We start from the raw sequence: 72089 nt of genomic DNA, 5'->3' as shown, positions 1-72089 counted from the left end.
AAAAATGAATGAGGAAAACCCAAAACTGCCACATTGGTTCCTATAATATACAGTTGTTTTAAACATAGGAGATGCTAACATGTTAGCCTTGAGCAGTATTTAGTGAGGACACACGCAGGATGTTTGAATGCATACAAATGACTTGACTTGATTTATGTGCACTACCAAGATTAAGGTATTGCGTTACTGTAATTAGGGCATTTTTGAGGTTCACATTGACCTAACTTTAACCTAAACCACAGAGTTTTATTATAGTCTCATTGTCCCAAAGGAGTTGTGGTAGCCTTGAGGCTAACGGGAAATGTTGTTGGTATTTTCATGCGAATGGATTTATAAGTCCTCGCAACGCAAGCTGTATTTCTTACTGCATATATCAAGTATAGTCCTCTCACATTTTGTGGCCACGCTGGTCTTCATTTTCAAACGCAACACTCTGTTTCACCTTCTGACTTTTGTAGCACATAAGGGATACACATGCAAAGAGGAATTCAAAATCTAAAGACCAAGCACCGCTAATGCAGTACTCTGCCACGGTGTGGTTCTAACCAAACCATCGGTTAATATTTGTGGTCGCTCTACTCATCAACAACAAGCAAGATCCCAAAGAATTGGTAAATTCCTCGCAAAGGGAAATAAATATGGAGACGCAAACGGCACACAAACAGCAGGGCTGGAGCTGGATGTGTAGCTGTTTACAACTGTAAATAATGGAGTGGACTGTAAGTGCAGCGAAAGGGGTCAGAAAGCTGTCACTGAGACGTAGTGTAATGTGTACCTGAACTTGATCTCCGGCTGTCACTTCACTCTACATTAGGGAAAGCTCTAATGGGGTGGAGTGTCAGCCGCTGGGACTTTTCTGCAGACGCCGGATCGCGCGGCTCGTTTCCGCAGAGAGCACATTTCCATGGGCGCCAAATTAACCGCTGAACCTCCCCAACGGCGTGATTGACGTTGACCAATGACACGAAAAAAAAAACTGCCGCGTCAGGGAGAAACAACAAGACCGCAGAGTGGGAACGCGGTGTTGTCGCGTCGCCATGCACTTTGAAGAGCACAAGACCACAATCTTGGTCTGTCTTTTCTCCCTCACGTTGTATCACAGTCACGCCACAAAGAAAATGAAAAGGAGGAGGAGGAAAGAAAGAAAGAAGGTGCTAGAAACTCTCTTCTCTTCAGGAGTTATGTTTGCACTGAGTGCAGCATAGTGGGAGCTCGGTAGACAAATACTCTCACATCTTAATTTTTCAATTAGCATGGCTCTTGTTCTCTAAACATATGCAAACACAGCGGGGCATCCATTAAAATGCAACTCTACCGTTGAGCCTAATTAGAGTAAATTGGTTGGCTTGTATTCGGAGAAATTTGAATGCAGCTCGCTACCCGTGTTTCACCGTGTGTTTCGCCCCAACAAACAAACTGGCACTGGCTGCCTCATGCATATGTTCAGCACAATCACAGCCTTGAGGGAGTGAAACCTCGAGTGTGTGTGCACGAGTGAGTGTGCATCTAAATGTGCACCATGTTGTCTTTTCTTTACAATAAACGGAATCTGACAAATATGTTTACTCTGGAAAACAGTCACTTTTCTATCTCCCATTCGTATTATCCCATATCATTGCATTACTATAACATCACAAAATCTGTTTATAGTGTGTCCTGATTGCTTAATAATACATTTGTGTAGGGAATTGCAGTATTAATGTAAAATTTCCTTTTATTATGTGATGCTCTGCACTTGCCCTTGGCTTCATTATCACTTCATAGAGGGAAATGTCTCAGACTAATAAAATGTTGCTGACTTTGTCCTGGCGATGTTGTGATAGGAGCGGATCTACAGTGTTTTTGCCAACGTCATTGGAACATTGGAGAGGCTTACAGTAAAGCAGGCAGCAGGCCAAATGGACCCTGTGCAATGTAAAGGATAATTTGTCCTGGATGCTCTCCGCTTAGCCGGGGTAAACAGCTGCCTCCACAGCCAGCCAGGACGAGAAGACTATGTGGCAGCCCGCTGCCTGAGAACCCAATCCCGAGAGCAGACGGGTGCATGAAGCCACGGAGCCGTGGTTTACACCGTGTTTGACGGTAACACACGTTGGCCTCGGCTGTGTGCAGACACACATTTTTGGCTTGAGATAATCAGGTTTGTCATAAGAGGTGCATTTTTTATTTGTGATGCAATGGACCAGATGGCAGATGAAATGACTCTGAGAGCCGACGTGAAAGACAAAGGGAGAGTAAACACTGCCGAGGAGAGCTCCGCGTGGGTGAGAGGAGGTAAGTTAATGGGACTCAAAAGCTGAGCATCAGTATTGAGTCTTCGTGCTTCTTGTAAATCTCTGTTGTGATAACGCACAGACGTCGGTGGTGTGCGTCCCTCCTGTTCCTGGTGCTGAAGCAATTTCACAGGTCTTCTTACTGCTTGTGTTGTGCAGGATACTTGAGAAAGAACATTTTTTAAAAGTTGCACAGTTTCAGAACAATTTGCCCAGCAAATAACATGTTTTGCAGCGATGAAACGAGTGGATTTTGTCAGGCGCTTGCTGACATATGCTCATTCAATTGTGTGGATGTTTTCTGTTCCGTGGTTCTGATGTGCTGTAAATCCAAGTGTGCGTTTTGATTTAGAACTTGAAGTGAAATCAGATCCGGTAACTGTGGTGTCTAATGAGTGAGCGTGGCTCAGGGAAACACTGGAACAAAACCAAAAAAAAAAAGCTGAGTATGCCTGCAGGCCTTATTTCTCTATCAGCTAATGGTCATGGGCACGGACCAGCTGCACTTCTTACTTAATTAATTCGATAACCCGAGGAGCATCACGTGGCCTCTCAGCTCAAACATACGTGCAGAAGCCACTGATTTGAAGTCCGTTTTACCTCGTTCTACTTCAAATACTGACCCCTGCCTTCTGTGCTTCTCATCCAATCACCGAGAAATGACAAAATTCCAATGAGAGACAAAAGGAAAACCTCAAGCTGACGAAAAGGTGATAACACAGGAGACTATTTTGAACTTTGTTATCTTGTGCGTATTAGAAAACAGCAAATAAAATCTTTAAAAACGGCCAATACAGCCATGAGCAACGTCCATTTGTATCTCTCTTTCAACAATTTAGGCAAGACAAATACAAACGTATTCGACTTTCAAAAATGTGTCCAGAGTGTGAATAAATCATCAGGCATTAAATGTTAAATAAAACAGAGAAAGGAACGGTGAATAATTCATTTTGAATAGGTGGTGAAAAAGTAAACAGTCTACAGCCGGTGCATTCATTCATTAATATCTACTTTAATCAGATGTTAACAAACAGATCTACTCCTGCATACTAATATTTCACAGCCTAACTTCGGCTAATTTGTCTCTTCAGGAACAGATTGTATATTTTGTGGTGTGAACAATGTAGGTTTTTATATATTTATTAAGTACGCACCTAACAGACGTACTTCTATGGTTCTTTTATGGTTACTATGGAAGTAACACTACTGAGGTGCTGGACCTCACGTTTAGACACATCATGACGCTTCACGAGCTCCACTGATCGGCGTCTGCAGTGTGTGGTGTCTATTAGTGTAAGTATCCACAAGAAACAGAGCTGTTCTCAAAGATCAGGAGGTAATGGACAGTTGTTAATCAATAATTTCCAAGCAATGAATCTTCCTTACTGATTCTGAAACTTTTAAGTACTTTTGAGTATCCCCTCCTACTTAGGCCGGTTTGCAGGGTAAACAAAATAGGGCAGAAATTCTTCGTCAACTAACACTCAACTCGATTTTGTCGACGAATCTATTATATGATTTATTTCCACAGAGAAATATGCAAATGAACAACTTTAAATCTTGTGCTTACCAGAAATGCTTTCATACGTTTCTTGGAAATAAATCCTTCAGAATGAAAACGTTACGTAAAGAGGAGGTTCGACTACGTTGCTCAGAATATACAAGCAGGCAGGAATGCAGCAGAAATACACTAATCACTGCCTCACAGCGCCACCAATGAGAAAGTGAAATCTGAGGGGGGGTCTCGACACGAGCGAGATTATGGCCGTAGGTGGCCACAAGTGTGAAACCTCTCTCCAGAGCTACGTGGCAACCGAAACTCTGGAGCCAGAGAAAGGGCAGCAGCGTCCTCGCCACACACCAAGGAGGGCCTGTTTTATTGGGAACTTTATCATCTACGAATAAAAAAACGATTTAATTGGAATGTGTCTTTAAATTTGATATTGCCATACTTGACAGTTTTTTAAAATGCTTCACGTCTGGCCGAACATTGCCCCTTAGCTCTGATATAATCACAACACGCCACGGCTTGTTGTGATCTTAAGTGTGTGTTGTATTGTATCAAATTGTATATTCCATTGTTTTGTATCGTTTTGTTTCGAGTTCTATAGTTTTGCACTGAATCTTGTCTTTTGAATCTTAGCGTATCTCGTCGTATGGTATCGTACTAACTTGTCATATGCAAGTGCCTTCATCATTTTGTGTACACTGTCGTATTATATTGTCTCGTGTCGCATAGTTTTGTGTTGTATCGTGTCGTATCGTGTCGTATCGTGTTGTATCATATTATATGGTCTTGTGTCATATCGTTATTCTGTTGTTTCATATTGTATTGCTTCCTATCATCTTGTGTCGTATTGTAACGTTTAGTGTTCCAAACTTATCAAAATCTGCCGAGATAAACCAGAGCATTGCATCAGCCTTTAGACCTCTGCGCTCTTTCTGGCAGTGTAGTGCTTACATTCTCAATCAAATTGTACCTGATGTTTCTTTAATTATTTAACATTCGTTTTCTTGGACAGAAAGGATACAAAGTGAGGCTCCAGTCAGCGACTGGAGGCTCGGTGCCTCTGCAGACACTGAGTCTGGGGAGACTGGTAGAGACACAGACACTCAGCAGCCAAGAGAGTGTGGCAGCTCTTCCTCCCCTCTGTTCTCTTTGAAAACGTACCTGAGGAGGTCTTCTTCCTCAGCCTCCTCCACCACAGACTCTGTGTCTTCTTCTCAGCAGAGCAACATGGGAGGTCAGTGACGCCAGCGCTTCCTCACACCCATCTGACGCCCTCACACACAGCCGCTGAAATGATCTACGGAACAAATCTTGTGTTGCGTCCTCAGTAAAACTATGATGGAATGAACTTTTTCATCCAAACATAGCTTTGATGAAATAAACGATGACTAATATGCAGAATAATAACGCCACAGACCACAGACAGAATAGAAAATCTGACAAATTGCAAGCTGTATGCCTCACCATGCTTTGAGAATGCTTAAATACAGTCCATATAATCAATTATGAAAATGTGTGAATAATTTAGAAACTGAAACTACAGCAAAAAAGATAAAGACTAATGCAAAAAAAAAAAAGGCCAACAAAGTAGAGTCACTACTATAGATGCAAAAGCATAAGTGATGACACCACAGACTGTTTATGTTCTCATGCATTTTTATCAAATGAAATATTAAATTAAGGAAAGTATTATACATCAAAGTATAGTAGTTAGTAGAATAGTTCAACATTTTAGGCTTTCTTTCCAAAAGATGAGAAAATTATTGTCAATATCATTTCTGTGCATTAAATATGGATTTGGAGTCGCAATGTGGTTAGCCTAGCTTAGCATAAAGGGTGGACTCCTTCAAAAGTTCAGAAATATATCTACCTACCACTCTAAAGTTCACTGATTAACACTCTGTTGGTTTATTGATACAGAGACTGAAATTTCTGACGAATCACTATTTATTGACGAACAACTTAGTAGAGGCGTGCTTATTTGGGTAATTTACATGCAGATAGCGCCACGTGTGGCCATTTCTAAATCACTCATTACTTGGTTTAACGCACCCGACAGAATTTCATCTGATCGTCAGAAAAATTTGCTCCATATCACATGCCAATTACCCTGAAAAAGGTTAACGGCATTTTGCCAGTAGGTGGTGCTACAGTCGCATTGTGAATTTAAATCGCATATTCTTAAAATAAAATATTATTATAATTATATACTTAAAATTTAGCATAATTCATCCTCACACAAATCCCTCATAATAGCACAAAATATATTCTATATATTTTCTTTTGCCAGCTGTAGTTTGATCGTGCAGATAAAACATAAATAAAAATGTATAGAATTGTGCAGCCTCGTAGGAGGAGTCCCTTCACTAAAGTCTTTGCAACACAAGCCATAAGGACTTTCCCCCCCAACATGTCGTCGGTGAGTAACTGTTCATGGTCAGTGTCATTTGATGATCTCATGCTTCATAGCACACACGGGGGCACCGTTTGGCAAAGGCTGCTGGGAAGACACATAGCACATTGTTTCGCTGCAACCACAGGGCAACTTAGAAATGCTCCTGGCAACGCATACAGCAGAGACTTCAGGTAATTGATTATATCTCCAAACAGCTTTCTTGCTTGTCTCTCTCTGTGAGGGATCAAGGCATGATTTCCTAAATTATGCATGTGTAAAGGAAGCAAAGGCTTTTAAAATGTTAGAGGTACAAGTGAAGAGCACCTCAGATGATTTACGTCCCAAGATATGGTTTAAACACAATTCATCACACATCATCTCAAATAGGTCACTGCAAACGTGTGATGAGGAGAGGCCCCTATTTTTATTTTGAAGACGAACAAAAGCTACAATATTTATTGCAACCATATTTTCCAATGTCCCATACCTGACTGTATGTGTCTCCCTCAGTTGACTGCGCAGGAATTGTCCTGAACTGTCTCTTCTGCCGGTTCTACGACATGGTCGTCATGCTACGTGGCTCCTGCGAGAGAGTCGCCAATCACTGCTTTCCCAACTACAAACAAGTCGTCAGCGCAATGGAGTCTACGCCCGGCAGCAACGATGACTCCTGGGACTGCGGCCTGTTCAATTCCTGTCACGACGCAGGTGACTGCCTGGAGTTGGCTATGGAGATGTCTGAATTATGCTATCACTAGTGGGGGGGGGAAACCCCAACAAATCACCGATCATGATAAGAAACTGGTTGGATAACCAAAAGATCAGACTGTTCACGTGTGAAGTGGAGGATTTCTAAGACAATCAAATTGAAGCTGTAACATGCACCATTTGTGATATTAAAATACCAATAAATGCATACATTACCCATCCGTGTATGCATGTGACCTTGTGTTTATATGTCTCCTGAATGAAATAGACCCCAAGTCAGTATTCTTAAAGAATGGGTCGTTGATAACTGATCCGCATCCCAAACTGCCCCTTGTAAATAAACATTTCTTCATCTCTGACCTCGTTCTTGGTTGTTACATATCTTGACTGCAACGATCACCATCTATACTGTAGATGCTGAATGAATGAATGCCTTAACAGCTAGACTAATGGAGTGTCTTGAATTTCAATCGTACACTACCAAATCACCATGCAGCGTGGGAGCACCGTCCTCGCAAACAATGCACTGGCCTAGAGGCCTGCGCTGCTCTGTTGATACACACACACTGACACACCAACAAGCACTCCAGCTTCAACATGATAGTCTTTCTGAAGTATGGAGGAAAAAAAAAAGAGAAAAATCTTGAAGCCTGTCCCCTGTTGAGCGTGCCTATTTCAGATCAAGTGCCACTGGAAACACAGGAGCTGTTGGATATGGCATTTGTAGGACACTCGTCCTTGCCGCTCCCCTCGACCTCTCTTCTCAAAGACAGTTCTCTCAAGTGGTAGATCACTGTTTGGATCACTTCAGTCTGAAATATGTCCTTGTCACATAATGGGAAATGGACACAGGAGCACGGCTGCTATGTCGGTGGGAGAACAGCACACAGGACAACATTGTACTTAAGCGTCATTTGTTTCCCAGAGAGGTCAGCGTGAGAGCCGAGGCGCACAACACAGAGTTACTGGATCATCTTCCATTACCAAACATTTGTTTTCTGTCATTACATGTAAAGACCGAGAGAGTAACCTCGCTCTACAAACAAGGAGGTTGTTATTGTGCGGTTGTCAGAAGCACTGCCGTCTCCTGTTGTCCCGGTTATACAGCGAGGTAATGGCGAAAGCATGTTGTATGGATCTGATCTGTATGGGGAATTTGATAATCCACCATTGCGTGTAAAGCAGATATACCTTGGTGCATTATTTCAGCTCTGTTGCTCAGAAATAGTTTATTCTTGAGTGAACTATTACTGTACACTGCCACTGAGCCCTAGAGAGTCAATGAAAGAAAGGGTTGTGTTGTCAGCGCTGCTTCACTTTGATTTCCCTGTAAGTCTTAATTATCTATTTACCCAATAGCATGTAGCATGTCAGCTCTGTTAACAATTTGTGCGTTTTCATGAAGAAAGTTCATTGAAATCAATTTGCGGAAATTAGAAAGTTGCTGCAGATATTGAAGGTTATCAGTCACAATAAATATCATATTTCCTTGGGGGGGGGGGGGGGGTTGCACTCACAGCTGGAACTTTTTTAATTAAAGATCCAGTGTGTAGCAGCAATAAGTATGTTTTCATTAGTGTATAATCACATTTTTCGTTACCTTAGAATGAGCTGCTTCTATCCACATAGGGAAGCGGGTACACCGCCATGTTTCTATGGTGGGTGCACGGGAAAAGTTTCAGTTGTTCGCAATGTGCTACCTTACCACTAGATGCCACTAAATCCTACACACTGGCCCTTTAAGATTAGGAAATTAAAAAGATCTTGTGCAACTATAAAATTGTTATATGTGTTGTATAATGTTTCAAATGGAACAAGAGTTAACTACCAAATTAATTGCAAAGAGCTTGTTTTCATATTAAACTAGCATACTCCTAATTATGTGAACTTGTTCAGGGCGTTAAGCTCAAGTAGAACCCCATATCATTAGCTTGACAAGTAGTAAACATCATGTGTTCACCAATGACAAACAGTCGGCGCGACGATCACCACTTGTTTGTAATGTCAGGCTTTAAATGAAGCAAAATGCTTCATTGCATCAACCTCAGTAATTGCATCAGTCTCAAAACATCTGCAAAACTCCTGTCAGTGAAACACAACCTATACAGTCTAAATAAAAACCAACATATTGTGAGCTTCAAAAAGCTGTTATTTGCTGCAGGGCTGACATTCACTGTCAGTGGACAAGGACACACAACCTGTTATAAGAAACACAAAAACCCAGAATCTTCTGGTACTTTCACAGTACTGTTTTTTTCCAAAATGTTATTACATTTAAGAAAGTCTCCAATCCAAGATGTCTGGTACTAACTGTTGAACATGTTAGATCTGTGATCGCATGTGAAATGAAGGAAATGGATTCTCTTTGTTTGATCAAATGTTCAGTTCCCACTACTGACAGCAGCACGTGGAGGATTAAAGCTAAACAATGGTCTTGATTATGCTACAATACTTTTCTTCATAACAGTCCTGTATGCCCGAGTGGTAACCATGAATGTGTGTATATTAACATCCTGATGACATGACACATTGGTCAATTTTCTAATAGAGGATGAAAGTTGTTTGGCGGGTAATATTCAAACCAGGCCGGAGCAGTTTCAGAGATAATAACCCAAATCCTCCGTCTCATAATTACAAAACTTTGATCAGTTGTGTTGAAAGTTGCAGTTTAGTCACACAGCACCAACAGGGATTGGTTTGCATTCATCAGGAAATCCTAAGCAACTCTGAGCTGAGGCTGTTTCCTTTGCTATTTTATGAAAACCAGATTTAGAAATTTTGTTCAAATTCTCTTGGAATCAGTTGCTCTTGAAGGGAAAATCAAAGGGTTGAGATACAAACATGATATATATTTATATGTCCCTACTGAAGAATGTTTTTAGATGTAATCGTTCCTCTTGCAGTGTTTGGCTCTAAACTGTGACCACGCTAGACCTCCTGAAAGCTGCACAGAAGCTCAGACACTACTGCACAGACCACAAAAAATAAATAAATGTAGATACTGCACATGCTGTGCAAAATTGTACGTTGCGGGTTACATCTACAGGGAACACCGCTTGCGACCAATTTTCTCATTACCTGCTGTAGCACAATTACAAAGCTGAGTGCTCGAGCTGATACTGCTCCATAAAACCTATCGGGGGTCCTTTGTGGTTTTTCGAACATAAAGTGTGTCTGCATAAACAGATGCCAGTTTTAAAGCGAAAACATCTGCAAGTCTTAAACTCGCTGGATCTCTTTCAAATTACCTGATGGCTTTTTTTTTTTAATAACATCCAAATGGCCTGTCTTTCACTGGCCCGGGCTCAGATGCGGCCCCATCACGGGCCGGGGCGGATGTGGACAAGGTCAGGTGGTTTTCACTGCCGCACAACACCCGCGTGCACCTTAACGGCTGCTCAGCGGATAGTGTTAAGCCATTAGCTTGCGCGCTAGTTTGCGGCTTAACTCAAAACACGTGTGCAGAGGGTCAAAAGAGAAACTGTAATACTGAAATGATTAGATGTGTTGTTGCTAGCGAGCACACTTCAAAACGCTGCTCCTCCGCTGTGTTGTGTTTGGTGACACAAGACTCGCATTAACAAAGTGATCTAATCGCGTGCCGCTTCGCCGTGTTTACATGCATCTCTGCTCGCTAATCGGATATGAGGTTTCTTCAGAGTTCAGGCCCTGATCGCTTCATTAGTGTGAGGCTGCTCTTCCTTCACAGCACACAGCACTAATTCTGTCTCCCTTCAGACACAGCGCTGCAGCCAAGAGTGGCCTCCCGAGGAAGCAGCCCCATTAAACATTAATGCCATGTGTTTAGAGAATTTTTATTTCAAACAGCGGGTTTGTCAGCATCTTATGTAGCGTTCCTCAAGATTAAGTCCATGTGGAAAATGGGGTCCCGAAGCTTCGCGTAAGCATCGTGCCTTCAGAATAATTTACGCCTGTTTTCTTTCTAATGGTCTTTCTGTGTTAATATTTCCAACATTGTCAACGTGATTTTTTTTAAGCAAATGGAGCATTTCTAAGTGGCTAAGAGTAGCGCTCTCTGTACCTTTGCAGCGCGCAATGTAGCTGTCACACAAGGTGAAGACTGTTTGGGTGCATTCAGCTCGACGTCACTTCAAATATGTGTTTCTCGTAAGGCCCACACTGTCAGAGCACAAATAACATTTAGCTGTTATAATTATGACATTAGAAGACAGTAAACATTACAAAACACACAGTCAAGACCATGCCATTTACATTTATTGCTGGACTACCATGCTACATCAGCGGGATATGTCAAAATGTATAAAAAAATCAATCATCATTCGTCCTAATTTTTTTGTCATTTGTTCTATTGTCCTAGTTTACATGCCAATTTCACAATTAGCCCCTCAAATGAACCTGACCTCACTCTCATAGAGGGAAGTTGTGTGTGCGAGCATCATCCTCAATTAGGTCAGGGGCGTTATAATAGTACAGTGGAAAACGAACACTCCCCACAACATCCTCCAGGAATTGCGCCTGACACCACTGACTCTCTTGAATCTATATTTGGGCCACGAGCGTGGATGTGTGTCACCCAAGACTACCCGCCTAATCTCCGCTAGAAAAAAGTAAAGTGAGTTGTGTGCCCATGGGCGGAGACTGTCAACGCACAAAGGGAGCTCCCAGCAGGCACCGCAAAAAAAAATAAAAAATACAGGCCCTGGGCGGGTTTTTATGATACCTTTCAATCAGCGGATGATTCCCAGCTGAAATGACAGGTGATTTGACTCAGCCTCCAATTAATGACCTAATTTTAACAATTAAGAGCAGAGGAGGAAGGGGGGAAAACCCCGGGAAAAAGACAGCGTGCAGGGCCGGCGGGGGAGATTTTTGATGCCTTGATAGGACATGGCGATCTCGCTGGGTCGAACGTGACCGGAGCCCGTCGTCTCGGCTCAGGTGACATCTCTCCCTCCTTTAACCGAGTGGCGTCCTGCAGCGAGAGCACACATTGGTGGAACAAGCTGGCATGGGGAAGGGAGGGCGGAAGACGGAGGTGGGTGTGGCTCGGATAGGGTGGAAGGGGTGACAAGAGGGTGGCATGGGGATGATGGAGTGCATCAAGCTGTGTGTGCCCCCTCCCCTTCCACCCTCTTCTGCCAGCACCCCCCACAGCAGAGAGGAAATTAAAGAGCTGTGTAGCAGGAGGAGAGGAGGGGAGGAGGGTGGTGATTTAGAGCGTGGCGCAGGGGGATGGGGACCCGGCGCATTGGAGTTAATTACTGAATAATGAGGAACAATTTATTGTGTTCTTGTTAGAGACATCAAATTGAATGCTGAATGCTTCCTATAGAGAAGAGCGGGCCTCCCTCACTCCTTGTGCATCGGTTAAGATGTGGAGTTTAACTCGGAGTCGTTAAAGGGCCCCCCGCCTTGCTTTTCCTCACCTTATAAAGTGGGGGGTGTTGCAGGTCTTCCGGGCTGATGATGAGGGTACTTATCACATCAACCTTACATCCACTCTCCCCCAGGCCCTCTGTGTTCAAACCTAATGAGAGCTACACTGACTCAGGGTAAGCTATAACTGACCGCCGACTACACCTGGGAAGCTCTCCATTCGCTCAGTTCATTTACAGTGATAATGGTGGCAGATTTAATGCTCAAATTTCTGAAACAATGGGTTCTTGATTTTAAACAGAGGAAGAGAAAAGAGGGTTTATTATTCTATAGCCGGAAACAGTTGATTTTACTGCTGATGAAAACTGTCGCTGGCAGACTTTAGCGAGCTAGCTAATAACTGTAAGCTTAGGAAAACCCCTATGAGTTGGTTGAAAACGCTGTATCTGGCTGACCTTTTCATGTTTCCGGTTTACTCTTAAATCTGTGGAAGGGGTCTCAAACACGCATTGATGCTAAAGCTACATGTCCTAGGCATGAAATCAACCCCATGACCATGCAGACAATGATCCATGTAGAAGACATGGACATCTTATTCCATTTCAACATGAATCTGTTAGGCTGCTTAATATAAACTGGTTCACATTTTCACAAAATTAATAATACAAATAGAAGAGCTTCTAGGAGGAGGCTTAACCAATGTGTTTGGCAAACGTAACTCTATCTCGGGTAACGTTGGCCATGGATGCTGGAGTGTTAACATCCACAAATCCTATAAAGAGCATGCAGGACGAAGCTGCTGCTGTTAAACTCGTGCTAAAGGCTAAATTCTGATAGAATAGCTTCCCCCGGCTTGAACTCAGTGAGGAAAATACTTCACAGTGGATGTTGTAAACTGGGCCTTTTCTATTTTAGTAACCTGTGGCACCACAAAATTACGTAGTCCATAAACAATATGCCAATTCTTTGCCTTGGGAGTGATCCTGGGTTATACTTACAGCGATAGCGAGCTAGTTAATTAACTGGTCATGCTAACGACTGCAGCGCATGTTGCAGCAGATAAACCCATTCTTTACACTTTAGCTTCTGTGTTTTTGATTTTCCGCTCTTGCTACAGCCCTATGCTGGCTAACTCGGCGAGTGGAGAAATTCCAAACTTGACAGGCCTTCTGTGATTTATTTTGGTTGACTATTTGGACAAAAGGAGATAAGATCAGATTTTTTTTTAAATGCCACCATTCCACTGGTATAAATCATCCAACTGCAAAGTAATTCTTATTCCACATGCCTACAGTACAGATTACTCATGCAAGGGACAGCTCTTTAAGAATGCTTTCATGCTGCAGGAATTTCCTGCCAATAATTCTATCATCGTCACTGTAAACATAACACTTCCGCTATGATATTTACTGCGCTCCTTGTGAAAAAGTGCCCTGAGTAGAACTTCATTTATCTGGCAGGAAAGCAAAAAAAAAAAATGGAAAACAGAACGCAACTTGACTTTATTCTCCGCCAGAGAAAGACCAACTCGCTCCTCTCCAAACAGCAAAGTGTCAGACTTGCTATCAGTCCTTAGCCGAGTGTGAAGTATCCCAACACTTTGATGTGTTAAATATGAAATCTGACCATAGAACAAAGCAGCTGTCAGCAACCAGCACGTGTCAAAAGCAATCCACGCCAATTACTATTGAGTTTCTGTCGTGCATGCATCTGCTGTGCAGACGCTGAGGTGTGTTACGGTATCGCAGTGCTAACAAAGACTTCAGACAGTCTTCAACAATGAACATCACAAGCTTCACTTGTCCTCATCAAAAGGGCTGATGATGATCCTCTGCAAATAGGTTCTTTGCAGATGATGTCGCACATCGGCGTGCCTTCCAGATGGGAGGGCAGGCAACTGGAGGCAGGTTCAATACTGCAGTAATGATGCCTATGGTTTACGCTGTTTACGGCTGTTCCAACCGATTAAATCTGGAAAAAACAAGGGCTACTTTCGAGTCCCGGAAATAGTTGTACACAAAGGTGAGAAGTACAAAAACTCTGAGAAACGGTGACAGACATAGATCATAAACTATGAATGGAGTAATTTTGCTAACTACATAACTAGCTAAAACTGACGAAAAACAGTGGGCCTTTCTTAATATGCGTACTTCTCTGTACTTGTGAACTTGGGTATTGAGAAAGGCCCAGACTATGGTGACACCAGATGAAGGCGTACAAGAGTCGAGAGGCTTACAACTATTTCATGAGCGGTTAGGTCAACAACCTTTGAACCAAAGTAGCACTGGATGACTGCGGTCTTGTTTTTGTCCGAGTAGCTAGCATCGCTAAAACAAATCTCCCAGTAGATAGCTAACTAGCTTTCCCCTGCTAGCATTGCAAAAAACAACTCTCCCAGTAAATAGCTAGCATTGACTAACTAGCTAGCTAGCTTAAACTGCTAAACACTACCTACAAAACAAACACCACAGGGTGATAATATCACAGGTGTGTCTGTCTGGCTATGTTTCCGGCGATATCATAACCGTGGTCTGTGTTTTTGGTCTGTGTTTTTGTCATTATTTTTATACGGGAGAAAGCTAGTGAGCTATCTATCGGGAGATTTGTTTTTAGCGATGCTAACTACCCGGTGCAAAAACAAGACGGCTTTTCATTCAATGCTACTTTGGTTCAGTGGTCGTGGATCCAACCGCTCACGAAATACTTGTAAGCCTCTAGACTCTTGTACGCCTTCATCCGGCCAACCGTGTAGTAGGAGGTCTGGAGGACGACGTAATTTGTAATGTTGATCGCCTCCGCACCGGGCAAATCAACAAAAAGTATTGGGATAAATCGCTCTTCTTCATTTTGTAGGGATCACATCCAATATCCATTTTCTTGCGATCACTGCTGCGCGCAGGTTCAACCAATCCTTTTATGTATTCACTTTGCTCCATGTCCAATTTGCGCAGTATTTAGGTTCTTCACTTCCTGCCCTCAAGCTGAATTTCGCGTGTCACAATAGTCACGTGATCACAAACAGGCTATACAGTCAGATGCACCTTTTGTCTGGGCAGGAAAAGCTTAGTCGATCTGCCCCGACACAGTCAGAAGTGTTAAACTCCGACACTGCACTGTGACCTACAGAATACGACTTTAACTTTGTCAAAGCCCCCCCAGCATTAACAGCAACACAATCACTGGATCACAAATCACACACTGTAAGTTATGAGAGTTGCATGGTGTGTCTCTCGTGACATTGGGGGGGGGGGGGGGGGGGGGGGGGGGGGGGGGATGCAAGAAGGTGCTTGCCATGCTGTGTTGCCCAAATAGATAGGTTCCATCTGAGAGCGATGCAGCCTTCGGAGTGATCCCGCTAGACAGATGAGTGCTACTTGAATGTTAATGAGGGCTCCTTTAGACACGCATAAATTAAATGATTAGATGTCTGCAATCATGCAAGGTCCTTAGGTGTCCCCTATTTATGGCATTTGAAATGCAGCGGCCCTTTATTTACGACGTGTCTCCCCCGCACAGGCTTCGCCACCTGAGCAGCCCAACGCTTTCAAAAGACGAGTTTTTTAATGACCCGCAAATGAATCACTCTGGCAGAATCGTAAGAGAAGTGGAGCCCTCCCCCTTTCTTTTTTTTGTTGAAAACAAAAAAAATAGAGGGGGAAATTGTGCCATCCACTGAAAAAGCTTGCAGGTGTCTGGAGTGAAAGCCGCGCTATGCAGGGAGCAGGGGGGGGGGGGGGCCATATTTGTTTCAGAGATGCTGCTCACCGAAAGATACACTGTCGAGCCTCGGAGAGGGCCTCGGAGGACGGCTCGGTCTCCGATGGCAGCCACCTAACAATGAATCTTCCTCCTCCCTCGGTTCACACGCTCTTCATTGTCGTTTTTCTAGTTGCAACAACAGCTATTTTCATCTTCATGATTGCATTAATTACAGCATAACTCACGTCTCTCGGCTCCAGTAGTGTTTTCCCCGTAGAGAACAGCATGTCAGGGCTCCAACAAAGGAAGGCAACAGTACATATACTCCGTTGGCACTTCATTAATCAACATACGAAATCAGAGCAGCTTGACACTTATCTGAGCTTCACAATGACTCTACGACTGTATTGTGTTTTCTTTAAATGATGTTCATTCCGTTCTATTCTGAAGGTTTTAATGAGGTTTTGGGCGGCATTCTCACTGTTGGAATGATCAGAAGAGATGCAGCCACATGTGTCCAAATAGCTCAGTATGGAGACATAAAGCTTCATGATGGACAGGCAGAAAGTGACTGCTTTTCTATTGAATCATCATCATGCACACTTTAAAGACTTCTCAGGGTCCCAAGAGAAGACCCTTAGGTGCACTGGCAGCAATAATGAGAAGCACCTAAGTAACAGTGATCCACTCTCGGGCCAAAGTGAGGGCTTTTTTTGTGTTTTTGTGTTGAGAGGGGGAAGAGAAATTTCTCTTAAGATTCTCGCTTTCTATCCCCCCTCTCTATTTATTAGGGTAATGAATTTCCGACTGCAGTGCCAGTTCCACTGAGCCTGCTTCTCGGCCTAATTCTCTGTAACATTTCCTCATTGCCGCTGGGGAACATTATATGAAGGCAGAGCTTACAATACCATCAATATGCCCAAGACGACAATCGGACGTCTCATAGATATTAATGGAACTGCAAATTAAATCAAAGTTGGAGTGCAGCTATCGGGGCTATGATCAATGCCTTTTGCACAGTCAGATTTAATATGGGGTTTGTAATTTGAGTATCCAAACAAAATGTGCATCTTAATGGGAAAGATGAAAGTAATCCCACATGGGGAGGAAATAACACATTAGCTGCATTGTAATTAGAGAACTCGGAGTGCAATGTTTCCCCGGCTCAGTATTAACGGTGAATAAAAGCCTGATACATTTACAACGTGGATACCGGATGTGGACATTTGGATTGTTTTTTGGACACCTCTTGAGATGTCATAAGAGGCATCTTTGAAAATAAAACCAATCATAATTATGTTTGGTAAAAGCATGAGTATCATATCTCATACAAACAGTGAAATAAGGGGGGGGGGGGGGGAGATAATGCAGCAGGAACACATCTGTGTTATTGCAGTCACGGCAAATAATGAAAGAAAAACACATCAGGTACGTTTGGATTTAATTATGACAGATCCTGCGTTTTAAAGCCAAGAAACAAAAAGGGAACACAACTAAAGTATGTGAAACATGGTTTTAGTAAAAAAGTTCTTAATAAAGCCTGATTGTGCAAGTCACCTCACAGGCATTCAAAGGGAATACGATATAGCCTAATAATGCAGCTTGACAAAGTCCTCACACTTGTATTTATTGGCAATCCATCCGAGTACACACAGCAGCCAGTTAACGTGACCCCGTGTGAAGGCAGCACGTAGCATGAGGAGAGCAAACAGCAAAACAGCTTTTTCAATGAATAACACATGAGATAACAAACATCGGTAGACAATGATCCAGTGCCTTCAGCAAGTCAAGTGCAACACACACACGCACACACACACACACGATCACATGAGAACACAAAAGGCTTATCTAAGTTGATGCAACCTCTCATGATCACAATGAAACAGCAGTCACTGGTTGGTGCTTTTGCACGGAGAATTAACTTAAATAAATAGACGTGAACTTTGAATTCATTTGTTTTGCCTTTGTTTGTGATTTCAGTCTTGGAAGAACAATTAGAGTTGGGTTCCATTTGGGGGGGGGGGGCTGAGAGTTACATGGGAAGATGATAAATATCACTGTCGTGTCTCTACGTCAAACATGAAGCTGGTTCAAGCACCCAGTTAGCTTAGCTTAGCATTAAGACTGGAAGCAGTATCAGAACCGTTTGATATGTTGCACATACAAGGAATTTGAAAAGTGGATGGTGCATTAAACAATCAACACAGTGCAAAATACAAGACATGATTTAAAAATAAAAACATATTGAAATTTACAATAAAATATAAAAATATGGTAAATAAATAAACAAAGAGTATATTAAAACAAGTATATTATTAAAGTGTCAAGTGTATAATAATAGGGAAAAGAGTGCAAGGGTGCAAATATAAACTTCGTAAATATGAGAACAACTTGTGATCAAAAGAGGATAATGTTCTAGTCAGACCACAATATCACGCTTGAACCTATAAATTCCGAGCTTTCTAATGTACCTGAACCCACCTCGCGTCACAACACACAGGGGTCGCTGTCAACGTGGAAACGAGAGCTTGCAACTCCACACGGTTACACTGACATAAATCTATGTTCTTGTGAAGGTATTTCAACATTGAGTGTGTCATTTTCACCCAAAACTGCAAATTATAGTTACTTACATGTCTGCAGCGATTATATCCACCAGAAGACACAGATATGCTGGGATAGGAGCAGGCGCAAACCGCGGATTTGACAAGTGAAATCAATGAGGAAGTGGCTTAAACTTGCATTATCTCTTCTGACCACCAGGGGGCGACTCCTCTGTTTGCAAAAAAGAAATCCGGTTGTATGGATGTCTATGAGAAATAGTTTATGGTCTCAATCGCTAGTTTCAAGTCTTCTTCAATACCGCTTGACGTTCATTTAGTAAATGATGGTCTAATTTAGAGTAAAATAGACCTTAAAGCATATGCTTTCAGTCGCGTTACCTTGTGATTGACAGGTCGCTACCGTTACCAGTGCCGTGTTTGGTGTATCTATGTCACTCCTCAGCAGTCCATATATGGTCACTTCCGTTCATTGGTTGAAAAAAATAAATAAAAAAAGTCCACATACTAATGGGGGCCATCACGACGACTATGTCCACTTCATACAGGAGCCAGACGCCATGTTGATGTCTGTATAGCATGGAGCTCTTGTATTTGAGTGTATTTCCATTAAATATATAGTTCCAGTTGAAATCATAGCATAGTAGAAGACATTCGGTTGCGTCATTGCCTTTGGGATCTTGATTTTTATGGTGATATTGCCTCTGAAATTGAGATTTTATACTGAGTGAGAACAAGAATCTTATTGTTTCCATCATTGCGTCTCCATTTCCTCTGGAATGGTAATATAGTTTAGTTTACTTACAACTCATTCTTAGTCCTTAGCTTCTTACCTTTCAAAGGAGACCAGATATATGCATATAAGCTTTATGGCAGAGGAGCTATTCGTTCGTAAATTTGATTTTTGTTTTGAAGCAAAATAAAGATCAGATTTTCCATGAGGTAATTAGTCAAATTGAATCATTTTGGGTCATTGAGTTAGACGTTCACACAGCACCACCAGCCCTTGTTAGAAGATACATGTTGACATTTTCCTCTTGCTGTTGCACAGTCCCACCTCAAGACGATAGCATCAGGGGGCTCGACTCAATTTATAAGGGGGTAACATTTCATCCTCAAACATCTAACTGAGTGGGTATGTAACAGGACGCCATAATCCATCAATAAAAGTGTATTGATATTGTCAAATGTTAATATGTCATCCATAAACCCCTGGGTCCTCTTGTCACCGGGACACAGCCTGCTCAGCAACACACATTGCCTCACCGTGTTGTTCGCCATCGACCCGGGTCTCCCTCTGCTGTAAAATGTTGCATGCCGTGACAGAGCCGAGCATTAATCAAAGTTGATTTCAAGTGTGAGGGCGCAAGTGCCCTTTTTTTTTTTTTTTTTTTCCTGCCGGAGAACTGTTTAGCACAACAGCGCTTTGTACAACAGGGTCCCGCTCGGCAGTGTAATGGTAGCAAAAGGAGGTCATAAATAATAGATTCAAGATCACTTACACTTCATGAAGCAGGCCACTGTACGGCATTCGAGGGGATATCACATTTTGCTGCTCAAATTATAGATATGGTGCTTTTAGCTGCAATTGTAAAGGAAAACAAGGCCTCCAAGTGGGCTGTGAAAGAGTTTAATATGGTGCAAAACATGACGGCGAAAAACAACAGTTTAGCCGCTGAATGATGACAGTGAAAAGTGTACTGTGGGTAAAAGCTGCTTTTGGTCTCAACTGTGTGTTTTTGCATCCCTTCTGCTAGACTTGTGGAAGCAACAATCCCCTTTATTTGCAGCAACTGTCAAAACAAATGAAAACCCCCCTCAGGTGGATCCATTTGTCTTCGGTAAAGATTTGGTCCGTAGATGCAAATATATTTTGTAATTTATCATTTATAGTGTTACAGATTCATATTTGCACTTCATTGCCTCTAAAGGCTCCTCCAATCTCCTCTTGAAAAATGATTAGAATTACATTTTTAATGCATTTGAAATGCAACTGTCCACTATCAAACCACTTTTTAATTGAAAACACTAGTATTTATTCAGCATTTCTTCGACTGTCTCACACTTTGAGCTGTTTGCACACTAGAAGTGGAGAGGTGTACTTATTTCATGTCACGCACGTAAGACGAGGGTTCACTGTTATTACCTTTAGATGATAGCAAATAATGTGATAACCTCTTGTTGTAACATTGTGTCCTTGTGTCAGTGCTGTAGCTGCCTGTCTTTATACTGCCCCTCAGTGGCAAGATAGGCGAATGGCCTGAAAATTTGACAATTTGCCTTTGTGTGAACACATTTTGCAAGACCTTGCATGCACACACACTGCGGCAAACTTTGATATTTCGCTATTAAGTATGAGGATAAGAATCCCAATAATTTCTAATGTGCCAATGCAGCTGGAGATAAATAGCACAGAGCAGAGGAGATGATCAGATCTCACTCCATATCTTAATGGGATCCTCTCACACGCCATTCCCATTAATGACCAATCCCTCAATTATGTAAATCAGCGAACGGTCACTAACAGTGAGAAGTTGAAGTTGCTCACATAAACAGCAACAGTGTCACATTGCAGAGGGCGCTAATTGGCCGCTACTTTTCGTATAATTGCAGCGTCTGGGGCCACGTCCTCGGCTGACCTCTCCTTTAAGTATTGTTTTTCAGCGCACAAACAGTTAATGGAGCAATTAAGATGGCGCTCACAAGCACCACTTGTGAGAGACCATTTGACAAGAAAGAGCTGGAGAGAGGCGGACTGGTATGCTGTAAATCCTGCGTGTGGTACACAAGAGTCTTGGACCAGAGGGAGCGGTGAGTCAAGGTGCACGATACAACTCACCGGCATCCTTCTCCAATGGTGGTCATCAGTGAACCAATCATTCTGGTGCTTTCTGTGTGATTTACAAGGTGTTGGTACCAACATATACTGTACAACAGGCAGCAAACACTGCAGCTTATATGTTCCAATTTATCTGGTCAGTCAAAAATTCCACTTACAGTTCATGTACGCATGCAAATAAGTCTCTTTTCTGTTTATCATAATACAAAACTACCACATCCTGAAACAGTGCTGTGAAAACAAACTCAATAGACTTCTTCTTTCAGTGGTGTTTAAGACAACATTAACACTCACATTTACTGTGTGTTTCAACAGCATTTGAAGTATAAAATAACATCAAGATAACATACAGCAAAGGTTGTGACACATTTCAAGGCACAGTAACAGTTTCTTTTTCTTCCACAGAGATTTTCTCAGACATTTTTGGACTTTTTCATTGTGTGACAAGAAAACTGGCAGCTGTTGTGCCTCTTTTTATGATTTAACGTGATACAGTGTTTTTCATCCACTAAAACGTTCATGTTAGGACACACGTGGCAGCAAACTGAACCGATATAGAGGCGAAGACACCTCCGTTCCGTTGAACAACCATTGGGACCTTATTCTGGAAAGAAAGTATGTCTGGTAGTCAACGGCGAGAGACAAATAATTATTTGGTCCCTTTTGAATTGTGCCATGACTTACTTATATGATGTTTGTCAAGTTAAAAGATAATAACAAGTCTCATTTCGTTGTTAAACTGTTAAGTATATAACTGAAGTATAAGACAACAAATACATAATTAGAAAAGACTGCAAACCCAAAAGTCGCCTGTGTGTTTCGTACCGGGTCGCACTCACACAAACAACGGGTCTTGCTTGTTCTTTTGCTTCCCGGCTGATAAAAAGAGTCGCTGGATAAAACACGTCAGGTAAGATAACAATACATTTTTTTTGCAGGGACATAGCGAAGTTACCTAGCTAGCTAGCTAGCTAGCAAGCCAAGGTAACGGCCATGCTGCATTGACCCGAGACGAAAGATGTAGTTCACTAGATACGACATATCTATGGTGTTCTTGACTTGCCACATTGTCTTTTCAACTGACAAACATCATATGTGTAATTCATAGCACAATTCAAACGGGATTAAAACAATACTTGTCTCTCGCCGTTTCTTTCCGAAATAAGGTCCCATTTGGGGACACCGGAAGGGGCGGGACTTTGCCTCTCTATACCGGACCAAAAGCTACCAGTTATCTCATCTCACTATAAAACCGATTTTAACTCTCAAAAAGCTCAACAGATTTAAGCTAGGACTGATGTATCAAAAGGAGATAATGTGAATGCCACCTATTTCGGAGACTAATCCCAGGAGAGCAAAGAGGAAAATAAAAAAAGTTTTCATCTCTTCATCTACCCCCTTCTACCACAGACTTTGCCCACCCTCTATGACTAAGTTATGCCCTGTCATGTAGTCGGAGGCGTCAGATGCCAAGTAGACCACTGCAGCTTGCAGGTCTGTCACTTGAGCCAGTCTACCAGCAGGGATATCTGACAGCCAGCGCTGCACCAGAGGCCTGAGACTCTCCGAGTGGATGAGAGGGGTGTCAACAATCCCCCTGAAAAGAGAGACGGAGAAAGATGATGGGGGGGCGGGGGGGGACAGACACACACAATGAAATCAGAAGGCATCACAGCTCGGAGCCAGGAGTGACAGCGTTGTTTCAGAGCCACCACTTTGGTGACAAAAATAAACCCAATTATCCTTCGAAGAAAGGGCATGGCATGGCATCTCTGATGGTGTTTACCGTGGGACTGCTGGCACATCTCAGGAAGAGCCCACGGGTGTGAGGGGGACTTTTGGCATAATTTGCTCAAGGCCTTCGGTTAAGCACTTATTACATGCAACGCGTGACCGAATGATTGAAATGTGCTTCAGCTACTCTGATGTAGAGACAGTATTTATGTGGGATTTATAAGAAAACAGGTGTTTTGGTTTTGTGGTTGCACTGGTGTCGAATACACCGATATTCGCAACAAATGCAGTTCCCTCCGCTCTCCTACAATAACAAGGTATCACAGGGCTTACATTTGAATAAATATGTCAACACGCCCGCCTGCGCCTAATACGAGACGACTTCTGACTCCCTACACAATTGACGTGACAGTGACTAAAAGCCGCGCAGCCCGAATCATTGTTCGTCGCATCCTGGCGCCTTGATATGGAATTCCAACATTTGGCTAAATTAGCACTTCCAAGGAGCGTGTGACACCTTGGTTAACATATTCCACCTCAATTATATTTCTCTTCAGCTGCCCTGTTATCTGGAACCTTTGCTGGCAATCAGAGGTACTGTTTTCCCTCAGCCAATTTTGTAGATAATGCAGCTTATCACCGCTGCGGCTAAAGTTGCCAATGGAATCGGGCTCCAGTCAACCTCGTGAGCGCTAATTGTGTCCCCCTTTTTCTTTTCTTTTTTTATGCATATTTACCGACTGTCACTTCAAAGAAATCAGCGGCCCATTGAGACGACCGGTTAGCGAGGGGGAGAGAGAGAGGGAGAATTGCTTCTGTGCAAATTAAAATTTGCAAACAAGCTGCTGATAAATAAAGGGGAGCGCGGGTGTGCGAGGGCTTTGTTCTGGGGCTGTGACTGGGCCTGGCTCGCCCGGTGCCACCGGACGGATTTACTCAGGGATGGCTGGGGCTAAGGGATGCTCCACTTAACACACACACACACACACACACACACACACACACACACACCTCACACACACAGCCCTTCCTGTGTTCTCCTCCTTTCTTCCCCCTCCCCCTGCTCAGCTTCACAGACAAATAGATACAAACAAGGCTCTATTGTTGCGCCGACACTCGGAGTGAGGTTGCAAATTTGATTCCCTAATTGAATAGAACAATTAGAGCAAGTGTTTGGTTGATTCATCCCTCAAGACGTCATCTAATTAAGCGCGGATGCATTGTTTGAGGACTTAAATTAGTGCATCGTTTCTCAAATGGGGCTCTTCATATGAAAGCAAACGCACTAATCACCACTTTGGCTTTCGCAGCTCAATCCCTTACAACACTCAAAAAGGTGTTTTTGGCACAAGAGAAGAAGAAGGCCGAGAATAGACGGCACTTACGGTGAGATGCAGTTGACACACACTCCTCTGTCAACCCATTCGGTGCCCAGAGTCTGAGTCAGTTTGACCACTCCAGCCTTGGACGTGTTGTAGGAAAGCTGCTTCTGTGGATGGGGGACTGCAGGGTAGAGTGTGGGGAAAAAGAAAATCAGTTACCCCAAACAGACACAACACGGCGTTTTATAAAGATGACATTCGTTAACAATGGTATGCACTTTCACAATTCTCAGGTGGTCATTTAAAAAGACCTTTCATTTTTAGGAGTAATTTATTTATTTATAAAAATAAAACGTCTTTCTCCCCAAAGCTGACAACATATACATTTTATATTGCAGCTCCTGCAGTTTCTTGTGGTTACCACATAAAAAGCTCTTCCATTAGCTGCTGGGGACTCTGAGGACGAAGCTGTAAAATTAATTGCTTGTAATGTCCAGTTATGCTGTGTTCTCAGCAACAAAAGACAGGGAGCCATTTGTTTGCCTTGACCATCACAGATGCTGCACACTGCATGGGATAACGGGACAGGGGCTCATTTTCTGCTGGTTGATTAATCATCACAAGGAGGGCTCCAAGTTACATACAACTTTAGTAGTTAACCTCGTCACCCGCCGATCTGACTGCCAAATGGCTTCAGTGTGAGGCCGGGATGATAAATACCGGCCAGCTGCGGAGAGGCAGGGACCGGTCCTGGGGAGACAAAAAAAGGCCGCAGCGTCCCGCTCGCTCGGATGAAGAAGGGGAGAAAAATGTGCGGGGTGGATATAAAAGTTTGGGGAGAAATAGGATGTAAAAAAAAAAAAAGAGGGTGGGGCAACAACACCGTAGCTGAGAGAGCACGCTTTGAGTGGGATTGTGCAGAGTGTGGGCGAGATAGCGGAGGATGGGAAGGTTGGGCCGGGCTGGATAAGGGTAGGCTAGGACCTCAGAGGAGCAGGCGAGGAGGAGCGGAGCCCAGGGCTTACACGCAGATTGAAGGTGAAATCCGACTTATCAGGACAGGAAACACAGCTCAAAATGCCTAACAGCACTAATCCTCGCTCAAGACCTGATGATACGGCCCCAAAATACCATTCAGAAAATGCCTTCATCCTTTAAATAAACCTGCATTGATGTTTTTCGCACGTCTTAAAGAGCAGTAATCCCCAGAGAAGGGAAAAGGGAGGTAGAAGGAGAGCATTCTCCAAAGCCCTCTTTAACATTCACCCTGCTGCTTATTGCCCATTTCAAGTGGGAGAAAACATGCTCTCTATCAGGCACGCCTTTACATTTGAAATTCCTCTGGAGTTCAAATGATGCACTCTTTCCCCAGAATGGCGTGGCTGTTGTAATGTACGTGGCTATGCAGCCGAGATCTGCAGGTAAGAGTGCGAGAGTCACACAATCCCTCTGTAAGGTCATCACGCAGCCGAGTGTGATCGTATCAACTTGGATATTTCCTGTCTGGGTGTCTTTGAGCTGCTGGCCGTTATTCAGATAAAAAAAAAATGGTGGTTGATGGTCGGGATTGTGTGTGTAGGGGGCGTTAGTGGACACACACACACACACACACATTCTATTCAGCAGATGGACAAAAAGCTGTCATTGTGCATTTTAATTGGGCATTTACGGCTGCTTTTTTTGGGCTTCCACTTGGCTAGAACAGGTCCCATCTGATTACACATTATGACAATATTATAACAGATGTCCAGACCAATAAAGTAAATTCCTGAAGGACTGTACGTAATGTGAGTAATTGATCATTTCTTTTAACGCCGGCCCTCTATTTACCAGCATGCCCCTGCAGTCGGGACCGGCGGCCCATATGGCGCGGCGGTTTACTGGCGATTTGACTATACTGCTGATGAAGTGTTGCTGTTCCTCTGGAGGAACCTGTTGGATAGGGGAGGGAACATTATACGAGGCTTTTGCTAGGGCTCTCACTAAACTCTGAAAGTGTCTTCCGCTGTTCAAACAAGGCTGCAGGCACAGGAACCCGCCCCTCCCAAGTTGGACCTCAGGTTGCCTTCCACATCCTCCAGACAGCTCCGCAGAGAGGGGATGTTTATTATGATGCAAAAGCGCCTCGGCGAGACGCAATCACCGACACTTTCCTGCTACGCTTACCGTACGCAGGGCCGGATGCATCGCTGTACAGCAGTTTAACTGGGGTAAAAGTTGCAAAGGAGAAGAGCTGGTTAATCCTGTTTGAAAAGTATTGAATATTTTTTTTTCCCCCTTATTCCAACCACTGTAATGGTGCAAAGTCAGTTCTGACGACTTTATGTCGGATGATAAAAACTATTTCATGTGATGTGTACTCTCGCACGTAGCTGCACAGCACAAATGTATTTAACTCTCCCTTCTTCCTCCCCCTCCTCCTCCTCCTCCACTCGACCCAACTCTCCACGCCAAATGGAGAGATTAAAAGCAGACACGGAGGGGCTCCAGAGAGAAGGTGGGGGAATAGAATCATCACTCACCTATTAGACTGGCCATGGAGGCTGTGTTGATAATCTTGCCGTATCCTTGCTTCAACATCACTCGACCTGCTGCCTAAGGCGAGGATTCGGGGGGGAAGAGGCACATTAAACACCTTATTATGGCACCGATATGCTGCCATAAGCCTGAGCACGGATCAACACAAAAACATCTAGTTTATCGTCAGACAGAAATAGTGGTTAAACAACATTTGGGTGGCAGGGCGTATTTAATATAAATATACACACACACACACACACACACACGCACTAAGTTTAGGATTTATTTTAGTCACAACAGAAAGCTAAAGCTGATTGGATCATAAGTAATTAGGTCATACTCTGACTAGTTCTGACAGAAACAAACGTAATCATTTTGGTTCTTTAGACATAGTTTCTCTCGCAAATTGATGGCAGAATTATTTTAATATAAATATAATAATATTTAGGATTGAAACTCAATCAAATTCTCCATTTTCAATTTTAAATATAGCATACATTAATGTAATTGTGTAAACATGAAAACACATGGAGCTCTGTGGCATTGCATCATTTCCACCTGCACAGTCTGTCCGCTCAATTGTTGATGTCCGATGAAAAACATGCATCTCCGAAAATTGGTGATTTTGACATTTTAGGATAAAGTAAATAATTAATTGTTCCTTTGTGAGTTAAGAAAATTCTGCTGCTTCCAAAGCTACAAACACCATTTAAAAACCTATTGTACTACAGAGAAACACATTGTGTTTTTTCTTAACTTGTGGTTTAATAACTTATATAATAAGATAACAAAGCTGATGTGATCTATAGAAAAACAAATGCCTCTATCACACACACTTTTCTACATCCGCTTCATATGTTGTGTGTTAAAGACCAAAGTTTAGTCTGATTCTGCACAATTATTCCAGCTTCCAAACAAAAGATACCTTATATATAAGCGAGCCCTGCACAATTTGAACTGAGTGTCTCATTGTTTTAGTGAATGAGCGTCGGCCCATAACATTCAAAGCTCTTTTTAATAATACTATGATTTTTTTCTCATCTGTCTGATATTCCAAAAAACCTACAGGGTGTCTCTATTGTTGGGAGCATATTGTTTTTGCATCTAATTTGACAGCAGCATGCGACTTGAGGGAAAATCTTATGACACTATTTTTGGAGTTATTCCATAAACATAAATGAAAACTTCAACAAAATTTTAACCCAATATTTACGTTTTTGTCGGGTCTGAACATTGCACGTCACATCAATAGAATAGGGAATGAACCCATGTGTCTTTTACAGCTGGTGATACACACCTGACAGCACATGAAAGTCCCCCTCAGGTTGACGTTGAAGGTTTGGTCCCACTCCTCTAGACTGGTGTCTTCACTGGCCGAGTTCATGTTGATGCCGGCATTGTTGCAGGCGACGTGGATCGTCCCCCATTTGGCGACGATGCTGTCAATCATCCTCTGAACATCATCCGGTTTGCCAATGTCAGCTGTGATCCGGATGGCAATGATGCCTGTATCCAAAAACATGGTGGTCTGTTAGAAATACTGTTTACATCTTGTAGCATTACGCATGATATAAGCACCTTCTATCCTTGGACATTTAAGAGGTTTATTTTAGAAATTACAAGTTGTGAGAAATACAATTTAATATGTTTTTGCTTTATTTATTTTATGTGTAAAACATTCTTAAAGAAGAAATTAAAAGGGGAAAAATGATACGTACATGGAGTTCAGAGGAACATGTTTAACCTGACACATTTTATGCTTTAGTATGCTGCCACCTGCTGGCCAAACCCGAGCACAATCACAATTTATGACATTTGGCAAATAAACAAACCCAGTTTGCATGTATTCACGATGTGATTGAAGATGTGCTGGTGTTCTACCAATTATTGCTTAAGTACTGAGAGGACCATTCATCCATCTGTCACTGCAGATGGACCGCTTTCACCAGTTTAACGTCAAAATAATTATAATGACTCATTTAGACTCAGGAGTCTTGAGGTTGACAGTTTTCTACTTTCTGTATTCCCGTTTAGTTACATGTAAGACATGTACAGATGTAGGATCTTTGAATGTGCATTATACACAACTGAATCTACAATAATAATGAAATGATTACAAGATACATTCCCTGATTTAGTTGTAGTGTCAATTAAATCTAGAAGCAGAGAGCAGTGTCCATTTGCCACAAATCACATACGTTTTTTTTTTTTTTGTTGATTTAAAATTTCTGAAAAAAAAATTCATCTAAAGTTTGAGAATAGTAAAAATTGCAATAACTCTAAAAGGGCATTGTGAGAAGTTCCATTACAGGAAAATTAAACTTTAAAAAGGAAGCTACAGCTCAGTACTCATGTAGTTTTCTTCACGCAACGCTAGAAAAAAGACAAATACACAGTAGAATCCACACCGAATGAACGAGAGAATATTTTACCACGGGGGCAGACAACTTGCAAGTAGAGCTGTAACTTTAAGTACGTTAATCGAGTTGTAAAGCCTCCGTTTTGCCCATGTGAATAGAGTTACTGAGTCTAAAGATTTGCAGCTTAAAGGGAGCAGTTTGCAAGATTTAGTGGCATCTAGTGGTGAGGTTGCAGATTACTGAAGCCCCCTGAACTGAATGCGCCTCCACTCACCCCTCCCTTCCCAAGCATGATGGAGGTGGCCTTTAGGTAGCGTAACATTTTGTGAAGGGCCCTCTCTAGAGCCAGAGTTTGGTTTGTCCTGGACTTTTGTAGAAACATGGCGGACTCCGTATATACAGGTCTACATTTGTTGCATCAACACCCCTTACCTTTGAGGAGGAGCTCTTCAGTCACCGCCTGGGCTTTATCTTGGTCCAGGTCTACCACGGCCACCTTCGCGCCGGCCTCCCCCAGGGCATGGGCGAATGCGCGGCCTATGCCCTGCCCAGCGCCCGTCACGTAGGCCACCTTTCCATCGAGACGCATCCGATCGAGGATGGGGCGCCCCTTGACCCCGCGGAAAACTTCGTCGTCTGTTATTTTACTCTGTATAAAAAAAATAAACAAGATAAGCAGACACGATCTGTGACAATGAGGCTGATCAGAGAAAATCCTCAGTGAAGGTGGGATGATCCCACGTTGGGTCATGGGGGTCATACTGTTGGGTCATGGGGGTTAGATCACTGGGGTTATCTAAACAGTACCTGTGTCCTTGAGCACTCGGAGGCCACAGATACCCGACGGATAATGCTGATGCCATCTCTAAGAGGGATAATGACCTTTAAAACGAGAGGGACATTGTTACAATACCAAAAAACCAAGTGACTGAACACATACAGCAGCATGTTTGAAACACACCTGCTCCACGCGCGGATCGTCGCAGACAAACTGGTTGAATTTTCTGAGCGCCAGTCCGTTGCTATCTGTCGTGTCTTTAAGATAAACCTTGGCTTTGAACAGCGAGTTATCGACACATATGACCCCTCGCAATTTCAGCAGACTGTTGTCGAGAATATAGTTGTAGTAGTTGATGTAATTATCCTTGTCAGCGTCAATGAAGACCATGTCAAACTGCTCACCTGCGGCAGCCAATTCCTGGAAGACACAGAGAGTTATTACAAAACTGGCCGTGTGCCCCGCAGTCATTTAACTTATTAACACCAAAAAAAAGAGAAGAAGAGTCAGTGTTAACCCTTGCCTGCTCTCATTATGCAAAAAAACAACAACATACCACACAGCACCGACAATTGTGAATGTGAAAAGTGCTAAACAAATCATTTTTAGCATCTTTAAAAGATGGACAGCTTCTCGCACCTTCAGGGTGTCCATGGCGGACCCAGTCCTGACAGTGATCTTCCTGCCATGTGGAGACTTGTCAAAAATGGGCTGAGCAAAGTCTTTGAGGTACGGCTCCAACTCGCAGGCGACTAAGCAGCCGTCCTCGGGAAGCCCTTCAGCCATCGACAGCGCACCGTAGCCGGTGAACATCCCGATCTCCAGAACCCGCTTAGCTTGACTCATGTGGATCAGCATCTTCAGGGTCTGGCCTGGTCAAAAAAAAACACCGGAGAGCAAGTTATCACAATACTGTAATCCACTGAATGTAATAGCAACGTAGCAGCACGCATGTAAATGTCGAACCTTCAACATGTCCAGTGATGCACTCCTTAGGAAGGCGGAATATAGTTTTGCCCTCCTTGTGCACTTGATCCCAGTCATGGGAGATGGTTTTTCTACAATTAAGAGTGAAAGACAATATTAACAAATGTTATCTCACACCGTAGTCATTTTGAGCTACAGATGAGCATGTGCATGAAAGCCAAAACATACTTATAAAGCTCTGCCAGAGGTTCGCTTTCCTGTGTGCTCATTTTATCCAGGTAGTCATCCAGGCCGCTGGCTATGTCCAGAGCCTTCTGCAGCTGACTTGTCAACTCCTCCGGCACGTTGCCGCTTGCTTTGGCGACCTCCTTGGCTCTTGCCAGGAGATCCACAAGGACTTCCACTGGGGTGTCGGGGACTAATGGAGAGGTTAACATAGTGTGATTTTGGTTTGGACAGCAACTACTCTTTCCTGCTCCAGGCAATATGTTGTAAAGGGTGTGGAACTTTAAAATACAATAACATAAATCACTTTCTCAATTGTTTGATGAATTGTTTGGTCTGTAAATAAAATACCCATCAGTTTACTGAAACTCAAACGTGACGTATTCAAATGATCGAAAAGACAAATTATATCACTGAGAACGGAAATCAGAAAAATCATAATATTTTAACCTACATTATTCCAAACGTGACTTAAAATAGTATGCATCTTAATAGTGAGCTCATATTCAACCCCACTAAATGATTTGCACACGCACAAGGAGACATTTATGTATTTTAAACTTTTTTCAGCGTTTTCTTATGACCACGAACTACAGAGAACCGGTTGCTGTGAAAGGCAGCTGACTTTGGTCTGACACATGAGGCGCAGATTCACACGGGACTCCGCTGGAGTTATGATACTCGTTACGCTCTTGTTATTTACTCTGACCCCCGTTGCAGCAATAATTAAGCGATATTCCTTACCTTTTTCGGCGAGCATGGTGCGCGTTTGTGGGCGTGACGAATTCGGCAGCTGTGAGCCACAGTGGAAGTAGCTCGAGACGTGGTGGCAGACTTTCTGTTATGTCAATACAACTATGCAAACTGTTGAGATGAGGGGGCGCGGCCAGTGTCTTGCACAACAGGCGAACAAACGTTAATGAGCCAACAGCACGTGAGAGAGCCACGGTTCGAAAATTGTTCAAAATATGACCCCGTTCATAGGTTGATATTGTCTTCCTCCTAATTTTGAATACCAACGTGTTGGGGTCCAAGGGTCCGGTCAAAAGAAACCCAATTGCAGGCTGTGCAGTTTTAATAAATATAATACATAGATAAATGTTTGCTGTGGGTCCTAATTTAAAGTATCAGGGGGGTTAGAAGGAGACACACCGTTTTCATTGTACAGAATATGCATGTTATATGTATCTTTCCGAAAATTATAATAATATGTGTTTCTTCTAATAATATTTTGAGAAGAAATACATTCACATTTTGCTATGATGGCTGTAGTAGTTTATTCTGTCTATAGTACTACTTTGTATGTTACATATGTCGGTAGGATGAAGGTTGAATGGTGCAAGTGGCACGGAAATTCTTTGTTAACAATTTGAAACCAAACTTTCAAAATTATTTAAAAAAAAATTGTTTTCAATTTGAAGAAAATTAAGTTCACCGACAACGGTTGAACAGTTTACAAGCACTGTGTGTTTATGAAATAAAGATTTGCATGCACACCGTTTCATTTTCATGAAACTACTATTGCCAAAAACCCACAGCACTCAGTAATCAGCTGCAGCAGAAGTTGACATTTGCCACCAGCAGGCTAACAAACTTTGGGAAAGGCAGCAAGCACGGATTAAAAACCTGCAGGTCTGAGCTGGTTACAAACACACCGACACTGGAACAACTAGAAGCAATTTTGAAGAAAACTAGAATTCCCTGTCCCGTCCCCCCCCCTGGAGCCAAGCCTGGAGAGAACGACCCAGAGAGGACGACCCAGAGTGGGCCCATTGCCCCCACCTCCTGAACAGACCATAAAACAGGGTTGCCGAGGTCATTCAATCACATACAGGGTTTTTATATAGATTGAGCCACATGATTTGAGTGTTAACCTCAGTTTGCTAACATAAATAGTGACAATATAATACGTAACATAGCTGTATTTAATCTAAGACATAACATTTAAATAGAGGTTAACACTGTCAATGTAAAAAAAAGGGTCTTTTCCTTCGTCAAATATTCAGAAGTTGGATCAATAATATAAATTAAAAAGCACCAAAACTCACAATTAAAGTTTTTTGCTTCAAATTATTAATGGCTGTATTCCATTCACGTATGTCAGTTTCATGGCCTTGCATGGTGGTGCATGCTGTTGCTGTCAACTGTAGTGGCACTCCAACACGAACTGTGTAAAAAGCCCGGTGAAACGAATTGTGTTGGAATGTAGGCTAAAAGGTTTGACCTATACTTAAAGGGAAACTTTGCAGATTTTCAAGCGGCTTTGTATCATTTCAATGTGGGTGTTATGTTCAAATGGACAATATTCGGCTTCACGCCGTGTTTCAGTTGAAAGCAATAGTTTCCCTTCAATATTACTTGAAAACCACCTATGAAAATTGGCAATTAAAGAATTTTGTCTCTCAAGAGCAGCTAACTGTTTCACGTAGCCTAAAGCTGAATTAATGATTGATTGATTTGTTTGGCCACTATGGAGCAGTGGAACAAACTGCAACCACTACATTTACATTTTTTCACCTTAAAAATGATGTAAAACATTATATATATGGGCAACATTAGCCATGGGCAACATTAGCTTACACGAGGAGTCATGTTTCTGTATGACAAACGATAATCTCTTTTTACCTCTCTTTTGGTCTGCAACAATGCCTGTGAAAAATATGGCTCTTACCAGTGGGATGGAAAACCGAAACAATGATTCCAAAATAGCCTCAAACGCTCCGTATTAACCAATGGGGACAACGGTCAGGTGATAATTCTCTGTCGGTTTCTTTCTATGAGCAACCCGTTTCACACACAGTCATTTGATCTACTGTTATAAAATGTATTGTGCAACATTAGCCATTAGCCAACATTAGAGGGTATCTGAAATATTCTAAAACATTTCTGACAAAGGAGATGGGAAGAGTCTAGGTATGATAAGGAAATAGACAATGGCATCAAATGGTGACCTTGATCTCCTTACTTATCTCACCATACTGGGTCAACAAAAGCTGTTTTATAATCTCTGGCTTCTCTTTTCATTGGTATTTTTTTACAACATTGAACTGAAGGCCACACTGTGTGCTGGCACCAGCTGTGTAAAGCTAAAAATAATAATTTAAATATGCAAAATGTGAGATTGGGAGCATGTCTATTGCCTCTCAACATGGCAAACGTGCCAACAGCGCAAATGGTTTTTACCTGAGGTGTAACTGTAGTGCGGAGTTATCAGCTGTAACTGCCTCATGGGAGCGATGTAGGGAGGCAGCAGTGAACTAACAAATGGACACAATCACATGCATGAAAATGCACGGCTAAGTCAAGGAAGTAAGGAGAAGCTCGGATAACACTGCTCAGGTAGACATTACTATATCTTTACATAGCAAATAGTTGTTTGCTGCTATATTAATGCGCTGAATGTTGTATATTACTCTAAAGGGATTTGGATACTTCCTAGATCATTTAACTGTTTCATATCTTCTTCACATTCATTATACCTTGATATTTAAAAGGTTATACTTGAGTTAAATTTAAGATTGTATATATTATAATTAAGGGTTACAAAGAGATGTCTGGAATCTGATTAAGTTTACGTCTTGAGACTTGATTTCAAAGATTGACAATAAACACGTCTGAATGAGAAGTAAAATGTGGTAAGTGAATGAATGCTTTTTCCCCCAAAATTTATTTTTAAACACATTCACACGACGACACTTGTTCAGCAGCTTGATTATTAGAGACGGCAGCAGAATTGTCTCAGACACAGGTGCTGTTTTTGACTCAGAGTTGTCTTTTAATAAAGCTTGGTCCAGCTGAGGCAAGTAGCCAAGATCAGACAGAATTCGCCTCAGGCCATTAGCACTTTGTGGTTCCTGACATCCTGTAAGATGAGGCCTGTCATGGCTAATGGATGACTGGGAGGTAAACCCAGTCACGTTTTTTTGGCTAAATTTCAGTAAAGCAGGTTACAGACCTGTAAAAGCTAAAGTCTGTCAATGGGTGAAGTAACACCATTGATCGAAATGAGTGAGGAAGTTTACGCTACGTTACGGTTTTTCCCCATTGGCTTATTCTTTCTGCAGGACGTCTTTGCCTCTGTAATGAATCATCTCATCCACTTCATGCATATGCAGTTGTTGATGTTGCGCAACGCGTTTGCTGCTCAACCTCGACCCAGAAAGTCTCATTTGAGAAATTTAGGGGGAGCTCTAAAAAATCGCAAATCTTTTTGGTATAAGTTTATATTTTCTTGTATATGTGTTTCAATCCTGTACCTGTAGGGCGTCGACACAGTTTGCGTAGCTGGTGGGTGTGGTCGAGAGAGTGACAGTAGATTGGCTCAGAGCAGAGAAGAAATCAGAACAACACTTTGTTGAAAATAGCATTAAAATATTGTTGAATTTCCTGAAATGAATCAATGATTCATCTAGCTCAACCGTGTCATGTGATACACAGTCCAGCCGTATACTAGGCTTGCACCTGGTCTTGTTCACTCAGGAGATATTCAAAGCACTACTCTGTCAGTTACTGTGTCAAAGTTCAGCTCTTTGGTATTTTTGAGAATGACTGCAAGGCTCTCTCCAACCTGTCAAGGTTGTACAACCACCGCAACAAACGGTCTGTCATCAGATGCAAGTGGGAATGCAATGCCAGGAAAGAGGCTCTTTAGGGAGATAGGATTTGTTATCAAGAAGAAAATGATTTAACGTTTTTTAGGATTTTAAGAAGAAGACCTGCAAGTGACTTTATTCGGCAATACCAATGATGACCTGTGTGTTGACCATCTAGAAATTGAGCAGTGCTCCTTTGCATTGGTCAGGTTTACTGCAGTGTTGCAGTACTGTTTGTTTAACTTTTAAAGCTTTTTTTATTTCTTATTCACTTATCTTAATGTTGCCCAAAATATATCATAGCTGCCTATCAGCAGATTCTGCAAAGAAGTGCACTGGAGAGAGAGGCTGAGACAAAGAGGACAGGAGGAAGAAGAGAAACAACTTTAAATAAAAACTCATTTTTTACTAACAAGGACCACGCCAATAACAGTATAAGTTTCGAGAGGTTTATTGCATAGCGGAATGATTGTTAGATTAGGAAGCGGAAGGGGTACAGGGTAGAGGGATGAAGGGGAGTAGGGTAGAGGGATGATGGGATGTGGGGTAGGGATGAAGAGATGAAGGGATGTGGGGTAGGGGTTGAGGTAGAGGGATGTAGGGTAGGGGTCGAGGAAGAGGGATGAAGGGGTGTAGGGTAGAGGGATGAAGGGATGTAGGGTAGGGATGAAGAAATTGAGGGATGTAAGGAAGAAGAAATGAGGAGGGTTTGTAGAAAGGTGGTTAGGCGATCGATGGGGGACCGTTGGTGTCCGGTGGCTGGCAAGAACAGGGGGAACGGAGACTGTTAGGATGGGGGCTATCTCTTCGGAAGCTCTGGCGGTGCAGAGTCCCCTGTCGTTCCTGTAATCCTGCAAGAGAGAGAGAAAATAGGAAAACAACAGAGAGAACAGAGTCGAATAGGAAGTGAACGGGTTCGTTGAGCTTAAATACTTGTGTGGGGGAAATGAGCCGTGTTCTGGGCGTGGTCCCGTTCCTGAACAAAGTTTATAAAACTACATCTAAATCACACAAGATGATCGGATTCATATCTTTTAATCTATTGTTGATATATCTATATATATATATATACTTTTTTATTTTCATAGGTGTCCTTCATTACTCCAAATTAAAGTTGAAGACATTTTCCCTATGTAATAGAATATAAAAATATGTATAGCCATCTTCTTGAGCACGAGCAGATTTATCTTCATTTTATGAATGGAAAATTACACAATAGTAAAACGATGAACACGTGGGAAGCCTACAGAATGGCGATGCTCCTCCCTTGGTCAAGGGCCATCCTCTAAATGTTGAACTCTATTTAAAGAGTCCTGTAGAGGGATTCACATTAAGGCTGTGGCTAACTCTGTCTCCCCCTGTAAGGTACACTCACCATCACGATAATGGGAAAGGTTCATCTTAAAGGGAATGATACCAAAGAAAAGAAAACTGAGTTTAGTTTAGTGCGTGTCAGAAGTGCCTGGAAGTGTAAACTGGGAAAGAAGGTCAATAAGGACACCGCCGACTGTGTCTCTGCTGCAAAAATGTGAGTATAACAGTGATCTTTAGCATTATGTGATTTAAAAAAAGAAAAGTATCCTCTTTTTTGTTTTATATGTATTGGCCTGATAGTACTGCCTGGCACACGGAAACGTAGCGGTTGCTCTAATGACAAGCATGTTTCAACGTGTCTAACCTGTTTAGTTTATATTTATGTAACATGGAGTCAGGAAACTGAGGTCAAAGTGTATTGCAGTCTATTCAGGGATCAAGATGTAGAGATTAAAATGTATTGCTTTAGCAATCTTTTATTTCAGGTTTTTATTCATCACATATTTAACATATCTCTATTTCGAGCTCTTGTGATGTCGTAGGGTGGGGTTTGGGGGGAAAGGCAGAAAAGCAGTTACAGTATTGTTGTGCAACTGAACTATTTAGTTAAGGTTAGGAACAAGTTATGGTCGTAGTTAAGGAAAGGAAAGTTGCCTTTGTGGCAACTAATTAATCTGGTCGGAGATAGCCTTTGAACTGGGGTCGCCAGAGTCAATGTCACAGTCTGTGTAATGCCAACTATCCTTGACTTCTGACCGTGAGAGGTTTTGCACCATTCATGTTTTGCACAGTACATCATTCTACACCACATTCATAATTATTTTCTTTCAAAAAGCATTCCAATTCCATTGTCCTTATTTGAGCCACATTGCATTGTATCTACCACTGTACTAGTGAGTAGAAATGCATCACCTTTATTTGAACACATATATAAAAGGCCGATTGGGATACGTTGCTGAATGCTATACCAATATAATCATTAATCATCATGTGGTCAAACAAGCGGTCAAATTGTGCTTCTCTGGAATCCGGGTATATTCTGATGGTCTGCAAAGTGTTCAGTGATGAGCTTGTGTCAATTTAAGATAGATTGCCTCGGGTATATCACTGAGTTTAGAATTTCACTTGAAGGTCTTCTCATTTTGACAAGAAGCTAGTTTGTCAATTTGACAGATACGGAAAACTACCAGTCGTTAAACTAAATTAGCTGTCAATCAACTAAACACTTTTAGAACATTAGGGTCACGTGTAGGAGTTGGGGGAGAACTAGTTTTTGCCATGAACCAGCCCAAGTTGTGTTGGGTATGTCACCTAAATACCTTTGCAAGAACTGCAAGGGAGAAGATGGCAATCTACACATGGTGTGGATTTAATTAGTGTTAAAAAATAACGCAAAGGGATTGGGTGGTTATCTTCAAAAGTACTGCACTATCAGAAACAAAGTAATCTGTTATGAAAGCACTGTTGACCTCCTTATTCTGTGAGTTTGAGAGAAGAATATAACTTGTTTATTCTGCTGCTTGCTTCCAGCTAAAACAGGGACAAGGAGTCTCGGAGGCGCTAAATGTAAATAATACATCCTGTGCATCTTTTTCACAATTATAGTAACATCAGTGTGTTGAAGGCTTTTGTATTAAACTGCATTTTGAGCTAATGAAGTAGAGTGTATGAAGTGCAATACATTGACAGAAACAGAAAAAAGGACATGAAAAAAATAAAACATATACAATAACTGTAACCCATGTCATTATAATACATATTTTTGTTTACGTGTTTTGTGTGAAAGCTATGAGAGTATCACAGAACAGGGCACCAGTTGGACAGTGGTCAGCCCCATCGTCTTTACTTACAAGGTGACTGAGACCCGGCACTTGCTGGACCCAAGCAACGACACCCTCCTGCTGGGCCACATCACCGACCCGCAGCAGCTGAAAGACATTCAAAAATCAAGCAAGCCAATCAAACGCTTCGTGGTCATTGACCAGGAGGTCTACAAAATCTACGGTGCCAAGCTAACTGAATATTTAGAGGCCAACAATGTCGTGTACAAGATCTTGTCTCTACCTACCACTGAGGAGAACAAATCCATGCCAATGGCCTTGAAGGTCCTAGAGGAGGTCAACAACTTCTCCCTTGACCGCCGCACAGAGCCCATCATTGCCATTGGTGGCGGGGTGTGCCTGGACATAGTGGGCCTGGCTGCCTCACTCTACAGAAGACGCACCCCTTACATCAGGGTCCCAACCACACTGCTCTCCTACATCGATGCCAGCGTGGGAGCAAAGACGGGGGTTAACTTTGCAAATTGCAAGAACAAGCTGGGCGCCTACATTCCACCAGCCGCAGCCTTCCTTGACCTGTCCTTCATACAAACTGTTCCACGACGTCACATCTCCAACGGGCTGGCAGAGATGTTAAAGGTACGTTAAAGTCCCTGGATGTGGAATGTTTACCTTAAAGTTGATACAAACCGAAGAATGACAATTTGAGTATCAACGTGATCATCAGCTTATAACATGACGTGCTTTACAATTTAAATGCTATGATTATTAACATTTTAATTGTGCAAGTGCAACAGCAAGTACAAAGTGGTAGGTTCCTGACTGTATGGGTGTAACCAAGTGCACCTGCTATTTTGGTCCAGTTGAAGAAGTTTCCAACGCGTTGTCACACCCAACTCGCCAAATATCGCCGTTTGGTCAGTGCCCCATGGCGTCTGATACCGACGCACCCTTTAGCGAACTGGACGCTCCGGGCTTTCAACTAACTCCCTTGTAAACTCATCGGCATCATTATAAGACGGTCAGAGCAGCAAAGTAGTATAGTTTAAAGAGTGAGAAAGTCCACACAGAGTGGGCAGGGGGACAAACAAGTTGGACGGGTCAAACAAAAACAGGACTCTCAACCAGGAGACCGCTATTCATGTCCCCAGTGAAACCCAGGGTTGACTTACTTATTTTAAACCCAAACCACAATCTTTTCCTGAACTTAATCAAGTAGTTTTGTTGCTCAAGTAAACCTATAAACAAATTAAACCCGTGTTGGAATCTATTTTTGAAAATAAACATGTAACAAGCGTTTTTTTGACACACACTCCCTGCCCCGTCCAAAACTGGCACTAGAGGAGAAACTACAGCATTTTAGTTTGAAGCGTACAGGGCCACTGATCAATAGGGATGGGTATCGTTTGGGTTTTTTCCGATACCGGTGCTAAAACGATACTTTTAAAACGATACCGGTGCCTAAACGGTGCCTGAACCGATACTTTTTTTATTGCCAAGTCAAATTTAACAATATATTTAACTGTTTAAAGTATACTATACATATTAGTGCTGGGCAACGATTACAATTTTTAATCGCATGGAATTTTTGCGATTAATCTCATTGTTATGGCAAAGTTCAATAATTAATTCAAAGGTAGTGTATTGTGCACTTTTATTTTAAAAGTACTGCTATATGAACAAAAGTGCAATAACATTTGGTTTGCAAACACTTTAAACAAATAAGGTTCTTTTTAACAGCAGTATTCCCTTTACACAGAGCAGTTATATCTCTTCACTATCTGTGCTCAGTGTGTGACTTCATGTGAAACGTTCCACTGCTGTGCAACAGGAATACAATGTTTCAGCACGTTTCATCTAAATGTGTGTCGTCTTCATGACAGAGCATGTGAATGCAGCTCTACTGTTCATCAATATAATGCTGTAACTCAGAGGTGATGATGGTTACCCAGCGATCAAAGAATAAAGACACACTTACGCACAATGTAGGTGTATTTTCCCTTTAACTCACGAGATGCAGGTAGCATGTTTTATACTTAATGTGAATTTAATTCATACTTTGTTGGCATCTTATTCTGAAAATCGGATGTTCCTCTGAAGAAACCGGATGTTGTCTCACGTTAAATCTTTCCGCTAACTTTCAAAGTCCTTCGCTCGCTCCCGATCTGTGCCGTTTGAATGCGTTTACCGTGAATTTCAGCGTATAGGTCACTAACATGTAAGTGTCTGCTGAGTTGACCACGGAGACCTGAGTGTCTGCTAACTTTACCGCAGCGATGTCCAGTAGTCTCCATTCCTCCACCGCTGCCAGTGAGCAACGGACTTTCAAAATAAAAACAGCCACACTTTTGACCGTTTACCTTTCGGCATTTTCTCTGTTAAAAGGTTGATGGCTAGCTAGCTGCTGTAGCTATACAAACGGTAGCTATCGTTACCTGCTGCCAGGACGGAGTCATCAGAGTAGTGTTAAAAAAAAGTATTTCAATCGGCTCAGGCACCGAAAAGAAGCACCGAAATCTGCGTTGCGTTTCGGTCCGGTAGGTATCGGTCATATAGGTACCGGTTCCATATTGGCACGGGGTTTCGGTACCCAACCCTACTGATCAAGCGTTGGTATTTGACAGTTTGGGCGTGAGAATGTGTTGACAGTTGTACACATGCCATTTATATTACACAATCTAATCCATCAGTCACCGAAGTGTCCAATTGCATTGACAGTAGCATAAATAGTAACTTGATGCTTATTGGCTCTGAGAGATGAAGTGAAGTTATTTACTGTATGTGCAGTAGCCTATTTTTTTTTTCGTGTTTGAACTGCTCATTGGAGTTTTCTTTGCACTCTTGCAGATGGCCTTGATGAAACACAGAGGCCTCTTTGAGCTTCTTGAGACACACGGCCGCATGCTGTTGGACACAAAATTCCAGGCTGACAACAGCGTGTACGACCACAACTGCTTACAGGCTGCATCACAAGCGACTCGTATAGCCATTATAACCATGCTGGAGGAGCTGGCACCAAACCTTTGGGAGGATGACCTGAATAGACTGGTGGACTTTGGCCACCTGATTAGCCCAGCATTAGAAATGGTAATTGATCCCTCATGGCAAACATAGATAAACACTTAAATTCCATACAGTCTATTATTCATAAAGTATATTGGATATATAGCATGTGTTTGATTCTATGTTAGTCCATAACACTCGTGAGATTGTATAAGCTGTTCATTCCTTTTTGGTGACATATATCCACATGCTCACATTATCTTTGTCTCTCTCTTTTGAATACAGAAAGTTCTCCCATCTCTGCTGCATGGTGAAGCAGTGAACATTGATATGTCGTACATGGTTTACGTGTCCAAGGAGCGTGGTCTTTTGACAGAGGACGAAAAGCAACGGATCATCAGCTGCATGGTGGGCCTGGAGCTGCCCGTCTGGCACGAGGCGTGCACCATGGAGCTCATACAGAAGTCTCTGCAGGAAAGGCTGAAGCATTCCGGTGGCCTGGTCAGAATGCCTCTGCCTGTTGGTCTTGGGGAAGCGGGTAAGGATCACTTAAACTGTTGCTCAAGAGAAACCAGGAAGTCAAAACTCTTGGTGCCTGTGAAGCCTAGAATACAGCACAAGTCAGCGTGTCCTTGCAAAATAGGTAGTGCTGGAAGCTTGGTGACATAGCAACTACTTATGGGGCTACTTATGGCGAAGTACTGTGCAACATGCTAGCTAACGTACAGGTAGTAGCATGCCACAATAGTTTGCTAGGTCAGCCCGCATTAGCATGCTAAGTGCCAAAGTCTTCCCCTCCACAATAGAGACAGAGGTCTTGTCTTGTCTTCAACTATGATGGTTATCCCTCACTTTAACTAAGAACTAATACTTGCCTAAACATGAAAGAAGTACTGCTGGTGTATTTTCACCCTAAATAGAGGCACCAGATTAGCTTGTATTTGTTCTTTTTTTAATGCAAGGACAACCAACTTATTGCTAAGAGTAGTATGAGCTAGTTCTTATGTTATTCAGACTTCATGTAATGTGTTTATGCTATATTTAAAGCATTTTTCTTCGCTCTCCTTTCTTTCATTACAGACATTTCTAATGACACATCTTGTGAGATCCTGCACAAAGCTTTCGTGAAATGGTGTGATGAGCTCAGCGGTTCCTCTGACAGCAACTGACTCTGAACCTGCGCATACCACAGCTGCATCCGATCAATCTGTTTTTAGGAGAAAATGTTTACATTTTGTAGGGAGGTGTATAAAATCCAATTCTGGTTTTGTACTCTAGTCAATCTTCAAATTGTTTGGGAAAAGAAACTGCACTTAAGTTGATAGCATTCACCTCCTGTATTTTCACTTTATGGCAACAAGGGCTAAATGTAGGTTAGATAGATAGATAGATAGATAGATAGATAGATAGATAGATAGATAGATAGATAGATAGATAGATACTTTAACTGTAGTAGCAGTGCACAGTACAGGCACCTGTCCAACATGTGTTCAACCCTTATCAGCAAATAGTCACAATACGAGGTGCTGCCGACCGTGGCAATGAATTTCAAAGGGTTGTAAAACAACCCAATCAAATTAGAGTAAGAGATGTTTTTTATTTTATTTTACTTTTCCCAGCTAGCAATGTAACAAACAGCTTATCAACTATTCACTCATCATGTCTCTCAAGTATATTTGTAATCAACCTCATTAAAGATTGTTTTCAATTATCAAACCGTGTGCACGTGTTTTAGTAATATAGCAGATTAACATATTCTTGACATCCTCCCTACTTTCATTTACTTTATTTCAATGGTACATCCTGTCAGCATTAATTCATTTTGTATTTTCTGTGTGTATGTAAATTATTGGCCCTATGGTCACATTGTGTTTTTTACGTTTGTAATTCTGCCCTGTTAAGCACTTTGTGACTTATGTCTGTAAAAAGCACTTTATAAATAAATTGTACTTACTTACTTACATTATTCCAGCTTTTGAACAACAGGGCAAATGCCACACTGCTCACAAATGAGAGTCAGACTAACTTAACACGTTAATTAACAAGGATACACTTGGATACGCATTTCATTAACGGTCCAGTTTATAAGATTTAGGGGCATCTAGTGGTGTACACTAGATGTACAGTTCGTGTGTGTTGGTGTCTATGTGTGTGTGTGTTGTTGGAGGAGTCTCAGCCCGACAGAGAGAGCAGAGCAAATGCTCGCTGCAGCGTGATAATAAATTACATCAAAAAGTAGTAATACAAACACCAGTAATGTCGGAGCTTATCAATACTCCGGTATTTAGAACCGAGGCCCGTTTAATACCGGGTATCGGAACGCATCCCTACCTTCAGATAACATAAGACACAAATGTGTGTCGTCTGGACTGCTGTAGAAACATGGAGGTGCAAGATCGCCGACTCCGTGGAAGATGATCTATCCGCTCTTTATGTACATTTAAATGGCTTTTTCTAAGCTAACGAAAACACTACGGTTCTTAGTTTCAGGTGATTATACACTCATTAAAACGTTGTTATGAATATTATATTCCGTTGCTGCCAATTAATCCCCTTAAATGTTACACACTGTTCCTGTCAGCAAAGCTAACATTCAACATAAAACAGTTACAATACTCAGCTCAGATTAAATACGGCTGTGGAAGAGGGCACTGATTTCTGATTCAATTGTTATTTCTTTTTTGAAAATTATTTTCCTCACAAGCTTACGTTTTCTTAATTTATTTAAACTTTTGATAATGCTACACTGGTTACAGAAAATGGGCCAAACAGCCCCAATGACGTGTGTTGTCTAAATAACAACTAACTAATGAAGCTCTAGCGCAAGTCAGGAAGACTATACTCTTGCATGCCTAAACCCGTAGTGTCTTTCTCATACATCTGCCAATCACTCCTCACACATGCACACTCATTATTTCCTTGCTGTCATTGTTCGGGGCTGTCAATCATGAAATTTACAAGTCAAATGGCCACGGAAAACAGTTCAATGCCCGTTCTACTCCCAATCTATATCTATGGCCTGGACACAGATCTGATCTGATCACTTGCAAATAACAGTGTGGACAGTCTGTCTTGAAAGTCTGATTTGAGAAACAAATTGGATGCCTGCAGTCTGAACGTAGCCGGAGAGTTTAGATCCACTGGATTGTAATTCCAGCTGTTTTCTACAAACTCTTAAAATGGTGCGCAGCCCCTGAAATCCAGCTAGCTGTCCAACTGGTGTTGATTGAATAACCTTTCAAAAAAGCCTTGCAGCAGAGCTGACACACCTAAGCTTTAACTTTCAACAGTGTTCCAGATTCCAAGTGGATAAGTATCTCTCTTTGCAAAGGTGTCCGGTGACAGTGAACCATCCTCCATTATCCCTTCTTAAATTACCCCTTGGGGAGATGAGATGGAGAAAGCCATATAACTAATAAGGTTGCTACATTTTTTGCTTTAAACTTAAAACTTAATATAAGTTTTATTGTTCGAACTTACAACAATTCCAAATATGATGCTATATAAAAGGTAGGATATTTTGGAAAAAAAGAGAGGCTAGAATATGACATTACAACTGTTCATATTCAGTGATTTATGTTGCAATAAAGTCTATATATTAACTGTACCTCCCCTGCAGAGACCATACTCTATATCATCCATCCAGTCCCTGTTCCCTGTGGCGAGTGGCTGCAGCCTGTCTCAGCACACAATGACAGGTCACCAGACCATTGCTGAAATCTCTGTTGCATTCTTCTGGAATGAATAGTAAGTTAATAATAAGAAAAGGTGAAACAAACATCTTTTGTTACATCCGGTCTCTTGCTGAGAAAGCGTGTCCTGTCACAGTGTGGTTTATATTTTCAAGAATACATTTTATTTACAATGTTTATATGTGAAGGTTAAATACATGACGGCAAAGTAACCAAAACCAATAGCTTGACACTCTTATATACTGCATTCTGCACAACAAATGTAATATAAATATCAACAGGTAACTAGATCAATGCATCTATCACACATAAAACATTGGCACTATATACAACATATCAGCATCTGGTTTTATTTATTTACAATGTTGGCAAGAGATAAGAAACATTAGCAAAAACATCTCAAATGGTATCAACCATTTTGGTCCAAACATAACAAAAAGAAGAGTCCCCTCTGTATACATCTCCTCTGAGTTATGCAAGATAATGATGAGTAGTTGATACATTTTGGTCAAAGGCTGCTGTAAGCCCTTGTTAAAATTTAAACCATATTTTAGTCTATTTATTTATAAATGTTTTTTCACATTCATTATGAAGAAAGTATTATGATGTATACTGTGAGGACTTCTTTAGGTTTAACAAGCCAGGTATAATGTATATAGTGCTTTTGTCATCTGTGGACCCAAAACAAATTGTATTATATTTTATATTTGTACCCACAGTTTAAAAAATACGGTGGTTCATTATCAATATGAGGTCATTGTACCCTATATTTACCCAATATTGTCATAGACTACTTATCATTTGCCTTTAGTAATCAAAATGTGTACACAAATCACGTTAGAATAGGAAAAGATAAATAATGTATTTGTGATCCGTTATGAATTCAAATAACAAACAAAACAAAATCGGCTCTCATTAAAAATAATAATAATAATAATACCTGATATTAACATCAATAATATTTCTGTTTTGATTTGATTTCTTCAGAATACATTAAAAGCATGGGGTAAAAAAGAATATAAATAAATATATTTAGAGACACTTCCTAGTATGCAATAATATTTGGTACTTGATCCTTAAATATTTAAATACCTTTTTGTGTTTTGTGCATTTTCTTTGCAATGGAACCATCCGAGGTTTACCACTGTTAGATTCACCGAGTTAGAAAACGAATATTCTGAAAGTATTTGATTTCTTTTTTACCGTTGCAATAAACATTTTGTGCTTAACTACCACTATATTTTCACATATGTATGTTCAGTTCAATACAAAGCATATTTTGGGATACATATGGAAACCCTAGTTTTACTAAAAGACAATAATAAACAGTAAAGTCAATAAGTTGACCAGTCTGTGACAGCAGATTGTCGTCATATTTGACACCTTGCAGCCTAAATATTTGTCTAATATAACTGTCCATCTATACAGCATCAAGATCAAAAGAATAGTAAAGTAAACATACATTGTACAATCGAGGAACAGAAATACCTCAGTTACAGTTTGAACATCAGAGTTCAGCAATGAATTGGCAAAAAGTATGAGAAAAATATAAGGAATCAAGATAAAAATAGAGTTTGTAATAGAGTTGATCCACTTAGTCGTGTGGAAACCTTTAAATTCACTTTTAGGTGAGTGCCTTATTGACGGGATGCTACACATATAGTCAGTATGCTAACAGCCATCCTTTTCCTCCATACTCGAGCTGGAACTGTGGAAGCTGCTAGCGTTGGAGCCTTCTGGGGACATCGAGGACAGCAGGGGATCACTCGGGGACATCGGCGACAGGGTGTCCCTTACCAAATCCTTCATGTTACAGGTCCTGGAGTTTCCATAGGGACCAGAGTCCCCGCAGTCTGCAGGAATCTGGTCGAAGGTGATGGTGCCGTCGTTGAGGTCCAGCGTGGTCGGAGGGGACATGTCGGGGCCCGAGCTATGTTGGTAGAGCTCCACGGGGCAGTCGCCGAGGACGGGCTCCTGTTTAATGGCTCGGCCGATCAAATCCGATGTGCAGATAGATGCAGAGGACACCAATGTAAGACCATGGGCACGGGCCTGGATTTCCAACTCCTAGAGGATTATAGAAATAAAGAAAACATAATTTCATGAACATACTACTACAGTAGTAGATTTGGATCTGCAATGCTAGCGGCTCTGTGAGTCCTTTGAGCTAAATGCTAACGTCAGCATGCAAACATGCTCACTGAGACAATGCTCATCTTAGGCTGTATTCGAAATCGCGTACTAACATACTACTCATACTATTCACACTAAGTATGATGTACAATTAAGTATGTAGTGTGCTAGCATGTTAGTTATTTTGTGTATGCGATAACTGCCCAGATGTATGATGCATGATGTATGATATGATGATTTGCCAGAATTTCTGAGTAAGAGCTTACTGCACATACTCAACTGCCCCACAAAGCTGTAAATATGTCACTTTATTAAGTTTTAATATGTTTTCTTGAGAGAAAGTAACAGTTTAGATCTAGAAAGCTCCTGTTAGGAAATTTATTTTCTCAAGGGGCTGGCTGGCCCCTTGAGACGGGCCATGAGAATGCTTCAGTGTGAACATTATGCAGTACATACTGATTGTATGCAGTACTTTAGAATGCGATTTTGAACAAAACTTGTGTGTGTTAGCATGCTAACATTAGCACTAGACGTGCATAGAAATATGAAATAAATTGAAATGTTGACCCGATGGTGATACTACATTATACAAAATTATAACAATGAACAGAGGAACACAACTGTGCTCAGTTTACTGTACTTTTTGCTCCACCAAAGACAAATGACCGACCTGTATACGAAGCATCAGATGGCGGTTTGCATGCTCCACCTTCCTCTGTCTGCACTCAATCTCCTTGGCTCTCTGCTGCTCCCGCTGTAGCCTCCTGATATAGTCCACTGAGGCTTTGAGAATGGTTCCCTTATTCCAGCGCATGTCTCTGGGGTATACAGGAGACAGAGGTCTACAGTCAGAGTCAGCTGACCGGCTGACCAAAACACCACAGGGTTCTATGAAGCCCCTCTGAGCTCATTAAACTTTACGGACACTTGGACGTATGAAGAGGAGGATGTTAAAAATAAAGCTAATGAATAGACAGATAGACGGGGTAGCACACGCATCCATACGCACAAATTCATGCAAAGCATACACTCACGGATCGTTTGACTTGGGTATCAAGGTTCCCAGTTCTTTGATGCGATCGTTGATGTTGAATCTTCGTCTTCGTTCAACTAGAATTTGTCAAATAGAAGAAACAGTAAGTACGGCAGCCTCGTCTTTGAAAGTTTAGTTAAAGCCCAGGAATTAAAGAAAAATTGGAAATACAAATAAAAACCCCACTAACATTTGCAGAAAAAGTTGAAAATAATATTTCATAGAAAACCTCTTTAACTTATTGAAATCTCTGGTATGTCAGACTATAAGTTGCCATTTTGCCATAATTACATCAGGTAACCACTGAGACAATCATTCTGATGTATTGATTGACTCACTTAAGTTGTGGTTGTCTTTTTTCTGTCTCTCCTTAGCAAGAGCACGGACTTCAGCCTCTGTGAAGCGAAGAGAAACATGAATGTTAGTGCTTTGAGAAAACAGCATTGTTTAAATCAAATGGGTAACAAGGCATTAAGTCTACAAAATGAATGGAATTTCATGTTAATATCTTTATAGTAAATCTTTTTTTGTCTACTAGAACATTTGACGTTATCCTGGATAACCACAGACAATAAGAAATCATTTCCATGTGAAATAAAGTTTAAATAATGTTAATTAGCAAGATAATTACAGTTGATTTGTATTTGGTTTCTGAAAATCAGATGGAACACAGCTTTTACAGTTTACAAAACATCACCTTTTTCACTTTCTTCATTTTGCTTTGCTTACCTACTGGAAAGCCCTCTTGCCTTTGATAGTTTTCATACATGCTACAGGAATCAGACTTGTCCAGTACTTGCTTCATGCCAGGAGCTGGAGTAGATATTTAGCAAACAGTTAACTAAATAGTATATTGTGCATTTCCAAATTGCACACAATACAGACATTGGCCTACAGTCATACTTATACATCAAAGATGTGTTGATTTCCCCTTTAAACAAATAATTCACAGTATAATATCAGATCTTAGATAGGTAGAATTAACAAACTTTTCCCACTCTGATTAGATTTCACTACCAGATCGAATGGGGATTTACTTGCTGAGAGTCAGATATTAGTAACAAAAAAATGTACTAAATTGATAATCAAATGATTTCACAGTCTGAATGTACAGCACTCATCGTATTGTTCACAGCTGGATTCAAGCCAAATGACATCTGAGGACAGTAAACCAGCAGTAAACAGAGTAAACACTCACTATGTGTGTGAAAGAGATTTGTCAGTAATTTACCTGAGTATTCTCTCTTAATGTTGTTTGGACAGGAGTTGCTGATAGCGAGGCCGGGGAGTGGAAGTCCTTGGTTGCCGTACACATCGAGAAGGTTTCCGGACACAGGGAGCTACAGAGCATTAAAGACATGACATTATAATGCATGCTTTAAAAGCAAAGCTACGTATTGTATTCAAATTAAATTCAAAGACAGATGTACTACAGAGACTTTACAGTCATTTTTACAATAAGCAGTATATTCTTTTATCTTGAAAATGTACCGGGTTGTTCATTTGGAGTCCCGGGTCCATAAGTCCAAGAACTTCTTCATTGTAACTCGACTCCAAGCTAATAATATCATCAATGACATCATCCATCTGTGGGGCACAAAAGCGCATTCCGTTCAATAACCGCAGTTTATTTGAGTATCTGAATGTAATGAAATCAAGCAGCAGGGGGGCGTACCTCTTTCTCACAGTTGGAGCTGAGGGTGAGCAGGGCCATGGGACTGTTGGGGGCACTGCTGCCGTGCCCGGGCGGCATGCCGTGCTCGGGGGGCTGGCTGGGGCACTGGCTGCCGGCTTTGCCACCCAGGGTGGTGGACAGATACTGCCTCACCTGCTGCCGCTGAGACGGCTGGATGTGGTACTTGGTGGGGTTGTCCAGGTGGGACTGCACCTGTACGTGAGCAGGACGTGAACATTACTAAACAAACATGAATAATGACTTTTCGAAATAGGTCATGATATTTAAAGGACACATAAAATATCATTTTGGTTTCTCAGTTAAAAAAATGCTTTGAATGTGATGATTTCATGTTCGATGCTACTGTTTTAAATCCAAATAATAAGTTTGTCTTAGAAAGTAACCACAAGGAGTCGAGCTGCACTGCTGTGTTGCAGTAGAACTGCTAATGTAATGTATAATGCCGACCAATGAGCCCGAAAACAACATTTTAAAAGCAGGCGTTTTTTGCAGCGCAGATCATTTTATCAGCGTCATTCACCCTGCTACAGGCCGATTTTACATACTCAAGACAAACACTCTCCACACAGAGGACACTGTGGTCCAGTGCAGTTGTGTCCAATGATCTATGACCAGTTTAAGTTTAAGCTGCACCGAAACAACTCATGCAGCAGTATAAAAACAATTTAGTATTTATTAGCTTTTCTGTTATACTGTTAAGTTTCTGTAGCGTTAACTGTCCTGTACTGTGTTTAGCAAGTGTTGATAACTATCTAGAGAGGGACAATGACACAGTCTTTAACAGTACATACTGTCAACATAAATACCATTTCAACCACAGCAAAATAATTAGATAATAATTTCATCTTTAGGTTCTTTTTATCTATATTGTTTCCTCAAAATAATAGCAAAGACAAAAAAATCAACCCCTCACCTGATAATGGCTGTATTCAAGCATTTCCAACATGTTATTTGAGTAGCAATTGATAAAAATAATCTACATACAGTAAATAATCCCTTTATCTTGTTCGCCTACACTGTGAACAGCAAGCTAGCATGTGCAATTCTGAGAGCAGTGGCGAGTCCTGCTTAATTTATCCAGAGTTTACGGCTCATTAGTTATGCAAGTTAAGGAATGGAGGAGGACACTGAGATTTATCCTCCCACTGCTATGTTGTTCCAGTTTAACTATGAATTTTGTCTATATAGAGCCCATTTGACGTCACCACCTACGGCTCACAAAGGAGTCTTTTTACTGATTGGCCAGTAGCCTGCGACTTGAAGCTTGCTCAAGGCTAACTAACGTTTAATCTTTAGTTCTGCTCATCTGGTATAAAACATTATTTGTTCTGAGCACCGGGAACACAATTGACACCATTGTTTCAGAAGAAACTAGCCGTATTAAATCATGAATTTATTTTGAATTTTTGGGATTGGGGGTTAATTTAATTGTACCGTCACAGTTGCTATGCAGTCACATTTGCAGGGTAAAGAAGGTGAACGGCTTGATTTTCAGGCTTAATGGTAAGGTATTGGATTTAAGTATTCAGATAAGCGTTTGCCCAGCCTATCCGCTCTCACTGTACTAGAAAGCATTGGATATCAACCCTAGTATCGCATTGGAAAAGAAGTTTTCAGTTATACGGTTCTAAAAATGTCCCTGAATGATGTATCAATGCATTTCCAGCACATATTTAAATAATAAAGGGTCTAAATGAAATATGTGCAGTGGCACATGTTAAGTATAAATGGTCACATGACCAGAGCTGTTTACTTCCTGGCTGCATCAACACTCCTAAACAGTAGGTTTTAAGGTAGGTATTAAGTTATGTTAACGTAAAGATAGGACGAGGATTTTTGGCACACATCATCTTTAAGGTGTCTAGTATTGATATATGCATTTGCAATTACTCAGCTTTGTTCAGTGTGGTCATAGAATGAGCAGACATGTTGACGACAACAATAGTGACGGCAGGATAACGCAGTGCATCTTGGTATATACACATATTTCCTCTCATAAAACCGGACACTTTTATTTAACACATCAGTTCAACTGACACGTGGCAACAACTCAATGCATTTAGACATGTAGACATGTTCGAGACAAGCTGCTAAAGTTGAAACCAAGCATCATAATGGGGGGAAAAGGTGATGCAATTGACTTTGAATGTGGCATAGTTGTTGGCGCCAGACCGGCTGGATTCAGTATTTCAGAAACTGCTGATCTACTGGGATTTTCAAGCACAACCATCTCTAGAATGTACATAGAATAGTTAAAAAAAGATAAAAATATGCAGTGAGCGACAGTTCCCGAGAATTCCTTGTTGATGGCAGAGGTCAGAGGAGATTGGCCCGGCTAGTTTAAATCGATAGAAGGCAACAGTGAATCAAATAGCCACTCGTTACAACCGAGGTATGTAGTAGAACAATTTGACAGTAGAAGATAGGAAAATGTCAGGATGAGAATTAGTACCTCCTAATCTGAGGCCATGGTTGTATGCCGGAATAACGATAGATACTTCCGGTTGGGAGTGAGTGTCCGCGTTCTAAGGAGCTCAGATATCAGGAGGGAGCTCAGAGTAGAGCCGCTGCTCGGAGGTGAATAGGGCATCTGATCAGGGTACCTCCTGGACGCCTCCCTTTATAGGTTTTCAAGGCACTTCTAACTTTTTATAGCATTTGAATTTGTGGATCAGTTGATCAAGGCAGAACACTCAATGGTGCACTGGAAGAGGCCCAAAGGTGCGGTGATTGTCTTGTGAAAGAAGCTACTGTCACAGATGCATGGTGGAACTGTGGCACTGTTGCAAACAGGCTGGTATCATTACCGATCGAATCATACGGTTCCTTTTTAAAAGCTGTGTAACAGGCACAAAGACAGGCAAGATATTAGTCCTGAATAAATCATATAACGTAACACTGTATTCATTATATCATCTTATTGCAGGTGGATTTAGGCCATATTTTTGTCATTTGTGAAGTACCAGTAAAAGTTATTTTTGTATTTTTGTATTGTTTGCCGTTTGTTATACATACTGTATTGATTTATCCAATCCCAACACTGGCTTGGAACGGGTCCTTGAGGGCTTGTATCTGCTGCTCATGTCGTGTAATCCTTTTTTTGAGAAGACCCCAGATGACACAAACTGTTGTTGTACATATTGTGTTGTGGTACATTCACACTCACTGAGGCAATATTTGCTCTGAATACAGGCAATGGCAAGTAAGGTCAATCACAAACATTTCATTCATATTCTATTGATTGAGGCTGCGATATTAAAGTTCACCAAATTTGAACTCCAGACGATACGAAGATGCAAATTTTATGCACGTGCAACCGTGTCCTTGATGTGGGCAAATGGTAGCAAGTATTCTACAGCTTTCTTACTTCCTAGAAATGTTCTATTTATCACATGAAATGAACCATGGGTCAATGTCTTGGTCAAAGACACACAATCGGCAATAACGTCTGCTATTGAAACGTGAACTTTTGATTCAAGTTTTTGGCTCTTAAATATAAAATGTTTTTCTCAAATTACTTTTCTGTTGGCTACAAGTTGCATTTAAGGGTAAAAAGAGACAATGACCATTTCAAAATCGTCCCCGTTTATTGAAAATATTGTGTGGATTTTATTCATAATGACTTATTTCTTGTGTCACAGGTGCATTGGATTACTTGTTTGTATGCTTTTGTGCCACCAAAACAATACGTGTAGCTTTTTAGGCTAACACTAACACTCCAGAGAGGAATAACATTGACGTCACGCCAAATTCTTTTACAATTTCAACAATGATTTAACTGTTGAGTCTAATGCCGCAGTGCTGCATATTAATAATGCACTCAACTACTTCAAATGTTTTGCTCCGAGGGAAGCATCATATATTTACACCACACCCTGAGGCAAATTTGTGATACTGAGCTATATAAATAAAAATTGGCTTGACTTCAACTTACATTTTGTCACCACTGATGATGATGAGAATATGCTGCTATTACAAGCGAAGCAAACACAGTAGAACATGTTTATGCACTGACTTGAAAGCTTATCTAATCATGAAGTTGAATAGTTACCGATACCCAGAATCAAACGGTCCGCCAAGGAATTAAGCTGCTTCACCAGCCGAGCAGCTAATTCATGCAAACGCCTGCGTCTGCATCTCGTGTTACGCTGCTTGAGCACAGAGCAAACTCACTCGGAGCTGGAGAGGTGAACACAAACACATGGGAAGTGCCCTCTGGCTAGACAGAGTATGATAAAAAAAACAGAGAAAGCACTCTTTGTAAACACATAGTAGAGCTTTTCTTTGTCTCCCCTCCGCAGTGTGGCCTTTTCCTTCGGAAAAAACCTTTGGGTTGAGAAGGAACTATCAACAAGGGATGTATTTCATTTAACCCTACAGCAAGCCGAGCTCTCACGTTATTCATTGTGAGACAGAGGTTTATTACCTTCTCAAGGAGAGCACATGGGTCCATGTTTTAGACGCCTTGAGGACCAGTAACATTTGGAAAGATAGTCGTCACTCTTTGACAACTGAAGAATCAGATCCATTCATATCTCATAGCTCTACTCTGTTTCTTACGTCTTTGGTAACCAGCTACACTTGGGGGCATTTCTGTGAAAGCAGGATACTACGAATTGAGTGTGTACTAAAAGTATTTGCTTTTAAGTGACGCAAATCAGTAAAACGTATATAACAAACAATAAATAATATGTGACGGATAACCATATACCAGGGGCCTCATTACAGTCAAATATCCTGACTGCTTGTCCTACGGAAGCGATTCCTTAACTCATGACTGTGTGCTATCCAATCTCAGACCTCCGAGTTTAACTTTAGAATTTCTATAACTATAACGATAATAACTATAACTGCAAATTTGATTCTTCAATCGGCACTGTAATAATGATAATAATAAACTTTACTCATATAGCACTTTTCATGTGATTGGTTGAAAATGAGGCTGACATCTGATTGGCTACAGATGGTCCATGGTGAAAAAACGCATTTGCGAATCCATCCACGTCAGAGGAGTCTCACAAACAAATATGGAGCGATTTACAAATAAATGCAGTACGATCCACAAATAAATACATACAAATCCACAAACAAATACACACAAATGCAGAAATATATTTGTGATTTTTTTTTTACATTTATATAAATCGTAATTTATTTATGTATGCATTGGAATGTATTTGTGAATCATTCTGCATGCATTTGTGAGTCAAATTTTTTTGTAAATCCTTCTGTGTGCATTTATAAATCGAATATATTTGTGGATTGATCTGTGCGCATTTGTGAATCTTTCTGTTTGCATTTGTGAGTTTTTCTGTGTGCATTTGCAATTATTGAGACGGATCTGACCCCATATAGTAGTGCCTGTATCTTTGATTAGAATGCACACTAGCTTGATATCATGACAAAAAAAAGGCAGTTTTACTATTTTGTACTCAAAATTCATCGTCTTGGCAGTCCACATATAACTATTAATATATGGTCTGGCAAAGAGTCATCATATGGTTTGAGTCAATCATTGCATTCCGGTGTTGTTCCCCATCTTCATTGTCATTGACATACAGACCTAACAACAATGTTGTTATTTTGAATATAATAATAATAAATAAAATATTAATATAAAATGTCAGAAACTGGTGAAAAAAGCCTATTGCAAGTTTTCAGAGTCAAACGTGTAAAACAATATAAAACAGAGCAGAGCACATCATCCTCCACTGGAACCAAAGAGTGTATGGCACTTGTTAAATTACTTAAACAATCGATAATTAAAATAGTTGACGATTAATAAATCAAGCAATCAATTAATCCACAAATCGTTTCAGCCCTTATTTGAATCTGGATGTTCACAGTTAATCATACCAGAGTGGATATTGGTACAATTCATACAAGACAAAGTGATCTTGGAATAGAAAGAAGTGCCCCTGGGTTGTAAATCACTAACCTACACTCTAAACAATTTCACCGTAAAATAACGGTAACAGGGACGCTAGTTTTTACGGTGAAGCTACCTACCGTAATTTACTTTTATGGTATGTTACCGTATACTGGATTACGGAATATGATAGTAGGATAACTGGGTTTTACGGTATATGCCAGAATGTTACCGTTTATTTACAAAGGGTAATACAACCCAATACTTTTGCATTTAATTCCCAACAATTAAAAGAATCACAATAGACATTCAATACATAATTGTTGCAGTTTAATACATGTTCTCAAGACAAACAATAAAGGGACATTTGTATTACATCACAAAACTGCATGTTTAGAAGAAAAAACTGAACTCATGAGGATAACCTCAGACCAGTAGCGCCGAGATCGAAAAGTGGCCGATGGTATGCTACTGTTGTTCAGCAGTATGTATTTATCCCTAGAGTGGTATGCCAGTACTTTTCCAACTGCTGAAGGCAAGTTCCGCTTGAAAGTGGTAGTCTACTGTCAGACAGTCTCTTGATGCATATGCACATTTAATGTAAATTGATTTGATTCACGTGATGCTGTAAATGTATTTTTTTTACTTTATTGACAAAGTAGCGCAATACAGCGTCTTAAATAAAGGAATGTATCTATTTTATCTCGTCCATTTTCTTGTTCGGATATATGAAAGGCTTTTTAAATGACAATAAAGTGATTTAGTCTTCGCTGATGTGCCCTGAAACTTATACTATGGCCATGGCATACCACTCTGATTCAACAGCATATACCACTAATATGAACTTTCAAGCGGCACCTGCCTTCAGGAAACGGTGTGCCATTGGAAAAGTACTGGCATACCACTCCAGGGATGGGTACATACCACTGAACAACAGAGGCATACCACTCTAGGGATAGGTACATACCAATGAACAACAGTAACATACCATCGGCTCCTTTTCGATCTCGGCATCACTCACACTGAATTAAAATAGCATTAAGAGTGAAACGCTGAATTAAAATAGTATCAAGAACAGTGTAATAGAACTGCATCACAGTCTAGCTTGTTAACAAGTCTTATACACATTTATAGTTAATTTGAACTGCATGAACTCCCACATGAATGAAAACAATGATGAGAGAACACCTTAAAAGAGGACTTGACTGCAGCGTCTGGCTGGTATCCTCAATCTCTGATGACGAGTGACTGTAAAACAAACAAAATAAAAACTTTAGAAACACAATGTTCTGAACTTCTGGAATGTTCTATGACATCCAGGATAAACGCACTTAAAAGAAGCTTTGGGTGTGCAACTGTGGGTTTGCATGTGCCTCACGTGTTAACATATCAGTGTAAGTCTTTACAAAAAGCTAATACAACAATACCATACAGTTTAAATGAACAGACGTGCCTAAGTGATGAGCTGATCACGTTAGGTGAAGAAATGAATCTAAGACAATGGACCACAATGGACTAACGTTCAACAGTAAAAATAGTTTGATCTGGTGGTAATGTTGCTCCTTGGGATAACACACGCGTAACGTTACTGTTAGCGTTACCTCAACTGTTCATCGTCCTGAACACACGTCAGTGATTTCTGGTCCCCTCTCCATTTTGATAATCGTCCCGTTTGCGGTCCTATAGTCGGTTCAATGACAGCACAAGTAAACACAAGTTAGGTTACTAACGTTAAATCTTAACACTGTAATTGGCGATTAACTTTATTTATGTTAACTTAACTTGCTATGCTGTTAGCTAGCTAACCTTTCTAAGGCTAATTGAGCTCGAGCTAGCTAATGTTACAGAGCTAACGTTAGCTCCACCAATATTAGCAACATAATGTAATGAAACAGACCAAGTGAAACATTATCTGAGATGTTAACAGTTCAATAATCATAAAGACAAAACAATACTGGAGACTTTGAATTTTCGATGATAAGCGTAAGTTACCTCGGCTCCTCGGTTGATCTCCACATGGCTGTGCTCAGAAGGGCTGTGCTCCAAAGTCATGTTCACGAGCAGTCGGTCGTTTGAATAATAAAAAACAGTTTGAATAATACAAAATATTTATCATCATAACGGACACAATAACCAACAATAGACAGTACGATGTTGATGGATTGAGATTCACTGAACTTGCATAGAGAAGCGTATTTCCACAACTTCACAGAAAATACTGTATTATGCTGATAAATTACAGTAGTCTGCTGTTATTGTTAATTGATGGCATTAACTGTTAATTAACATGCGAGGGATGAACATTTAACTGTATGTTACAGTTATTATGAAATACTGTAAGATACCGTTATAAATCCACTGTGAATTTACAGCAATTCATTACCGTGTAGAAGACATCATTAGCATATCAAACAAACTTCATTCATTGCCGATAAGTTTAGTGTGAACCACTGTACAAGTTTCACATGTACTGTCAGACCTATATCCTTGCTGATTTTGTTATCCACTATGCACTCATCAGAATCTGTAGGTGCGAACAGATGAATATAAACTGGTTATCAGCATGTGTTTATTTAGACTTCATGTCAATGAATGATGACATTGACAAGTTATGGTTTTATTATATTAGCAGCAGAGCAAATCTACTCTATCTACCATAAAAACACAAGACATATCATTGGTAGAAAGATATTGCAGCTGTTATACAAAATTACAGACTGGACTTGGAAGCCAGTGAGAATAATGTGTCTGCAAATCAACAAAAAACATGTCCAGATATGTGGTGCCATTGGGTCTTCAAAGCCTCACTGACGATATTAGCGTCGCAACATGTGACGTTAAAACTATCTGTTTAGGGCAGGGGTGGGCAATTATTTTTTCCAAGGGGCCACATGAGAAACAGGGACTGTTTCTGAGCATGTTGCGTTTGCAGCTTAGCGCCTCAGATGTCTCTGCCCGCTCTGCATCAGTCAAGCTTTCGTATCTGTGTGTTTCGTCTCGTAATGGCGATTCAAATTGTAGTCCTTAAACACTGCGATCTGTTCTCCACAAACTAAGCACACAGCTTTATATTTGACTTCAGTAAATAAATACTTAGAGGTCCATATTTTGTTAAAACTCTACACTCTGAATTTTTTTAACATAGGGTTAGATTTGTGAGTCTGTTCTCTCAAGTTTGCTCAACATGTTGCTCACCAACAGTATTTCAAGCAAGCTGCAACAGTACACACCCACAACCAGACATCAGGGTCATTTGATTGAGGTTAAAGGCTGCGCAAGAAAAAAAATGTCAACAACTTTTTTTGGTTTTATCTTCTGAGTAAATCCAACCATATCAGCCTCATTAGTTTTATGAGGTCAGCATTCATCTCAGAAGTGACAATAAGCCTCATTCATAAATGTTTATCTTATTATAGTTCGAATGACTTTTCTGAAACAATTATTCCCTTTTGTGGCTGATTTTATGCATAGTCTTGATTTTCTTTTTAACCTCACTTGGGCAATTATAAAAGCCCACACATTGAAAGGGTCACACCCTTGCTCTGGTTTAGTAGAGAGGTCTTAGCTCTGACTACAAACAACTGCGTCCGATCACAAAGCATCCTGAACAACCTGGCTTAATGAATCCACCCAGGAATTAAAGACAGAAATTAGGAAAACATAATGAAAATGTGTTTTACAAGCTTTGAAAACTGCAATGAAGATTTATCAAACAGCAGTTAAAAAAGCAAGAACGTCCTCCATCTCAAACTTAATTTTCTAACCCCAGAATTGTATTTACGGTAATTGAATTGCCACCAACTCCCCCTGATATTTTACGATTATTAATAGCTCTTTAGCAATAGGAACTTTTACATCCACTTTTCAACATGCTGTGGTCCAAATTCTTTCTATGAAACCTAATCATAACCCTTCTGTTCTTAGCAAAGATAGGACAATCTCATAACTTACATTTTTAACAAAACTTTTAGAAGATTGGTTTCAACCCCATTGTCAGTTTCTGTGTGTCATAATAACATCTTTGAGAAGTTTCAGTCAGGTTTTAGAGCTTGACATATCACAGAAACCACCCTCCTTAAGGTAACCAATGACCTTTTAGCAGCCGACAGGAAAAGAGGTTGCTGTTTTAAATTATTTAAAACATAAATGCTGCTTTGACACAGTAAACTATGCCATTTTGAGCAAAAGTATAAAAACCTTGGTTGGCATCAAGAACAATGCACTTAGTTGGTTTTATTCTCTACCTTTTAGAAAGAACCTACATGGTCACCATAGGTAACTCATCCTCTATAACTCACATTATCTATGGTGTACCACAAGGTTCAATTTTAGGTCCAACTTGGTCAAATCATCCAACGTCACAACGTATGTTTTTATTGCTACGCAGACGACACACAGATATATCTTCCCTTGAGACGTGATGACCCAAGAAACTTAGCTGCTATTTTAGACTGTCTTAGTGAAATCAACCGTTGAATGATACAACATTTTCTTCAACTCAATACCTCTAAATCAGAAATCATATTGTTCAGTCCCCCAAACCCTATCAGTCTCATTGAAAGTGGCCTTGGTCCCTTAACACAAAGTCCACTGCCAGGAGCCACCAGATTTAAGCTTCAAACAACAATTCAAAAAACATGTCCAATTCTGCTTCCTTTAAATAAGAACTATCTCCTAAATCAAACCAATGCTTTCACGTTCTGACCTGGAAAGTCATTCATGCTTTAATCTTCTTTAGACTTGACTATTGCATCAACTACTGATTCGTGGATAATATAAGCCTTTAACTAGTTCACAATGCTGCTGCTGTAACCTGAATCAATGATCTCTTTCGAATCGTTCAGAAAAACTAATTTTAAAGACGTGCGTTTTTTTAGTCTTTTTTTATTGCATTTAGATTTGTAGGATAATAGACACCAAAATACTGCTCTTTCTCCCCCATCAGCTGTCCCAGCTTTTATTTTGAAAGGAGAAAGAATTTAAATAACAGCGTTCCCTAACTCTTCCATTTTACAAGTGGATCCCAAAAGGGGTGAGGCAGGGGAGAGTGAAGGACTTAGGAGACTGATCTATGAGCTGGTTGTCAACATGTAACATTGAGGCTGTGATGATAGGAGGGATATTTAGTTGAACAACTCCTGGATGAGCTGAGTTCCGTCATCGCCTGTAGATTTTGCTCTCTTGCCTGATGCCCTTAGTAACAATTCTGTGGAGCAAATGGCAGCTACAGCAAAGGCATGCCACCCAATCAAGAAGAGGAGCCTGGAACAAAGAGATGTCTTCTCTGCTTCTTACCCTGCGGCTACAGTATGTTTAACATCCGACTCCAAGAATGAGGCGCATTGTCAAGTCTGTGTTGGATTAGGAACACGAACTTGCTAAAGTGACAAACAATGGAGCTTAATTTAGCAGCAAAATAAACTCACGAAACCTTCTCATGGTGCCCGATGAGGGGCAATGCAATGGACTAAGCTTGCTCTGACAGTGTGAAACTGTAAAGATACTAATGTGTGTTCACGTCAAACAGCGAGGACAAATATCACCCAGTGCAGCACTACCATGTTCTAAAGATGAAGTGCAGTGTTACAAAAAAGAGGCAAACTGCTAAAAAAGTTCTTGTGGTGGATTATAAGATCTTCTGAAAACCTTATCTTGAAGAATCTACTGACTATTAGACAAGAGCTCTAGGTATAGTCTGATGAGTTTATGAAACAAAAGGCTCTCTTAGGCAAGGTTTGAGACCTCAGAATCTCGTACCGAAATCAAAGAGCACAAAGATGTAGCCTTATTCAGCTCAATGTGCCTGGAGTTTGAGGAAAAGGTCAGTGTAAGCCACGAACGACTGCACGTGGAGATGAATCTGGTGATTCTTTAAAAGTCAGGGCTGTTCTCTGCCATGAAATAATGTGACTGTCTTTGATTCATTTCTTTTGATAAATTAAAATTAAGGAGGAAAATTTGGCGGATAGATCAATTCTATGCTCCATGCTTTTCGGAGTCAGAAGACTAATACTGTGTACACACAGAAAGCAGAACCACAAATATAGAAACAAAACAGTAGCTCACTCCGTATTTCATGAGTCACTTCCTGTCATCTGTTGTATGATATCAGGGAAATCAGGTTCCCCAACACTGTTAGCACTGTTGTCGTCGTTTGAACTGTTTGTGCTGTGAGCAGTCAGCTAAGCCCTGTTGACAATGAACAAACGTATCACCTTTAACTACGGTACATGCTGCCAGTGTTACAGAAGTACCCACAAGGATCGTAAAGGACGTCATTGAATTTTGCCTGGCTTTTGCCTGTTTAGGTCTGATTAAAGATTTCTTGTATCGCCCCATTCACTGCTGAAGACACTACCACTAGTGAAGCTCTAACAGTCATAACAGCTTTGATAAAATCAAGAAGGCACAAATGTAGGCATAACTCAATTCTGAGGAGAACAGTTGCAGTCCGCAGGCAAGAACACTTTCCTATGTGGTGCACTTAAAGCACAAAGAAGTTCCCAGTCCATAAAGTGCGATCTCAGGCCAATAGTTAAATGTTAGAGGGTAGTCCTCGTTCAGATTAGCTACCGTATGTAGAAAGCCCACTTTGTTGTAGTTACATTTCTGAATCATACCGTCTCTTCATATTTGAGTGAATTTAACATCTTTAAGGCCTTGTTTCACTATTTAACTATGTGTAAAGTAGCACCTGTTGCCGCTCAAGAGAGCCTGGATTAAAGCAGGACCTGGTCTCTCCTCTTCTTGAATACCATGACGGCAATGTGAAGAAGCCGGACCGAGGTCTGTTAGCGAGAGAGAGGCAAGTGTGCCTCGCGTAGTGGTACTCTGTTGCAAGTGTTTCGGTTTATCAAGCGGCCCTGTTCATTTGTCTGCGACTTTCAGACAAATGCGTTTGTGGTTTGTCACAGTTACGGCCGCTGTTGAAAACAAGAAGAGAACCCTCAGCTGACCTCGTAAATGCCTCATTGTTTAGTTTTACTAAAATAAACTAGAAGATATGTCAAACATATCTGACTCGTCTTGGGAGGCTTGTTTGAAGCTCGGACGCGTTTTGATCGAAGACTTTGAAAACAGAAAGAGAGCACATTGTCCTTCCTATGAGTTATCTCTATTAAAGTTTCTACATAGGCCTGTTTGTTATTGGACAATGTTTGAGGAAGCATGTGTCCTGTAGAAGAACTCATCGGCTCTTTAAACGTAAGAAAAAAGGAAACATAGGAACTCTGGTCAAACTTCTCTAGGTCTCCGATATCTACCATCAGAAATATGATGTATATTCCATGAAACACATCACTTCTTGTGTAACAGCACAACCTAGGCCCACTGAAATTTTCAGTTTGCAGTAGAGATAATTGCTTTGTTGCATCCTGCTAAAATAAAGAAAGAATTAATTTTTTTAATAAACAAATGTAACTTAAACCTGCAATAACATATTGTTTAAGGCACTTTTGGACAGCTGAAGCAAGAAGTTAACACAACATTGACATATCATGAACATCTAAATTGATATGGTGAACTTTTAGAGTTGAACCGTTGCTTATTTCCTCATCAAGCCGTTATGGAGCAACATTCATTTGGAGTCGTGTTTCTGGCTACCTCATGATGTCCAATATTCACACACCTTTAGCTCGGTTTTTGGTCTCTAGTATGTTCACCAGCTAGTCTTTAAACGTGTCTGTATGCTGTTTGCTGCTGAGCAGGTAAGACTGATCTCATCCAGCATTTGTAACTAGTTTTCCTAGTTTCGTGTGAAGACTCAAGTTTATTTTAAAAAGGCCGTACTAACGAACGGATTTTAAACACGTGTTGCAGGCTTTCGTAGGAAAACGCCCGGAAAATGAGTACATTTTTGTAGGATATCATACGAACCATTGTATGAGGATACATTAAACTGGTAGTGTACAGTGGGTTTATAGAGCTTTTTCTCTTAAAACTATGAGAGCGGTGAGAGTGAACCAAAATGTTAAAGTTATGGGTCAGACAGCTAAACAATGAGCTTAAAAGTAACTACAGATCTCCATAAAGCCGATGGGAGCTGCACATTCAGATGATAATTCTCTGTAGATTAATCACTACCAGAAATACCTTTCACGTTGTCATTTGATGTATTGTTATTGTAAAAATAGCGATAATAACCGCTTTAAAGAAATACATTATTCTGTAAAAATGTGGCAAATCAGATTCGGAACTTGGCTACTGTGGCTTTAGATTATCTTGCACTACTAGAGACTACTTTTCTTAAATTATCCCAGGAATCCAACGATCATTTGTTGCTGACTTATGAGTTGAGTGTGTGATAAAGCCTTTGTCTTGATCCCTGAACTAGTTTTTTTTTCACTTCATTCTCACTGGGGTCAGAGGTAACCTGGCTAATTAAGGGTCCCCCCTCCCCTTCTGGACAACCCCATCTGAGCTTTATGTTTTCACTTTCATGGTCCAGCAGCTCTGCCTGGTACTTCTAAGCTAATTTTGCCTTGCCTGCACAGCTTTGGGGGGGTCTTTGATAATCCACAGACAGGTTAGGTTCAAACTGTCAAGAAGTATTTGCCCAGGAAACTGGGATCGCTGTCTGGACTCACCATGAAAATAATACAGTATGAGAGAATTCTTCTCACAAATACTTTTCTTTATCAAGCACACCCACCTTTTTAAGAACAACTTGCTGAACAGAAAATATTGCCATGCCCATTAAAAAACAAAAAAGGCAAAATGTACAACAGTGAAATATTAAATGAAAACAACAAAGCAACTTCCTGGTTTGGCACATAGACACAAGTCCACGTGAAAATAGTAAGACATGGCAAGTGATACTGGCAGGATGTGATTTTCATGCTGAAATAAAGGATTAACAATAAACACACTAATAAATAAAAGATTAAAATGGTACGACCGACAAGTCAACAACTGGTGACCTTAAAAGAACTGCCCCGTCACACAACTGCAGCAACATCACTACAGAACGTATTGGACTTAATGGTATTACATGCATATCTGTGATAATTGGCAGAAATATTAAAAGTCGCCGTCCTCGTAAGCACAGGAAATCTGCAAACCCAATGCAGACCACTGATATATCTCACAGACACTTTTGACACACTTAAACACACTTATCTAATAGTGTTATCTAAGAGTTTTTATTTGCAGGATAAGGGCAGCGTTCTACCTCTTTCAAAACACATTTTCTCATCTTTATATTCTCACGTTTTCAGGGTCCCTTTGGTCATACCAGGAATGAAAATATGTCAGTGTAGTGGAGCAAATAGGATTAAATGTGTTGTATGCCAAATGTCTGGAAACAGGAATTCTGTCAAGAGATAATCCCCCATATGGATTTAACACAGTCCTCTCTCAGAGAACTGTATTTGTGTCTCAGGAGCTGACGCAGACGGAGGAATTTCTGAAGCCAAAGTCCATAATCATGTTGAATTTGTGATTTAAAGATATTGAAATGCAGAATGGGTGGAATCAAGGCACCACAGGAGAGCATCCACCACCACGTCACATACAGAATAGTGTCGCCCTTCACGTCTCGGCTGCCGCTCCTACAGGTTTACCAGTGTGTTGCCGGGCTTACCTTCAGAACTTCCATGAGCCAGCCGCAGGGACGTGTGGCATGGATGCTGGAGGTGTTTTGGGTACCGTGGTATGAAAGGTCCCAGGTCGTCCTCTCCCGGTCCTCCCTGTGCTCTTGACCCTGGCGATGGGCAAACACCGGCTGGTCTCGAACCTGGACCTGTGATGTCAGAGCCGGTAGAGGGTGGGAACTCTGGAGGCTCTTGCAGAGGCCATGAAGGTCCGGGGGAGCGCTGAGGACCCTAGCCCACCCAAGGGCAAAGAGAGAGAGGGAGGAGTTAAACGGACCAGGCAAAATAACACGCTGGTGTGTACACTGTGCAAGGCAAGGTGGGATTTTCCTGAGCCATGCTGAGTCAGTGAGCCATGTGAGGTATTCAGAGATTCTTCTACTGAGAATATGTTGTTGTTCTGTGAATGAGGGTGGGAGATGCATTTATGTTTTAGGGAGGTAGTGCAATATGAAAGACGGGTGCTAAACATCACCACCGTGGTGTCTAGTACATTTAGTGATATGACCTGCCCTGATTGAGTATGTTATTAAAGTAGAACATCAGACCTGTATTTCTAGTGCATGTCTCGTTCAAGGTGCATTAACTTGCGGGCAGCAGGAGCAAACATCTTTAAAGTTGATATTGGAAACACATGTACGCACCATAGGCGTGCTACTGTATGTTGCTATCCTAATATGATCTTTTATATGGCCATTTCCACCGTGTGCAATGGAAAATGTACTCTCACAGTGTGTGAATTGGTTAGGTTATAATGAGTCTATGTAAGTGCTGAAAACAGGTATAATATTATCATTTTTATTGTGACGAAAATTTGGTCGTGACATCGGACATTTGAGTCTTTTACAGATATTTGTCGGGACACCTAGCTTGGACAATCCTGGTCGAAGTACTTAAAAGCTGAGGCGAACTGCAAGTTTTTGCAGATTCATCACTGCATCTTTCACAAACACATAGTCATTTTATCCATTGCTGTATATAGAAATATTGATTGGAGCAGCTCACAATTGTGTGTCTTTCTGTTTACCCCTATTTTGTTAGGAAAGAAAGGCAAATCCCCAGCTGAACTCAGACATTACATCAATCGTTAATTCCGTTAATTAGCCCACCATCAGTGGCCAAATCTGTTTGGTAAGATTAGGCCTAAATTTGGTTTCCCCTCCATGCTCTGCAAGAGTTTGCTTTAGGGGTAAGCCGGTGTGATTATCTGCCACTAGACTTCCAATAACTAGTTCTGTTGTGAGGTCTGAGGCAGTACCTGTGCCCCTTGGCAAACACAATGCAGCTATTAACTTCGCAGCTTTACTCATGCGCATTAATACACTGAGTTCATCCTTTCAAATTTGCAACATATTGGAGTGGACAGCGCCTGCACATCCCAAACCAAAAATGCATCTGGCAGTGCACACGCTGTCGAGATGAGGCATTCCCCGGGAAAATGATCCTTTTGATAAAACCACTTCAAATCCTCTCAGCCTGTGCAGCTGTGCGATAATCGCACTAATTAGGCTGGCATGTCAAATCTAGCCCTGGTCTGTAGCTATCGCTTCAGCATCGCCAAATGCAACGCAATGATCTTTTTTCTTTTACCTAATATCTCAATTAGTTCACAGAAATCTGCACCTGTTTCTTAAAAAGATTGTTGTTCATGACTTACGCCACTTAACCTACTTAAATCCTATAAAAGCCCAGACTGAGATAAAGGTGGGATTCATATAGTCAAAGTAATCTGAGTAGTAGTTTTCTGGATATATATATATTTTATATTCAGTGTTTGTTAAGATGTTCTGGCTATTGACTTTCATGCACTTACTATTCATTAATTGCTCCAAAGTGCTTGTAAAGAAACATATAAAGACTTTATTAGAGAGCTTTTGTTTTTTGTTGTTGTTTTTTTTTAATCTTTGGACAGAGCCAAGCTAGCTGTCTTCCCCTGTTTTATGCTGACTGTAGCCTTATATTTAATGGACAGAAATTAGAAATCTATCAATCTTCCCATCCAACTCTCAGCAAGAAAGCAAATAAGGGTGCGTTCCATTCAAGTTTACATACACTATTTTACAATACACAAGGAAAAATATATAAGAATAAAAAAGGGCAGCAAAGAAGTAGAACAGATGTAGGTATAGACATTTAACAGCTATATACAATATAAGTATAAATATATCCCCCAAAAAAGTGTATATAAATATATATATAATACAGTAGTGCAAACAGAGGTAGTAGTGCAATATTACTTATTTATTGTTCATGAGAGTGACATGCGTGTATTGACAGGATGGTGACCTAACATGACCCTTATCCCTGAAAACCTAAAGATGTTAATAAACATGCAGTGTCGACTATTTATATTCATCAATATATATATATATATATATGGAGACATAAGTCTCAGCAAAACTGGCCCCCTAAAAAAGAAGAAGAGAGAAATAGGATGAGTCATGTTCTGCTCATATCCAATGTGGTTAAACCTTGTTCCTCACTTCTGCAGGAAATACATTAGGCACTTCAAATTCAAGACTAAGTATCGACAATATTCAAACCACATATGGGCAACATCTCAATTTGGCCTCAAAGGAATATCCAAAACGTGCTCTAAGCCACGACTCTCGCAGACCCTCCACGCTCTGTTCAACTGGCGTCTCGACTGAACTAGAACTGGAGCTGAAAGGCTCCACCCGTGTGTGCGTGGCAACAAACTTTTCCTGTGACGAATTCCACAAAAAGTCACGCCACAGATCATCTGTTGCCTGTGCTGCGTATTTCAACATCGGACATGACGCCAGAGTTTGATGGTCCTGCGAAGAGAGTTGACTGTATCTATTGTTCCCATCAGGCTAAATTACACGGCTATGGAAAAGCTTTGCATGACTAATGGTGTCATTCATCAATATCTCACGGTAATAATGCATTCTCACAGGTTAGTTACACAGTTACAGGAATTAATTAACGGAAAGGGAATTTATGTAATCATTCGGATAAAGTAATTATTAATTATCATTTAGTTATGCATGCAATGGTATTAAAGTTTGAGTGAAGTATAAACTGTCATAGTTACCCAAGTAATAACAGAACATAAAACAATTTTAGTGAAAATAATGAATGGATATATTTATGAATATGACAATGTATTTGTTTGTAATTTTTTTTTTTGTCATGCGGTGATGCAGCTCCGTACTCTGAAGGTCAATATTACATCATTGTAAAGCCTTGTGTCCATGTTTAAAACATAATGCGATGTGTTTCATTACTGATCTGTGCAGTGGCCCCACACAATTGGCAAGATGGACAGGCCAATTTGAAAGTTGATGCTGCATTTAAGTGGATGGTGTCATGTAAGTCATACTTTCATTGTAACCTCAGAGTACACATACAGTTGTATATAAAAAAAAATGATAATCAACATTTCTATGCCATGATATTGTCCAATGTGTGGCCCTTTGCTTACTTTACATAAGGCAGCATGGCCCTCTGGGAAACAAATATTTAGCCCGCTGCCGATATTTCTTTTTAGCAGACTCATAGGTGCACACACGCGCATAACTCAGTAAGTAGACTATACTGTTGACTGCTCGCTGCACATTGTTTCCCTGAACAAGCAGAACACTGATTTGTTGACATTAACTGACTTATTAACAGCAACGCTTTGACCCTCTAACGGTGTCAATCCTGCCATAGCATGTTGAAACGTTGCACTTTGAGTAAAGACATTATGACTACAGCAAAATCAGTCCCACTGACTTCTGTTTGGGAAATTAAGACGGCTTTCTCCAAGCCTTTGTTCATTGTGTTGAAGGCACAGAAAGCCTGATTATCTACAGTCAGCATTTAAAAGAGGCCGTAGAAAATTATTAGCATGCATGTATGGCTCAGACACACTGCTCATGTGTTGCCAATTGTTAGGATGTGGGAATGTTACAAGCTCAAGCACAACACACTCGACCAGTTAATTTATATTGAACCGAAGAGGCACGACTGCTCGAAACAAAAAATAAACACGTGGAACAGAATTTGCAGAGGATGAAGGCGGTTTCTTACCTTTTTATTTTCATGTAGGTCAGTGATTCAAGGGTCCCCACTTCACGATTGCTGCAGTTTGAGGAATTAGGTCCTTTTAAAGCGCTCTAGGATGTCAGGACTTCCTGGTGTGACACAATAATGTCTCACTTGCAAGTTGACACAATGACGAGTCCCAGATGTCTTGGCTTTTGTGGTTTAATTGGACATATGGGTTTAGGGAAGGAGGACGAGCAGTTCTGTAGTTTTGCAACCGGAAAAATTATTTAGCACACTATCTCCATTGATTGCTGCTGGTGAACTGAGATAATTGAGCCATGGATTATACAATATTTTAGCTAAAAGGTTTGGGTCTGAAAACCATCTCAATGTCTGCAGGACCATGGCTGTATCAGGGTCATCTGTTCCCAGTGTCCTACGGTGTTTTTAATATCAACTAACATTGAAAGAAATTGGTAAGAGCTATCTCAGTAGTTCAAACGACTGAAGGTAGATGGAAGTTTCAAATGCAGTTTCACTGGTAAAAATCCATTCAGCCACTGTGGAGATCATGTCTGAAGAAAAAAAAAAGCTGTCTGTCTGGTTTAATTAAAGGAGTATAATCAGTAGGCTATGAATATGTATAAATGACACAACCATTTGTAAGTCATTAACCATCATTTTACACCATATAGTCTGCACTGACTGCAATGTAAACGTACATACGTACATACGTGTGAGAATGCTACGCTCAGAGGGACATGGTAGACTCGGTTGGTAGGTGGGAGGGGAGGTGGATGGGTCAAACAAACAGAACTGTCAACCAAAGGCCGGTAGCTAATAAGATACAAAATATTTCTAATCATCATCAACTATATCCTTTGACTTTGTTATATTCAATTGTGCTTATTTGCATAAAAACACACAATTGAAATTATAAGGAAAGGAAAGATTGTATTTGTATTGATAAAAGGAGCTTGGCATTAGTAGTTTTGATGATGTATGCGAAGCCGCTTAGAGCGTGAGGAAGTTAATCAGGTCATAATTGCCTTTTTAAATTTTAAATTTTTTTTAATCTTTGGGCAGAGTCAGGCTAACGTTAGCTACTTCCACCTGTTTCTCGTTAAGCTAACGGCCTGCTGGCTGTAGCTTTATATTTAATGTACACATTAATTAGCAATTAAATTGAATGTACAGTTCTAATCTTCTCGTCTAACTCAACAAGAGAGTGAAGAAGCACCTCTTCCACCCTCTGTGCCAATAAGCGAACTATCTCCTGGCTTTGGCCTTACATCTAACTCGTCATGTTCTGTCATTGTTTTGTCCATTTGTGTACAGTCTTCCATGGAAGTACATTTGAATTACTATGTTACTTATCTCAGAATATTATTATACTCAAATAATATCATGCTTAGGGACTCTTACCCCCTCCGGAGTAACTTAACTGAAAATAAAAAGCACAATTCATATAATCAATGGATGTGCTTATGTCTGCTGAGCTTTCACATATTGTTTCACAGTGGTGATGCAGCTCTGAACCACATCAAGCCGTGATATTTTACTGTGCTAAGTGGTCTTCACGGAAAGTTTAATTACATTTAATGTTGTGAGGAAATGATATGTCTATTTCTTTTTTTAATTATTATATTATTATATGTCAAAGATCCCTGACTCCACTGCAAATGTCACACTGGTGAAGAAATGCACGTGGAGCATACTGTTGAGGGCTAGTCTCCGTTTTCCTCTCGAAGCTTGAATTTTCCAAGATTGTAAATGTAGCACAGCTATTGCAGCCACAGAAAACAGGAAGCATGGGTTGTGATTCAGCCATTTCCATTCTGAAACTCTAAAATTGGTGCTTTCTTTTCTAGACAGTTTCATCACCTTCCTCCCGGTTGCGTGAGTTGAGAGACTGTTGAATACCTTCACAAAGGATTTCACAAGGCTGTAGTCGTCCGAAACCTTTTTATAGCAGTACATCAACAGTCCTTCAGTTTTTTCAAAATGTTTTTCATATGTCTGGTATCCTGACAAGCAACATAAAACTCAGGCAAAGGTTAAGAATCGTCTTATTTTCATTGGAAGAGACTCTGGGTGAAGCATAAAAATTAATTTTGCTGGTGGATACGCAAGGATGCGATTCATTACAAGGCCGGTTGTCAAAACACAAAAGGACAATTC

The 72089-nt window shown here is 40.9% G+C and overlaps 3 protein-coding genes across 3 annotated transcripts; 1 reads left to right on the top strand and 2 right to left on the bottom strand.

Annotated features, from left to right (window-relative positions):
* Nucleotides 1-22744: 22744 nt before the first annotated feature.
* LOC306715880 (uncharacterized protein) lies at nt 22745-31969 on the bottom strand (the record flags this gene model as incomplete). The annotated part of the gene is made up of 11 exons (XM_079186359.1): nt 22745-22940; nt 24463-24580; nt 26922-26994; nt 28217-28425; nt 29712-29928; nt 30087-30161; nt 30241-30477; nt 30697-30929; nt 31024-31115; nt 31213-31402; nt 31954-31969. 11 exons carry the CDS (start codon nt 31967-31969, stop codon nt 22745-22747), a joined length of 1656 nt encoding a protein of 551 aa, XP_079042485.1.
* A 5217-nt stretch (nt 31970-37186) lies between these two features.
* eevs (2-epi-5-epi-valiolone synthase) lies at nt 37187-43132 on the top strand (the record flags this gene model as incomplete). The annotated part of the gene is made up of 5 exons (XM_079186124.1): nt 37187-37329; nt 38902-39535; nt 41744-41983; nt 42185-42437; nt 42980-43132. The coding sequence occupies 5 exons, from the start codon at nt 37187-37189 to the stop codon at nt 43066-43068; spliced, it is 1359 nt and encodes a 452-aa protein (XP_079042250.1). The 3' UTR covers nt 43069-43132.
* A 4130-nt stretch (nt 43133-47262) lies between these two features.
* mitfa (melanocyte inducing transcription factor a) lies at nt 47263-51399 on the bottom strand (the record flags this gene model as incomplete). Its single annotated transcript, XM_079185793.1, has 9 exons — nt 47263-47658; nt 48395-48542; nt 48759-48834; nt 49096-49152; nt 49487-49570; nt 49989-50097; nt 50249-50344; nt 50433-50645; nt 51367-51399. 9 exons carry the CDS (start codon nt 51397-51399, stop codon nt 47263-47265), a joined length of 1212 nt encoding a protein of 403 aa, XP_079041919.1.
* Nucleotides 51400-72089: the final 20690 nt, after the last annotated feature.

The sequence above is a fragment of the Pholis gunnellus genome, assembly GCF_910591455.1.
Source record: "Pholis gunnellus genome assembly, chromosome: 3".
In the NCBI taxonomy this organism is placed as follows: Eukaryota; Metazoa; Chordata; class Actinopteri; order Perciformes; family Pholidae; genus Pholis; species Pholis gunnellus.
Note: the sequence above shows the minus strand (reverse complement) of the source record. Positions and strands in the feature narration are given on the sequence as shown.